The 72089-nt window shown below is 39.2% G+C and overlaps 2 pseudogenes; one reads left to right on the plus strand and one right to left on the minus strand.

The window, feature by feature from the left end:
* Nucleotides 1-15758: 15758 nt before the first annotated feature.
* LOC130684180 (iron-responsive element-binding protein 2-like) lies at nucleotides 15759-49749 on the plus strand (annotated as a pseudogene).
* LOC130684117 (trafficking protein particle complex subunit 8-like) lies at nucleotides 43806-49238 on the minus strand (annotated as a pseudogene).
* Nucleotides 49750-72089: the final 22340 nt, after the last annotated feature.

The raw sequence follows: 72089 nt of genomic DNA on the forward strand, positions 1-72089 counted from the left end.
CTTGAATGGTTGATCAAGGTCCTGGAAGGAGAAAGAGTAGAAGGGTGGTGGGATCAAGGAGTTTTGGAGAAAAGGAATTTATATAGACACAGGAGAATGGTCACAGAGCATGAAGAAATTTGTATCACATGTTGATACTCACCAGAGAGCACCTATCATGTACTAAATGACCAAGTAGATAGAATAACAAGCCAGTGGATATCAGCCAGCCTGTCATTGTTTATCCACGGGCTGGTGCAGTGGATGTATCAACAGAATAGTCATGGTGTTGGAAACGGGAACTGAGCATGTGTCCAGCAGCATGAAATCCCACTTACCAAGGCTGTTACAGTAACTAGAACTGCCAAATGTTAAATCTGCAAACAACAGAGATCTACTAAGCCCTCAATATGCCACCATTTCTTGAAGAGATCAACCAGCTACTTGTCAGCAATTGATTACAATGGATCCCTTCTACCCTAAAAGGGCAACAATTCATTTAACTAGCATAAACGATGTTCCAGATTTGGATAAGCTTTTTGGTCCACAGGGCCTATATCAGTTTTCTAAGCTGCATTACAAATTACCACAAATTTAGTGGCTTAAAATAACACATATTTGTTATCTCATAGTTTCTCTAGGTCAGAAGTCTGGGTGTGGATTAACTGGGCATTGTGTTCCAGTGTCTCACCAGGCTGTGCTGCCAAGTGTCAACCAGGGCTCTGGTCTCATCAGGGGCTTTGTGTGTACAATCAGTGCCACTACCTGAAGACCTTCAGAGACTCAGTATTCTGACATGAGATTCCACATCACACTTAACAGATCATGGACACATAGCCACAAGACTCCCTGGTTCTATCACTATCATACCATCCAGAAGCTGCTGGCCCATAAAGCAATTAAATAGCTTTTTGAAGATGTATCTAAGTCACACGCTTGGAGATGATACCCTGAGAGGTCAGCATCTCAAGGATGCAGTGGAATGCAAATGCCCTAATCCAATGACCATTTTATGATGCTATGTACCCAAAAGGTAGAATATATCAGCTTGAAACCAAGGATAGAAGTATGCATGGATATTTTTTGCCTTCATTTGTAGTAACTCACTTGGGAATTTGTGCTGCTTGTCTCCACAACTCTGCAAGTCTTGAAGTGTTTGTTCAGAAAGGGGGAATACTCCTACCGGAGTACACAGCAGGAGTCCCATTCAGCTTTAAGCTATGATTGCCAACTGGTCGCTTCACAGTTCTTGTGCCAGGGAAATAGCAGACAAGGAAAGGAGTCACTCTCCTGGCAGGTGTAATTGACTCTGGTCATTAGGACGAGATAGGGCTGCTATTTCATAACTACAGGAAATAGCTGAAATTCCATTACAGGAAAAATACATTTAGCCCTCCTTTTGGCACTCTCCTGTCCAGTGGTGGTTAAGGGGACAAGAGCATAAACGACATCCTGAAAAGGATACAGTGATCGGGGCTCAAGGAAATGAAAACAATATCCCAAAAAGACAATGTGCCCCCCAATGTTCATAGCAGCACTATTTACAACAGCCAAGGCATGGTAATGACCTAAGCTTGCATAGATGGATAATGGACAAAGACGTTGTATACACACACGAACACACACACACACACACACTACTATTATGCCATAAAAATGAGGAAATCCTGCTATGCTACAACATGCATGGACCTAATGGACTTATGCTAAGTGAGATGAGGTGCACAGAGAAAGACAAATACTATAAAATCTCACTTATGTTTGGAATCTTAAAAAAAACACAGAAAAAAGACAAACTCATAGAAAAAGAGATCAAATTGGTGTTACCAAAGACAGGGGGAGAGGAGAGGAAATTGGAATAACGTGATATTCAACTATAAGAAATAAGTACTGATCAGAAGATACAAAACTTTTAATTACAAGAAGTACAGTATGAGGATACCAGACTGCTGGGTGTGATAGGTATGGAAGTTGTTCAGAGTAAATTCTAAGAGTTCTAAGATCCTAACAAATTGTTTTTCTTTTCTTGCTTTCTTTGCATTCTATGTATATGAGACGACAGATGCTGAAATCAGGAAAACAATTCTATTCACAAATGCATCAACAAGAATAAAATACCTAGGAATAAACCTAACCAAGGAAGTGAAAGACCTACTATACGCTGAGAAACTACAAGACACTCTTTAGAGAAATTAAAGAGGACACTAACAAATGGAAACTCATCCCATGCTCTTGGCTAGGAAGAATTAATATTGTCAAAATGGCCATCCTGCCTACAGCAATCTACAGATTCAATGCAATCCCCATCAAAATACCAACAGCATTCTTCAATGAACGAGACACATTTTTATGAGATAAAAAGTACAGCATTTTGTCAGGAATGAGAGCAAAGCGTACATCTCCTACCTTGCGGTGGTGAGCATTAAGTTCCGTGATGTTGATGATGTTAGAAGAGATTAGGGACGCCCCCTGCCTCACTCAGAGGCCTAGGCGGCCTGAAGAATCAGGCTAGAAGTCAAAGAGAGACAGAAAGAGAGACACTCCTCATGGACACCCAGTCGGGCTGTCAGGGTCTGATTCCAGACACACGGGTCTTTGAGAAGCCGCTAAAGTGTAGCCGCAGCCTAGACTCTCACAGTTGCCCACAGCCTTCCTCAGTCCCTCACATCAAGGGACATGCCTCTGAAGGGGAATCCTGGCCTCCACTCAGGTGACTTTCCCGGCACCCAAGGGAGATGGGGGATCCCCTGAGGGAGATGCCGGGAACCTGTCACTAGAGACTTTGAGATTGGCAGCCGGGCTAGTCCCATTTAAGTGGTTGATGAGCGCCCGATGTTGTGTGCCACAGACGGCTTCCTTCTATAAGGACAGTGAAAGAAAAAGCAGGCTTGGATGCTGATACTCACCTCCAAACTTATCCCGGACGAGCCCCCAAAAATGATGCAGCTTATCACACCACAAGGGTATGAAACTAGAAATAAATTATGCAGATAAAATGAAAAATCCTACCATCACATGGAGGCTTAACAACATGTTCCTAAATAACCAACAGATCAATGACCAAATAAAAACATAGATCAAGCAATATATCGAGACAAATGACAACAATAATTCAACAATGCAAAAATCTGTGGGACACTGAAAAGGAGGTGCTAAGAGAGAAGTACACTGCAATAAAGGCCTACCTCAGGAAAGAACAACAATCCCATATGAACAGTCTAAGCTCACAATTATCACAGCTAGAAAAAGAACAAATGAGGCCCACAATCAGCAGAAGGAGGAACATAATAAAGATTAGAGCAGAAATCAATAAAATCAAGAAGAATGAAACAGTACAAAGAATCAATGAAAGCAGGAGAAAGTTCTTTGTTTATTTCAAAATAAACAAGGTAGATAAACCCCTAGCCAGACCAAACAAGAGAAAAGGAGAGCTTGCACACATAAACAGAATCAGAAAAGAGAAAGGAAAAATCACTACGGAAACCACAGAAATACAAAAAATTATTAGATAATACTATGGAAAATTATATGGTAACAAACTGGATAACCCAGAAGTAATGGACAACTTTCTAGAAAAATGCAACCTTCCAAAGCTAACCCAGAAAGAATAGAAAATCTGAACAGACCAATTACTAGCAACCAAATTGAACTAGTAATCCAAAAATTACCTAAGAACAAAAGACCTGAACCACATGGCTTCACCGCTGACTTTAGTCAAACATTTAGTGAAAATCTAATACCCGTCCTCCTGAAACTTTTCCACAAAGTAGAAGAGGAAAGGATACTTCCAAACTCATTCTATGAGGCCAGCATCACCCTAATACCAAAAAACAGGCGAAGACACCACAAAAAAAGAAAAGACCAACATCCCTGATGAACACAGATGCAGAAATACAAAACAAAAGATTAGCAAACCGAATTGAAAAACACATCAAAAAGATCATCCGTCGTGAACAAGTAGGATTTATTCCAGGGATGCAGGGATGGTACAGTATTAGAAAATCCATCAACATCATTCACCACATCAACAAAAAGGAGGACAAAAACCGCATGATCATGTCCATAGATGCTTAAAAAACATTCGACAAAATTCAACATTCATTCATGATAAAAACTCTCAACAAAATGGGTAAAGAGGGCTAGTACCTCAACATAATGAAGGCCATTTAGGACAATCCCACAGCCAACAACATACTTCACAGTGAGAAGCTGAAAGCATTTCCTCTAAGATTGGGAACAAGACAAGGAAGCCCACTCTCCCCACTTTTATTCCGCATAGTTCTGGAGGTCCTAGCCATGGCAATCAGACAACACAAAGAAATAAAAGGCATCCAGATTGGCAAGGAAGAAGTTAAACTCTCCCTGTTTACAGATGACATGATATTGTACATAAAAAACCCTAAAGTATCCACTCCAAAACTACTAGAACTAATATGTGAATTCAACAAAGTTGCAGGAGACAAAATTAATACACAGAAATCTGTTGCTTTCCTATGCACTAACGATGAACTAGCAGAAAGAGAAATCAGGAAAACAATTCTGTTCACAATTGCATGAAAAATAATAAAATACCTACGAATAAATCTAACCAAGGAAGTGAATGACCGGTGCCCTGAAAACTATAAGACAGTCTTCAGAGAAATTAAAGAGGACACTAATAAATAGAAACTCATCCCATACTCTTGGGTAGGAAGAATTAATATTGTTAAAATGACCATCCTGCCTAAAACAATCTACAGATTCAATGCAATTGCATTCAAAATACCAACAGCATTCCTCAATGAACTGGAACAAATAGTTCAACAATTCATATGGAACCACAAAGACCCAAACTAGCCAAAGCAATACTGAGAAGAAAGAAAAAAGCAGGGGGGACTTCCCTTCCCAACTTCAAGCTCTCCTACAAAGCCACAGTAATCAAGACAATATAGTACTGCCACAAGAACAGACCCACAGACCAGGGGTACAGAATTGAGATTCCAGATATTAACCCAAGCATATATGGTCAATTAATATACGATAAAGGAGCCATGAATACACAATGGGGAAATGACCGCCTCTTCAACAGCTGGTGTTGGCAAAACTGGACAACTACATGTAAGAGAATGAAACTGGATTATTGTATAACCCCATATACAATAATAAACTCAAAATGGATTTTAAAAAGACCTGAATGTAAGTCATGAATCCATAAAACTCTTGGGAAAAAGCACAGGCTAAAATCTCTTAGACATAAACATGAGCAATTTCTTCATGAACATATCTCCCCAGGCAAGGGAAACAAAAGCAAAAATGAACAAGTGGGACTATATCAAACTAAGAAGCTTCTGTACAGGAAAGGATACCATCAGAAGAAAAAAAAGACATCCTACACTATGGGAGAATATACTCATAAATGACATATCCGATAAGGGGTTGACATCCAAAACATATGAAGAGCTCATGCATCTCAACAAACAAAAAGCAAATAATACAATTAAAATTTGGGCTAAGTATCCGAAAGACACTTCTCCAAAGAAGAAATTCAGATGGTCAACAGGCACATGAAAAGATGCTCCACCTCACTAATTATCAGGGAAAATCAAATTAAAACCACAATGATATATCATCTCATACCAATTAGGATGATCAACATCAGAAAGACTAGGAACAACAAATGCTGGAGAGGATGTGGAGAAAAGGGAAACCTCTTACACTGCTGGGGGGAATGTAAAGTAGTTCAACTACTGTGGAAAGCAGTATGGAGGTTCCCCAAAAACTCAAAATAGAAATACCATTTGACCTGGGAATTCCACTCCCAGGGATCCGCCCAAAGAAACAACCTCTCACATTCAAAAAGACATGCACCCCTATGTGTACTGCAGCACTATTTACAGGAGCCGAGATATGGAAGCAACCTAAGTGTCCATCAGTAGATGAATGGATAAAGGAGAGGTAGTACATTTATGCAATGGAATACTACTTAGCCATAAGAAATAAACAAATCCTATCAATTGCAACAACATGGATGGAGATAGAGGGTATTATGCTCAGTGAAATAAGCCAGGCAGTGACAGACAAGTACCTAATGATTTCTCTCATTTGTGAAGTATAACAGCAAAGAAAAACTGAAGGAACAAAACAGCAGCAGTCACAGAACCTGCTGCCTGGGGCCCACATCCCACTAAACACACAGCCCACCTGCCTGCACCTCAGGGGTCCCCGCGCCCACGCCCCGCCTACCTTAAACCAGCGCCTGGAGAAGGTGTAGCTGGAGCGTCATGAGCGGCCACCACCTGCGCCGACAGGCTGCTCAACTTTGGAGTCGGCCGCCTGCAGCAACACCCCAAGTCCTGTCAGGGCTCTCGGGCACTGCGCGGACTCAGCAGCGCAGCCGCCACAGCCGCTCGGGGTGGGAAAGGGAGCCCCGTGGGCCATATTGAGGGGCTGCAACCTACCCATGGCTTAGGGCCCTCACGTGCTCGCAGAATGGCCCATTAATGGTGAGGGGGGTGCAGGCTTTGAAGGGTATGGCAGCGGCGGCGGCAGCGGCCAAATTGTCAGCATGGCAATTCCCATCGGAATGCCTTCAGCGGCCCTGCAGCAAGAGCACCCGGTCCATGCCACACCTCGCGAGGAGTCCGACTGCAGCTGAGGAGACGCTGCTTTTGTTTTCCTCCCCTCCCGGTGCAGGGGAGAAAGTGCACCCCCACAGGTGCCCGCTGCAGCTGCTGATTGGCCAAAGGGAGGTGGCTCGTGGGCCCCGCGTGCCCCACCCTCTCCGCCACCCTCATGTGTTTTCTACCTTATCGAACTGCCTGCTTGGAATTTTGCACAGACCAGCAAGCCCAGGCGGCTGGCCGCATGGCTCGCCCCCTAAGGACATGTGGCAGGCCCTCCTGCCCTTAAACCTTTGGTAACCACATATCCAAAGCCTGCAATGGCAGTAAGTATATATCTATTAATAATTACCCTAAATCTAAATGGACTGAATGCAACAACCAAAAGACAGAATTGCACAGTGGCTAAAAAAGCAAGACCCATCTATATGCTGCCTACAAGAGACTCACTTCAAACCCAAAGACATACAAAGACCCAAAGTGAAGGGATGGAAAAAGATATTTCATGCAAACAATAGGGAGAAAAACACAGGTGTTGCAGTACCTGTATCAGACAAAATAGACTTCAAAACAAAGAAAGTAACAAGAGACAAGGAAGGACAGGACATAATGATAAAGGGGTCAGTCCAAAGAGTGGATATAACCATTATAAATATCCATGCATCCAACACAGGACGGAGCACCAACATATGTGAAACAAGAACTAACAGAATTAAAGGGGGAAATAGAATGCAATGCGTTCATTTTAGGAGACTTCAACACACCACTCAAAGGACAGATCAACCAGACAGAAAATAAGGAAGGACACAGAAGCCCTGAACGACACCCTAGAACAGATGGACCTAACAGACATCTACAGAACTCTACACCCAAAATGGCAGGATACACATTCTTCTCAAGTGCACATGGAACATTTTCAAGAATAGATCATATACTAGGCCACAAAAAAAGCCTCAGTAAATTCAAAAAGATGGAAATTGTACCAACCAGCTCCTCAGACCACAAAGGTATGAAACAAGAAGTATATTATGCAAAGAAAATGAAAAAGCCCACAAACACATGGAGGCTTAACAACATGCTCCTAAAAAACCAATGGATCAATGACCAAGTAAAAACCGAGAACACGCAATTTATGGAAACAAATGACAACAATAATTCAACACTGCAATATCTGTGGGATGCAGCAAAGGCCATGCTAAGAGGGAAGAATATTGCAATATAGGCCTACCTCAGGAGACAACAACAATCCCATATGAACAGTCTAAACTCACAATTAATGAAACTAGAAAAGAAGAAAACCTGAGGCCCAAAGTCAGAAGGAGGAGGGACATAATAAAGATTTGAGCAGAAAAAAATAAAACTGAGAAAAATAAAACAACAGAAATCAATGAAAGCAGGAGCTGGTTCATTGAGAAAATAAAATAAATAAACCCCTAGCCAGACTTATCAAGAAAAAGAGTATCTACATGCATAAACAAAATCAGAAATGAGAAATGAAAAATCACTACAGATGCCACAGGAAAAAAAATTATTAGAGAATACTATGAAAAATGATATGCTGACAAACTGCATACCCTAGAAGAAATGGACAACTTTCTATAAAAATACAATCTAGCAAGGCTGACCCAGGGAGAAACAGAAAATCTGAACAGACCAATTACCAGCAACAAAATTTAATTTGTAATCAACAAACTACCTAAGAACAAAATCCCTGGACCACATGGCTTCAATGCTGAATTTTATCAAACATTTAGTGAAGACCTAATACCCATCCCCCTTAAAGTTTTCCAAAACGTAGAAGAGGAGGGACTTACACTCATTCTATGAGGCCAGCATCACTTTAATGCCAAAACCAGGCAAAGACACCACAAAGAAGGAAAATCACAGTCCAACATCCCTGATGAGTATAGATGCAAACTACTCAACAAAATACTCCAAACCAAATACAAAAATACATCAGAAAGATCATCCATAATGATAAAGCAGGATTTATTCCAGGAATGCAAGGATGGTACAACATTTTAAAACCTATCATCATCCACCACATCAACAAAAAGGGTAAAAACCACATGATCATCTCCATAGATGCTGAAAAACTATTCAACAAAATTCAACATCCATTTGTGATAAAAATTACCAACAAAATGGGTATAGAGGGCAAGTACCTCAACATAATCAAGTCCATATATGACAAACCAACAGCCAACATCATACTTAACAGAGAGAAGCTGAAAGCATTTCCTTTAAGATTGGGAATAAGAGAAGGATGCCCAATCTCCCTCCTTTTAGTCCACATAGTTCTGGAGGTCCTAGCCACGGCAATCAGACAACACAAAGAAATAAAAGGCATCCAGATTGGTAACGAAGAATTTAAACTCTGACTGTTTGCAGATGATGCGATATGGTACATAAGAAAACAAGAAGAATCCACAACAAATCTATGAGATCTAATATCTGAATTCAGCAATGTTGAAGGAGACAAAATTAACACATAGAAATCTTGCATTCATATACAATAATGATGAATTAGGAGAAAGAAATCAAGAAATCAATTCCATTCACAATTGCATCAAAAAGAATAAAATACCTAGGAATAAATCTAACCAAGGAATTGAAAGACATATACCATGAAATTACAAGACACTCATTAGAGAAATTAAAGATACCAATAAATGGCTAGGAAGAATTAATATCATCAAAATGGCCATCCTGCCCAAAGCAGTATACAGATCCAATGCAATCCCTATCAAATTACCAACAGCATTCTTCAATGAACTGGAACAAATAGTTAAAAAATTCATATGGAACCGTCAAAGACCCCGAATAGCCAAAGCAATCCTGAGAATGAAGAATAAAGTGTGGGGGATCTCGCTCCCCAACTCCAAGCTCTACTACAAAGTCACAGTAATCAATACAATTTGGTACTAGCACAAGAACAGAGCCACAGACCAGTGGAAGAGCATAGAGACTCCAGACATTAACCCAAACGTATATGGTCAATTAATATATGATAACGGAGCCATGGACATACAATGGGGAAATGACAGTCTCTTCAACAGATGGAGCTGGCAAAACTGGACAGCTACATGTAAGAGAATGAAACTGGATCACTGTCTAACCCCATACACAAAAGTAAACTCCAAATGGATCAAAGACCTGAATGTAAGTCATGAAACCATGTAGAAAAAAACATAGGCAAAAATCTCATGGACATAAACATGAGTGACTTCTTCATGAACATCTCTCCCCGGGCAAGGGAAACAAAGGCAAAAATGAACAAGTGGGACTATATCAAGCTAAAAAGCTTCTGTACAGCAAAGGACACCATCAATAGAACAAAAAGGTATCCTACAGTATGGGACAACATATTCATAAATGAAAGATCCGATAAAGGATTGACGTCCAAAATATATAAAGAGCTCACATGCCTCAACAAACAAAAAGCAAATAATCCAATTAAAAAATGGGCAGAGGAGCTGAATAGACAGTTCTCTAAAGAAGAAATCCAGAAGGCTAACAGGCACATGAAAAGATGCTCCACATCGCTAATCATCAGAGAAATGCAAATTAAAACCACAATGAGATATCACCTCACACCAGTAAGGATCGCCATCATTGAAAAGACAAACAACAACAAATGTTGGCGAGGTTGTGGAGAAAGGGGAACCCTCCTACACTGCTGGTGGGAATGTAAACTAGTTCAACCATTGTGGAAAGCAGTATGGAGGTTCCTCAGAATGCTCAAAATAGGAATACCATTTGACCCAGGAATTCTCCTTCTAGGAATTTACCCTAAGAATGCAGCAGCCCAGTTTGAAAAAGACAGATGCACCCCTATGTTTATTGCGGCATGTTTACAATAGCCTAGATATGGAAGCAACCTAAATGTCCATCAGTAGATGAATGGATAAAGAAAAGGTGGTACATATACACAATGGAATATTATACAGCCATAAGAAAAAAACAGATCCTACCATTCGCAACAACATGGATGGAGATAGAGGGTATTATGCTCAGTGAAATTAGCCAGGCAGAGAAGGAAAAGTACCAAGTGATATCACTCATATGTGGAGAATAAGAACAAAGGAAAACTGAAGGAACAATACAGCAGCACTAACACAGAACCCAAGAATGGACTAATAATTACCAAAGGGAAAGGGACTGGGGACGATGGGTGGGAAGGGAGGGATAAGGGCGGGGAAAAAGAAAGAGGGCATTACGATTAGCATGTATAGTGCGTTTGGGGCACGGGGAGGGCTGTGCAATGCAGAGAAGACAAGTAGTGATTTTACAGCTTCTTACTACGCAGATGGACAGTGACTGTGATGGGGAATGTGGGGGGTACTTGGTGAAGGGGGGAACCTAGTAAACATAATGTTCTTTCTGAAATTGTAGATTAATGATACCAAAATAAAATAAAGCAGTAAAAATAAATAAATAAATAAATATAGGAAAGCATGCTGGCAAAATGTAGGAGGGAAGCTCAAATAGTTTGCAGAACATCTACTTCTGTGTTATCATCTTCCATTGATGATAAAGTGCTTAGCAGTTGTTTATTTTCAGTGGCATACACAACACTAAGCCAGAAAATATGTAAATTATGTGACATACATACATACAAGTTTTCTTTGGTATCTATAGTCTTATTTGTATAAAGCTGAATTTGGAAAAGCTTCTTGAGTTCTTGCATTTTATGCCCTATGAATGGCTGATGCACACGGATCAGAAATAACACTGAAAAACAGGCAGGCCATGTGACTGCAAAGAAATGGGCCAGAACTGTCACATTCTCTCTAGACGTGAGCTGTCTAGCATGGTATCTACCAACTACAGATGGCTACTAGTACTTGAGATGCATGTAAGTCTGAAGGGAGGTGTGCCACAGGGCATAATACACGCTAGATGTGGAAGACATTGTGCAATAAAACAGTGCAAAGGATCTCAAGAATAATTTTATATGAATTTCATGTTGACATATTTTGGCATGCTGGGAGAAATAAAATACATCATTCAATTTAAAAGAAAAGATACCAATAAATGGAAAAAAGCACAGTGCTTATGAATAGGAAGAATTAATATTGTCAAAATGTCCATACTGCCTAAAGCAAAGTACAGATTCAATGCTATCTATCAAAACATCAACACCATTCTTCAACAAACTGGAACTAACAGTTCTAAGATTCATATGGAACCACCAAAGACCCCGAATAGCCAAAGCAATACTGAGAAGAAAGAATAAAACAGCAGGGATCTTGCTTCCCAACTTCAAGCTCTACTACAAAGCCACAGTAATCAAGACAATTTGGTACTGGCACAAGAACAGACTCAAAGACCAGTGGAATGGAATTGAGAGGCCAGGTATTAACCCAAACATATATTCTCAATTAATATACAATAAAGGAGTCATGAATACACAATGGGGAAATGACAGCCTCTTCAATAGCTGGTGTTGGCAAAACTGGACAGCTACATGTAAGGGAATAAAACTAGATCATTGTCTAACCCCATACACAAAAGTAAATTCGAAATGGATCAAAGACTGGAATGTGAGTTATGAAACCATAAAACCCTTAGAATAAAACATAGGCAAAAATCTCTTGGACATAAACACAAGCAACATCTTCATGAACAATATCTCCCCGGGCAAGGGAAACAAAAGCAGAAATGAACAAGTGGGACTATATCAAACCATAAAGCTTCTGTACAGCAAAGGACACCTTCAGAAGAACAAAGACATTCTACACTATGAGAGAATATACTTATAAATGACATATCTGATAAGGGGTTGACATCCAAATTATATAAAGAGCTCATGACCCTCAACAAACAGAAAGCAAATAAGCCAATTAAAAGATGGGCAGAGGAGCTGAACAGACACTTCTCCAAAGAAGAAACTCAGATGGCCAACAGGCACATGAAAACATACTCCACGCAGCTAATCACCAGAGATATGCAAATTATAACCACAATGAGATATCACCTCACACCAGTTAAGATGGCCAACATCCATAAGACAAACAACGAGGATGTGGAGAAAGGGGAACCCTCTTACACTGCTTGTGGAAATGTAAACTGGCTGAACAATTGTGGAAAGTAGTATGGAGGTTTCTCAAAAGTCCCAAAAGAGAAATACCATTTAACCCAGAATTTCTACTCCTAGAAATTTACCCTGAGAATGCAGGAGCCCAGTTTGAAAAAGACCTATCCCCCATGTTTACTCCAGCACTATTTACAATAGCCAAGAAATGGAAGCTACATAAGTGTCCATCAGCAGATGAATGGATAAAGAAGATGTGGCACATCTACACAATGGAATATTATTCACCATAAGAAGAAAGCAAATCCTACCATTTGCAACAACATGGATGGAGCTAGAGGGTATTATGCTCAGTGAAATAAGCCAGGTGGAGAAAAACAAGTACCAAATGATTTCACTCATCTGTGGAGTATAAGAATAAAAAAAAAAACTGAAGGAGCAAAACAACAGCAGACTCACAGAACCCATGAATGGACTAACAGTTACCAAAGGAAAAGGGACTGGGGAGAATGGGTGGAAAGGGAGGGATAAGAGGGGGAAGAAAAGGAAGGGGGCATTATGATCAGCAGACATAATGTAGGGGGTCACGGGGAGAGCTGTATAACACAGAGAAGACAAGTAGTGATTCTACAGCATCTTACTACGCTGATGGACAGTGACTGTAATGGGGGTATGTGGGGGGGAGATGGGTGATGGGAGAAGTCTAGTAAACATAATGTTCCTCATGTAATTGTAGATTAATGATACCAAAGAAAAAAAACACAGTGAGATATCACCTCACACCAGTTAGGATGGACAGTATCGAAAAGACTAAGCAACAAATGCTTGCAAGGACATGGAAAAGTGGAACCCTCCTACACTGCTGGTGGGAATGTAAGCTAATTCAACCATTGTGGAAAGAAATATGGAGGTTTCTCAGAAAACTAAAACTAGAAATACCATTTGACCTGGGAATTCCACTCCTAGGAATTTACCCAAAGACTATAATTTCTCAGATTCAAAAACACATATGCACCCCTATGGTTATTGCAGCACTTCTTAAGATAGCTAAGATATGGAAGCAACCTAAGTGTCCATCAGTAGATGAATGGATAAAGAAGATGTGGTACATATACACAATGGAATACTACTCAGCCATAAGAAGAAAACAAATCCTACCATTTGCAACCACATGGATGGAGCTTCAGGATATGCTTGGTGAAATAAGGCAGGCTGAGAAAGACAAGTACCAAATGATTTCCCTCATTTGTGGAAGGTAACAAGGAAGCAAAACTGAAGGAACAAAACAGCAACAGACTCACAGACTCCAAGAAGGAACTAGCAGTTACCAAAGAGGAGGGGTAGGGGAGGAAGGGAGAAGGGGATTCAGGGGTATTATGATTGGCACACATGGTGTGTGGTGGGATCAAATGGAAGACAGTGCAGCACAGAGAAGGCAAACAGTTGACTCTGTGGCATCTTACTCCACTGATGGGCAGTGACCACAATGGGGCATGGGCAGAACACGATAAAGGGGTGAATGTAGTAACCACATGGTTTTTTCATGTGAAACCTTTATGAGAATATATATCAATAATACCTTAATAAAATAAATAAATAAATGAAAGAAAATATCTTACTTCTTGGCAAAAAGTGAATCTGTGGCAAATTACTACACTGATGGACAGTGACTGCAATAGGGTATGGGGGGGCAACTTGATAATATGGGTGAATGTAGTAACCACATTGGTTTTTCATGTGAAACCCTCAAATGGGGGTATATCAGTAATACCTTAATAATAATAATAAAAATAATCTTACTTCTCAACTTCCTGAGTGCTAAAATGCAATCTCATCTTTAAGATGGGATCCTTCGTGCCTTTTACTATGTAGTCTGTGGCTGGGCTTACTTGCCGTATTAATTGCCCAGGTTATATATTACGTCATTAGGGGCTCGAGGAGGAAAAGCAGCATCCAGGCAAAGCTAAAGTTAAACTGGGCCTTTTAGCAGGCTAAAGTAAAGTTTACAATAGCCTCATTTAATTGACACAATGAAGACATGGGCCATGCTGAGCTATTTTCTTATCTGGGGGATGTTCACACATTCCAGGCCAAGTTTCTCCTGGCTTTTTAGTTTTAACTCAGCTTCACTGAACAATGCTTATACTCCTACTAGTCTGACATTTTACTTTAGAGAATTAATGTGACTCTGACTGCGCTCAACTGTTTAATACGGAGTTTTGGTAGGGGTCTTTTTCAGAGGCCCCCACGCTACTCTGACTATACCCATGGTCCCTGTCTCAGAATCTCTGCCGGTAATTGCAAACTACTCAGCTGCAGACCACAAACCTCAATGACTGAAAGACAGTAATTTTTAAATACAAGAAAATGCACTGTCAATTCCAAAACCAAAGTAAAGAAACTTCATTCCCAAATAGAAAATACGAGAGGTACCTCATGAAAAAATTTTCAATTCTAAAGGCGTTGCCTTCCGGGCAGCCTCTACCCCGCCGCCCCGCTGCGGGTCCCACTTGAACTTCAGCTCCCCCGGCCCTCGCCCTCGAGGCCCCCGCCTAGAAAATCCACACAAGGCAAACCGCCCACGGGCCTCCACATCTGCGTGGCCTCACCTGTGCCCTCCACCTGTGGCCCCGGCCCAGTCGGCGGTAGCAGGTCGGCGGCTCGGCACCAGGCCAGACAGAGAGCAGCCGCCTTCACCGCCCGGTCCCAGACAGAGGAGCAGCGGTCCAGCCAGCCCCTCTCCCCTGCCTGGCCGACTTCGGCGGCGGCGCGGACAGCCTTCTCAGCGCACTTGCTCCACCTCCCTCCCTCCCCGGACAGCCCCTCTGGTGGAGTGCGCCATCTCCCGACCCCCGGCCGGGCCCGGCAGGCCCACCACCCGTGTCGGTCGCTTCCCGGTCACACGGGCGATGCAGTATCCGCCAAGCAACTTGCATGGGCGCCCCTCACCGGCTCCACCGCGACCTCAGGTGGAGACAGGGGTCCCCGCGCCCCGTCCGGGTCCGGCCGCCCACCGAGGTCACGTACCTTCCAGCCCGCAGAGCCGTCGCTTCGCCTTCATCCTTCAACTAGGGCCTGCTCTTGACCACCCACCATAGATCTGTGGCAACGTGAGCTGCTTCTCGGCCAAGCTCTCAATCTCGATGGACTCAGCGATGCGGTCGGCATGGGACAGGTTGCACCACGCGCTGCGGCCGGAAGAGATGCCCTTGCGCGATTGCCCCTCAGTGGCCACCGAGGCAGAAGGCAGGCCCACGGCGGCATCGGGGTTCCTGGTCGCGCCGCCCCACGGCGCTAGGCTGGAGGTGGCAGAGCTGTAATGGCTCACGTCCGACCGGGGCAGCGGCTTCAAGTCCAGGTCGATCGCCGCCTTTCGCCCGCCACTGGAGAGAAGAGAAGGGGCGAGGGCGGCGCCAGGGGCCCAGCAAGCGCGAAGAGGTGATCCGAGGCTGGGGAGCGAGGTCAGTGCTGCCAGCACATTCGTGCCGGGAGGAAGGCACAGCCAAGGACAGCGCGGGTCCAACATCTGGTCTCCGCCGGGCACGCGGTGCGAAGGAGTCGGCTGTCTGAGGGCGCCAGGTCGCCCCTGCGGACAGGGCCGGAGGACAGAAGACCGGAGGGAGCCGTTAGAAACCCCTCTCCTGGCGGCGCTCGCGAAGCTAATGAGTACTGAACACGGAGGCGGGAAAGCCTGCAGCTACTGCGCAGCCGCCTGAAACACGTGTTCTGTGGGCGCCCCCACTCATTGGCCGCGAGGGACGCCTGTCTCGGGCGGGCCTGCGAGTGACTCTGCGCAATAAATGGCAGTCAGCGCCATCAATCGAAGGGAGGCAGCCAATGGGCGTGCACACAGAACACAGATTGAATAAGCAAAATAGCACCAGATTCACATAACCCAAGAATGGACTAACAGTTACCAAAGGGAAAGGGACTGGGGTGGATAGCTGGTAATGGAGAGATAAGAGGAGAGGGAAAGAAAGCGTGCATTACTATTAGCACGTATAATGTGGGAGTGGGGATCACAGGGAGGGCTATACAACACAGAGAAGACAAGTAGGGATTCTACAGTATCTTACTATGCTCATGGACAGTGACTGCAATGGGGTACCTGGAGGCATCTTCATGATGGGGGGAGTCTAGCAAACATAATGTTACTCATCTAATTATATATTAATGACAGAAAGATAGATAGACAGATAGGTAGATAGATAGATAATGAATGAGTGAATGAATGAATGAATGAATAAATAAATAAATAAATAAATAAAAGAATGCAGCAGACCAGTATAAAAAAGATATGTGCACCCCTATGTTTATCACAGCACTATTCACAATAACCAATCTACAATTATATGAGCAACATTATGGTTACTAGACTCCCCAGGTCATCAAGTAGCCCCACCACATACCCCATTACAGTCACTGACCATCAGCCTAGTAAGCTGATATAGAATCACTACTTGACTTCTCTGTACTAAACTGACTTCCCCTTGGGACCCCTCCCACATTATGTGAGCTAATTGTAATACCCCTTTGTTTTTCCCCGCCCTTCCCACCCATTCTCCCCAGTCTCTTTCCTTTTGGTAACTGTTAGTCCATTCTTGGGTTCTGTGATTCTGCTGCTGTTTTGTTCCTTCAGTTTTCCTTTGTTCTCATACTCTACATATGAGTGAAATAATTTGGTACTTGTCTCTTTCCACCTGCCTTATTTCACTGAGCATAATACCCTCTAGCTCCATCCATGTTGTTGCAAATGGTAGGATTTGTTTTCTTCTTATGGCTGAATAATATTCCATTGTGTATATGTACATCTTCTTTATCCATTCATCTACTGATGGACACTTGGGTTGCTTCCATTTCTTGGCTATTGTAAATAGTGCTGCAATAAACATAGGGGTGCAACTGTCTTTTTGAAACTGGGCTGCTGAATTTCTCTGAATTTTTAATACTGGCTTCCTGCATCCAGTACATGTGCTCCAGATTTTAATAGTAAACATGAATTTGTAACACTCCACCCTAAATTTCAGCTTTACACTAACTTTATTCTAATGATTTGAGTCCCATTTTGTTAAGTGCCTGAACCTGGCAAATGTTCCACATGTAATTCCAGTTTGGTTCCTAGAGTCTCGGTATTTTTGGTTTAATCATTGGTCTGAAAGCTTTCAGGATACTCTGCAGGAGAAGAAAACGGTATTGGCTCCCTTTTGGCATTTAGTATTGATCCTTCTTCCATAATTAAAAAAGATATTTTTTTGAGAGGGCATCTCTCATATTTATTGATCAAATGGTTGTTAACAACAATAAAATTCTGTATAGGGGACTCAATGCACAATCATTAATCAACCCCAAGCCTAATTCTCAACAGTCTCCATTCTTCTGAAGCATAACAAACAAGTTCTTACATGGTGAACAATTTCTTACACAGTAAATAAGTTCTTACATGGTGAACAGTGCAAGGGCAGTCATATCACAGAAACTTTCAGTTTTGATCATGCACCATGAACTATAAACAATCAAGTCAGATATGATTATTCGTTTGGTTTTTATACTTGATTTATATGTGAATCCCACATTTCTCCCTTATTATTATTATTGTTTTTTAATAAAATGCTGAAGTGGTAGGTAGATGCAAGATAAAGGTAGAAAACATAATTTAGTGCTGTAAGAGGGCAAATGTAGATGATCAGATCTGTGCCTATAGACTAAGTATTAATCCAAGCTAGACAAGGACAACAAAACATCCACGGATGCAGAAGATTTCTATCAAAATGGGGGGGTTTGAGGTTCTAAGCCTCATCTCTGTTGATCCCCAATTTCTATCCTGATGGCCCCCCTGCAACTGTGCATGTCTTAGGTTGTTCCTCCCTTGAGGAATCTTACCTGTCTCTGGCTAACCAGTCATCTTCCAGGGCCATACAGGGAAATGTAAAGTTCGTAAGTGAGGGAGAAGCAATATTCTTTGAAAAGGATAGCTTTCTACTTCTTTGCAGATTTATGCCATGTGGCTTCTATGCCCAGCATTTGTCTTGAGGTATCTTTACCACTTGGAAGAATTATGATACTCAGTAATTTTCGATATGAGGCACGAATTCTACTAAAGAGTTGTAATTAGGAAGAAGAAAAGCTACAGAAGTAGCAGACAGAAGAAAATATGGGAAAATTGATTATTTCTTTGACATATCTTCTTGTAGAGTAACATAAGCATGTATAGGTTTTAACAAACTACTAATTAAATTGCATACACACATTAACAGAATAGGAATACAGATACATCACAAAAGCAGACCTACAATTACCAGCCATATCCAGTGAAACCAAGAAAACCAGTTAGGTACCCTAAGCATTTGTGAAAACTTATCAATGATATGATGGATAATGTCTAACTGAATTTGAATAGTTTGAGAAAAATCAGACAAATTAAAACAACACATTCCTGGGAACTGTTCACATCCCATATGTTCTTTTAACAGTAGATAGTCTATAGACGCACGATTTTGGAGCACTGCAACTTGCCCTTCTCCTAATTCTTGGTTGAGTTCTGACAGTATAGATCCAGTCAAATTTGTTGTTTTACTGTATACACAGGCCAGCTTAGATATCTCCTTCTTCATTCCAATGGCAAGTCCAGGAACCGGTGGGATGAATGCAGCTACAACTGCAACAGTGCCAGGGTCTTTGTTGAAGTTTTTTGATGATCATCTTCTGAAATGACTCTTCCAGAGGATGTTGATGTTGGAAGATCTTCTTCATACAGTACCTTAATTCATTTTCTGGGTAGCCAAATTAGGCCTTCATCCTCTGTATAAACACAAACAAACCCTTTGCCCACACTTTGATATGACCTTTATACCATTGTGAAGAACCTATTGGAGATCACCACACAGGAACTGCTGTTTTTTTTAAGAGAAAGATATATTATCAGAAAAGTGTACTTCCATAGCTGATCATCTCACACCCTTTAAAAGATCAATATTAAGGATATGTAAAGGATGCATTAATCATTGATTTACAGTTAGTTTTATCCTATCGGGAAGTATTCCCCCATTTCTTTCTTTTTTTGTTATCATTAATCTACAATTACATGAAGAATATTATGTTTACTAGGCTCTCCCCTACACCAAGTCCCCCCCACAAACCCCATTACAGTCACTGTCCATCAGCATAGCAAAATGTTGTAGAATCACTACTTGTCTTCTCTGTGTTGCACAGCCCTTACCTTTCTCCCACCCCCCACATTATGCATGGTAATCATACTACCCCTTTCTTCTTCCCCCCCTTATCCCTCCCCATCCACCCATCCTCCCCAGTCCCTTTCCTTTGGTAACTGTTAGTCCATTCGTGGGTTCTGTGATTCTGCTGTTGTTTTGTTCCTTCAGTCTTTCCTTTTTTCTTATACTCCACAGATGAGTGAAATAATTTGGTACTTGTCTCTTTCCACCTGGCTTATTTCACTGAGCATAATACCCTCTAGCTCCATCCATGTTGTTGCAAATGGTAGGATTTGTTTTCTTCTTACGGCTGAATAATATTCCATTGTGTGTATGTACCACATCTTCTTTATCCATTCATCTACTGATGGATGCTTAGGTTGCTTCCAATTCTTGGTTATTGTAAATAGTGTTGCGATTAACATAGTGGTGCATCTGTCTTTCAAACTGGAGTGCTGCATTCTTATGGTAAATTCCTAGGAGTGGAATTCCTGGGTCAAATGGTAAGTCTATTTTGAGCATTTTGAGGAAACTCCATACTGCTTTCCACAATGGTTGAACTAATTTACATTCCCACCAGCAGAGTAGGAGGGTCCCCCTTTCTCCACAACCTCACCAACATTTGTTGTTGTTTGTCTTTTGGATGGTAGCCATCCTTACTGGTGTGAGGTGATATCTCATTGTGCTTTTAATTTGCATTTCTCTGATGACTACTGATGTGGAGCATCTTTTCGTGTGTCTGTTGGTCATCTGAATTTCTTCTTTGGAGAACTGTCTGTTCAGCTCCTCTGCCCATTTTTTAATTGGATTATTCACATTTTTTTGTTGAGGTACATGAGCTCTTTAGATATTTTGGATGTCAAGCCTTTATGGGATCTGTCATTTACAAATATATTCTCCCATACTGTAGGGTACCTTTTTGTTGTATTGATGGTGTCTTTTGCTGTACAGAAGCTTTTCAGCTTGATATAGTTCACTTGTTCATTTCTGCTTTTGTTTTCCTTGCCTGGGGAGATATGTTCAAGAAGAGGTCACTCATGTTTATGTCTAAGAGATTTTTGCCTCTGATTTTTTCTAAGAGTTTTATGGTTTCATGAGTTACATTCAAGTCTTTGATCCATTTCGAATTTACTTTTGTGTATGGGGTTAGAAAATGGTCCAGTTTCATTCTCTTACATGTAGCTGTCCAGATTTGCCAAAACCCTCTGTTGAAGAGACTGTCATTTCCCAATTGTATATCCATGTCTCCTTTATCAAATATTAATTGACCATATATGTTTGGGTTAATGTCTGGATTCTCTAATCTGTTCCACTTGTCTGTGGCTCTGTTCTTGTGCCAGTACCAAATTGTCTTGATTACTATGGCTTTGTAGTAGAGCTTGAAGCTGGGGAGTGAGATCCCCCCAACACTTTGTTCTGCTTTGTGAGGATTGCTTTGGCTATTTGGGGTCTTTGGTGTTTCCATATGAATTTTTGAATTATTTGTTCCAGTTCATTGAAGAATGTTGCTATTAATTTGATAGGGATTGCATCAAATCTGTATACTGCTTTGGGAAGGATGGCCATTTTGACAATATTAATTATTCCTAGCCAAGAGCATGTGATGAGTTTCCATTTCTTAGTGTCCCCTTTAATTTGTCTTAAGAGTGTCTTGTAGTTTTCAGGGTATAGGTCTTTCACTTCCTTGGTTAGGATTATTCCTATTTATTTGATTCTTTTTGATGCAGTTGTGAATGGAGTTGTTTTCCTGATTTCTCTTTTAATTTGTTCATTATTAGTGTATAGGAAAGCCACAGATTTCTGTGTGTTAATTTTGTATCCTGCAACTTTGCTGTATTCCGATATCAGTTCTAGTAGTTTTGGAGTGGAGTCTTTAGGGTTTTTTATGTACAATATCATGTCATCTGCAAATAGTGACAGTTTAACTTCCTCTTTACCAATCTGGATTCCTTGTATTTCTTTGTTTTGTCTAATTGCCATGGCTAGGACCTCCAGTACTAAGTTAAATAACAGTGAGGAGGGGGGGCATCCCTGTCTTGTTCCCGATCTCAGAGGAAAACCTTTCAGCTTCTTGCTGTTCAGTATGATGTTGGCTGTGGGTTTACCATATATGGCCTTCATTATGTTGAGGTACTTGCCCTCTACACCCATTTTGCTGAGAGGCTTTTTTCATGAATGGATGTTGAATTTTGTCAAATGCTTTTTCAGCATCTATGGAGATGATCATGTGGTTTTGGTCTTTCTTTTTCTTTATGTGGTGGATGATGTTGATGGATTTTTGAATGTTGTACCATCCTTGCATCCCTGGGATGAATCCCACTTGGACATGGTGTATGATCCTTTTGATATATTTTTGAATTCAGTTTGCTAATATTTTATTGAGTATTTTTGCATCTACATTCATCAGGGATATTGGTCTGTAATTTTATTTTTTGGTGGGGTCTTTGACAGGTTTTGGTATTAGGGTGATGTTGGCTTCATAGAATGAGTTGCGGAGTATTCCCTCTTCTATTTTTTGGAAAACTTTAAGGAGAATGGGTATTATGTCTTCTCTGTATGTTTGATAAAATTCCGAGGTAAATCCATCGGGCCGGGGGTTTTGTGTTTGGGTAGTTTTTTGAGTAAAATTTCAATTTTTTTGCTCGTAATTGGTTTGTTTAACTTTTGTGTTTCTTCCATGGTCAGTCTTGGAAGGTTGTATTTTTCTAGGAAGTTGTCCATTTCTTCTAGATTTTGCAGCTTGTTAGCATATAGCTTTTCATAGTAGTCTTTAATAATTCTTTGTACTTCTGTGGACTCTGTCGTGATTTTTCTATTCTCATTTCTGATTCTGTTGATGTGTGTTGATTCTCTTTTTCTCTTAATAAGTTTGGCTAGAGGTTTATCTATTTTGTTTATTTTCTCAAAGAACCAGCTCTTGGTTTCATTGACTTTTTCTATTGTTTTATTCTTCTCAATTTTGTTTATTTCTTCTCTGATCTTTATTATGTCCCTCCTTCTGCTGACTGTAGGCCTCATTTGTTCTTCTTTTTCCAGTTTCGATAATTCTGATGTTAGACTATTTATTTCGGATTGTTCTTCCTTCTTTAAATGTGCCTGGATTGCTGTATACTTTCCTCTTAAGACTGCTTTCACTGTGTCCCACAGAAGCTGGGGCTTTGTGTTGTTGTTGTCATTTGTTTCCATATATTCCTTGATGTCTATTTTAATTTGTCCGTTGAACCATTGATTATTTAGTTACATGTTGTTAGGCCTCCATGTGTTTGTGAGCCTTTTTGGTTTCTTTGTAGAATTTATTTCTAGTTTTATACCTATGTGGTCTGAAAAGTTGGTTGGTAGAATTTCAATCATTTGGAATTTGCTGAGGCTCTTTTTGTGACCTACTATGTGGTCTCTTCTGAAGAATGTTCCATGTGCAGTTGAGAAGAATGTGTATCCTGTTGCTTTTGGATGTAGAGTTCTATAGATGTCTATTAGGTCCATCTGTTCTAGTGTGTTGTTCAGTGCCTCCGTGCCCTTACTTATTTTCTGTCCAGTGGATCTATCCTATGGGGTGAATGGCGTGTTGAAGTCTCCTAAAATGAATGCATTGCATTCTATTTCCTTCTTTAGTTCGGTTAGTATTTGTTTCACATATGCTGGTGCTCCTGTGTTGGGTGTATATATATTTAGAATGGTTATATCCTCTTGTTGGACTGAGCCCTTTATCATTACATAATGTACTTCTTTATCTCTTGTTACTTTCTTTGTTTTGAAGTCTATTTTGTCTGATACTAGTACTGCTATCCCTGCTTTCTTCTCCCTATTATTTGCATGAAATATCTTTTTCCATCCCTTGACTTTTAGTCTGTGCATGTCTTTGGGTTTGAGGTGAGTTTCTTGTAAGCAGCATATAGATGGGTCTTGCTTTTTTATCCATTCTATTACTCTGTGTCTTTTGATTGGTGCATTCAGTCCATTTACATTTAGGGTGACTATTGAAAGATCTGTACTTATTGCCATTGCAAGCTTTAGATTCGTGTATACCAAAGGTTCAAGGTTAGCTTCTTTAATATCTTACTGCCTAACTTAGCTCGCTTATTGAGCTGTTATATACACTGTCTGGAGATTCCTTTCTTCTCTCCCTTCTTATTCCTCCTCCTCAATTCTTTATATGTTGGTTGTTTTATTCTGTGCTCTTTCGTGTTTCCTTTAACTGCTTTTAGTGGGTTGTTGATTTTATTTTTTGCCTTTAGTTAGTATTTGGTTGGTCTGCTTTCTTTGCTGTGATTTTATTTTCTCTGGTGACATCTGTTTAGTCTTAGGAGTGCTCCCGTCTAGACTAGTCCCTCTAGAATACCCTGTAGAATTGGTTTGTGGGTGGCAAATTCCCTCAACTTTTGCCTGTCTGGGAATTGTTTAATCCCTCCTTCATATTTAAATGATAATCGTGCTGGATACAGTATCCTTGGTTCAAGGCCCTTCTGTTTCATTGCATTAAATATATCATGCCATTCTCTTCTGGCCTGTACGGTTTCTGTTGAGAAGTCTGATGATAGCCTCATGAGTTTTCCTTTATAGGTGATCTTTTTCTTCTCTCTAGCTGCCTTCAAAACTCTGTCCTTGTCCTTGTTCTTTGCCATTTTAATTATTATGTGTCTTGGTGTTGTCCTCCTTGTGTCCTTTCTGTTGGGAGTTCTGTGTATTTCCATGGTCTGTTCGATTATTTCCTCCCCCAGTTTGGGGAAGTTTTCAGCAATTATTTCTTCAAAGACACTTTCTATCCCTATTTCTCTCTCTTATTCTTCTGGTACCCCTATAATGCGGATATTGTTCCTTTTGGTTATTCACACAGTTCTCTTAATATTGTTTCATTCCTGGAGATTCTTTATCTCTCTGTGTCAGCTTCTATGGGTTCCTGTTCTCTGCTTTCTATTCCATCAATGGCCTCTTGCATCTTACCCATTCTGCTTATAAATCCTTCCAGAGTTTGTTTCACTTCTGTAATCTCCTTCCGGACATCTGTAATCTCCCTCCGGACTTCATCCCTTAGCTCTTATATATTTCTCTGCATCTCTGTCAGAATGTTTATGATTTTTATTTTGAATTCTTTCTCAGGAAGACTGGTTAGGTCTGTCTCCTTCTCATGTGTTGACTCTGTAATCTTTGTCTGCCTCAAATTTTACCTTTTCATTTTGATAGAGACAGTTTGCAGAGCTGGCACGAGTGACGGCTGGAAGAATTTCCCTTCTTGTTGGTTTGTGGCCTTCCTCTCCTGGGAGAACAGTGACCTCTAGTGGCTTGTTCTGGGCAGCTGCATGCAGACGCAGCTTCTGATTCTTGCCCGGCCGCTATGGAGTTTATCTCTGCTGGTGCTGTGGACATGGCCTGCCTCGGGCCACTGCTCCGATATGGCGGAGCCGCGTTGGAGGGGAAACGGCCGGGAGGCTGTTTATCTCTGTGAGGGACCTCTGTCTGACCTGACCTGCTATCCAGGGGTTTAGGGTGCCCGGAGTTCCCTGCTGCTGGACTGTGTCCCAGGACGCTTCCGTCTGGCTGTGTGGTCCCTGTCCCTTTAACACTTCCAAAAAGCACTCGCTTTTCTTTTTCTCTGGGGCACCGGCTACCGGGACCTACTCACAGATCTTACTGTCCTTTTTCCCTAGTATCCAGCACCCCACGCATGCACTGTCTGCGGTCCAGTGCGGATGGCAAGGGCTGGCTGATTAGCAGTCCTGGGATCCTTCTCCCTCCCTCTCTGACTCCTCTCCTCCCACTGGGGAGCTGGTGTGAGGGGCGCTCAGGTCCCACTTGGCTGTGGCTTGTATCTTACCCCCTTCGTGAGGTGCTGGGTTCTCGCAGGTGTGGATGTAGTCTGGTTGTTTTCCTGTGTCTTCTGGTCTCTCTTTCAGGAAGAGTTGTCTTTGTTGTATTTTCAAAATATATGTGGTTTTGGGAGGAGATTTCTGCTCCTCTACTCACGCCGCCATCTTGGCTCCACCTCTAAGAAAGATTTTGACATCTTAGTAAAAATGATTGATTCCATGTATGGTACCAAAAGATCACAAAGTTAAATTGAGAATTGTAGGGTTATCCCAAAGGAAAAGGAATATGCCATTATATTTTTAGAGGAATCAATTCTTTCTTTTAGACATACTGATAATTAATCTTGCCTTTAGAGCCCTCTGGCTGTATTTTTTCTTAGCAATATTATGATCTATTTTTGATGTTTTAGTTCATAGAAAATTTCAATCTGTTACATATGTTTACATTTATTGAATTCTTTTTCTTCTTTGAAGTTCTATTCATGGTCTTCATAGGACTGATTTTATCTTGGTTTTCACAGTGTATATTGTGGTACCTCATTAATTTGGTGAAAGTAGAAGTTGGTTTGGTATATCTAATCTGTATTGCTCTCATCTTCATGAATTTAAACAAACATCTTTCTCCTAGGCTTGAGTTTCTATATCTTAAGCAGTTTGGATTAAGTGACCCCTACCACCTCTGAGATGTTTGGACTTAGTATTGTCCCCAGGTTGAAGGCTGTTTCATTCTTAGTCCCCTCCCTAGTTGCTTCACTGTACCAATCCAAGACCATTTCATAATTTAGAACAGGTGAGTAGCTGTTTGGTTCTTGGTAAAAACTAAGAAAAATGTTTTTAGAAGGAATTTTGAAGCCACATCTTAAATGTTATCAAAATGGAATTTACCTATAATTAATGATGCTGTAAATATTTGTGGTGTAAAATTTAATGTGCTGTAGAAATTAGTGATGCTATAGTTGGAATTTGAAGAATTTTTATAGCCAACATGTAATTTTTTATTTAAATACAGTTCATCTGTATATTACTATTTCATCCAATTTACGATGCCATTAATGGATAGACACAACCTTATTTAAAATACTGCTAAGAAAGACTGCCAGCTAACAGACTCACCATTGAGTCTAAGGTATACCCCTATTTCAGAGACATTAAAATGTAAATCTTAGCCATTTTGAGTTTTCAGGCCCTTTTCTGTCCTAACAGTGACATGGGAAAACTCTTCTATTGACAGTTTATCTTAAAACACCTGCAAAACCGGAAGGAGTTCCTGTTTCATAAGAACAAGTGGACCTCTTTCCTTCACCGTCACTAGTAAGAGTAAAAAATTAGATTTTGTAGTTTTCAAAGAAACCATGCTTATCTTATTGCTGATTTTGTGTATTTATGTGTGTCCCTTTATTAGCACCTCAGGCAAGTAGAAGTGGCTGGAAAGTTTTTTGAGATTTTTGGAAGTGGAGTTTCACAATTATCTGTAGTGGATCAAACTACAATAGCAAATATGTGTCCAGAATATGGTGCTATCCTCAGCTTTTTCCCTGTTGACAATGTGACTTTAAAACATTTAGAACATACAGGTAAGAAGCAAGATCATTTAGGATAAACTTGTTACATTTCCAGTGTGTGTCTCTGAAATATTCTATAGTAAGTCACTATTCTTGTACATGTTATTTAGTTATTCATGAAATTGTCTTATTTTAAAAGAATGCATAAAATGCATATTAAACTTCCCAGATTCTGGTCTGTTCCTGGTTCCCTGGGGCCCATTTACGGCAACGTAAAGGGATTATCTATACTGCCTACCTTCAGCTTTGTTTTTCCCCATAATGATGGAGACCTCCATTCTGCTTAGGGATCAGAGGTTGCAGTTTAATGGGAGTCAAGCTTGAGAATATTCTCATCTGTTCTTTTAGCAGGAATAGGTGGTCACCAGACAAAGAGTTTGGGACCCAGTGCTCTGACAGTAAGAAGCACGTGATTTGGTGAAAAGCAGCACAGGGTTACAAGTTCCGAATCTTCTGTAGCCTGGTAAGCTAGGAGTTTTTACCACTCTTATGTTGAGTAGTTTATGTATTATAAGAAGTACCTGAAAACCCACAATGTGTTGATACTACATAAGGCCCCTTGTTTTTAAAAAGCAGGATCTCTTTTCTTATTTTGATCCACTTCCTCTTTTTTTTAAGTAAAAACAATTTTGTTTTTTTATTGAAGCATAGTTGCTATACAATCTTATATTGGTTTCAGGTATACAACACAGTGATTCAACACTTACATACATCATTAAATGCTCACCCCAGAACTGTTGACTATATGCTGTACTTTCATGTCTGTGACTAATTTATATTATGATTGAGATTTTGTGACTCTCTGTTTCACCCACCAACCCCAATTCCTCCCCCATGGTAACCACCAGTGACTTCTCAGTGTCTATCAGCCTATTGCCTGCTTTTTCATTTTGTTTTGTTTTGTTTTTAAATTGCCCCTCTTCCTCTTTTAAAGAGATCATTGCTGAACTCCTAATCTCTAATCATACATATATTTGGGGAATATATTCTAGTATTTTTCATTTTGGGAGAAGATTATTATAAGTCACATGGCAAAATGAATAACAATTCATTTGGATTCTTGGAGAGGGAATAGTCCTCATAAAATGCTGAGATTTCTTCAAGCTGGATTTTGATGGGTGGCTTCTACATGGGTCTGGGCTTTCTCATGTGGTGGCTTTAAGAATCCAGTGGTCTGAGGACACAGAGACAGCCAGCCTTCTGGAAATCACACTGCTTTGGTGCAGGGGGAACACAGACCCCACCCCTTGCTGGAGGAATGTTACTGTTACATTGTGAGAAGAACTTATAACTTGGAGGATGTGTTCTGTGACAATCCTGCAGAAAGACCATCTGCATAAGTCACTTTACTTCTCATCAGGCTTACAGACAACCACCTCAATGTTCAATTGGAAACTTTTAATATCAACATCTAAATTCTTTAATTTCTGCTTTTTCTCTGTAAAACTGTTCTTAACTTTCACTTTATTCTTTCATTTTAACTATTAATATTGTTTATTGTTTATGGAAAGTGATGGATTTCTTCCTTCATGGTGGATAGTAATTTATTATGTTTGGTTTTATTACTGGTTTTTCTTTTGCAAATAATACTTTTTGCAAGTCTTATAGAAGTTGCTCAGTATTTATCATCAGTGATTAACTTTTAAGTAAGGGCTGGTAGGTGTTTTTAGCAAGTAGCGTTTTCATGAAGGGTAAACTTTACTCTTGAGAATAATATCAAATATTAATTTGGAAAGAAATCTATTCTGAGTATTATGTAATCTGGAATATTTGTTTCTTGCTCATCATTGGAACGCAGAACCCTACCCCCAAAGATTTCACAATTCCTTACTTGATTTTTGTTATTAATCTTCTTTTTAGGTTTTGACAAAGACAAACTCAAGTCAATGGAAGCATACCTTAAAGCTGTGAAATTGTTTAGCAATAACCAGAATAATTCAGGAACGCCTGAGTACTCCCAAGTATATACAGAATAACCCAAGTAGTAGTGAAGAGTGTAAATTCTGGAGCCTAACCACCTGGGTTTGAATCCCAGCCCTAAAATTTCTTAGTTTTGTAACCTTGGGCACTTTATTTAGCCTTTCTGCCTCAGTTTCCCCATCTCTAAGATAGGAAGATCCTATCTAACTCAGGATTCTTTAAAGATCAAACAAATTCATTAGAATAGCCTCAGGCACATAGTAAGTGCTCAATAAATTTTAGCCATTATTACTATTTAACAAGCTAATGGGTATGTGAGTCTCATTTTATTAATTAATTTTACATAGATTTCTATTACAGTTAATTTTTCAACTTTTTATGGGGTCTAAATTTTTAGTATTTAAAGTACAAAATTGACTCTTAATTTAGCACTCTAATCTTTTTCTACTTCATGATCACTATAATATCCTCCCAAAATACCAGTTTTGATGATGTCTGAATCTGGTTAATGTCTATATTTTGTGAAAATCCACAATTATGAAAGGGATATCCAGTTATGCAGTCTTAAATGTTAAATATATTTTACAATCTAAGCAAACGTTTGTAATCTGTTGAGGATTTGTGTTTATATTGAAGTAGGTAGTATTCACTTTCAGGAGTCTTAATTTTAATAACATTCATTTTCTAGTAGTGTGTCAAGGATCTAAATAAACTAGAGGATGTTATCATAGGTGTGGTTAACTGTTAGCTATATTTTTTGTGGGGGGTGGGAATCCATTTTCTCACCCAGCTGTATTGTTCTTGATAGCATGTATCCCTCCTTGAAATCTTAATTTGTGTACTGGTTTGTCTGTCTTTCCAAATGGAAGGTACACATAGGCTCCATTAGGACAGGAACTTGTGTCAGCACTATTTATTTTTATTTATTTTTATTTTTCGCATTGCATCTTCAGCTCCTAAAACACTGACTGGCACACAGTAGATATTCAGGAAACATGTTAGGCAAATAGGTGAATACATTACTGGCATATTGAAGGCTAGTATAGGACCCGTCGGGATTGAATTGGTGTAAATTTGCTTTGGTCGGGTCTTCTAACTTCTGTGAGGATTTTCTGGTCCACTTCACTACTGTTTATTGACTCTAGTGCTTTGTCCACATTAAAAAACAAAGAAGGGAAGAAAGAATTGTAGGAAAGAGTAAGAAAAAGTAAGTAGAAACGTGGTAGTGGTAAAATAAAATGGAATACATTTGCTTATTAAAAACCTGACCATATTAAGAAATAAAGCTATAACCCATCAAGAAATTGATTTCAAGAGAAACTCATGAATCCCACTTTTAAACACAAAGACTACGATCACCTGGAGCCAAGAAATGAAGGCATAAGAAAAGCAGGTTTGTGGTCAAGGTCATTCAGAACAAGCGGGGTTGTAGAGGAATCATGAAGGTCTCAATGAAGGGAAACTTAATTTGCACATACGCTGGATAAGTGGATGACAGGAAGTGATAGAAATACGAGAGAAATTAATAGAAACTTAGGTGGAAGGTGGGGCTTTTAAAAAAATAATTTTTTGAACCAAGGAATAAAAGTGTGACCTGCAGGAGCCTGCCTGGCCAGCTAGACACTGGGGAACCAGCAAATGAAAAACCCTTTCTCTGTTGGGTCCCTCCAGCACCATCTACCGACTGGCCGTGAAAGGGTAAATGCTCACGAGCCCAAGTCCACTGTCACAGAACAGGCAAAGAAGGGAGAATTTAGAGCTCAGAGGCCAAAGTTGATAGTCACCACAGGCATCCACTGTACAAGAGACATCTGTGAAGACAGTGTTTATCATCTTCCTGGGAAAAAAAAACATTTGGGGAACAGAAAATTTTTTACAGACTATTCAATTGATGTTGGACAGTGTGTGCATTGTTCTGCTAGTCTTCTAGCAGTTTTTGTCATGTTTCATAAATGGGGTTGTTAAAAAAATCTGTATTTCTGGGGTTGAATGTCAGAATGAATACGTAACTCAGTGTGCTTCAGAAATTAGTCCTTAAGTTAGAATCTTTACTTAAAGTTCTAAATCCTTTCCCTTTTCTCCATGATCTAGGTGATCCAGATTAATCTGAATTCAATAGTTCCATCTGTCAGTGGTCCAAAAAGACCTCAGGATAGAGTTGCTGTGACAGAAATGAAAAGTGATTTCCAAGCTTGCTTAAATGAAAAGGTAGATCACTCTATTGATATCCTTGTCAGTGCACTTTGTGTTGAATAAGTAATATAGAACTAGCCAGGTGACCCATAAAGTCAATCTGCTGTGTTTTTTTGTTATAGCACACACCATCAGCCCCATTTTTCCTTCTGACCAAAGTATAGATCAGTCGTTTACCCAGGTCCACTGTGAGGAGCAGAGGTTGTCTCTCTTTAAGTTAAAATTTAAATTAATTAAAATTTGGGTTTCTTAGTCACAGTGGCCTCATTTCAGGTGCTGGATAGTTACTTGTGGTTAACACTTTTGTGTTGGACAGCATAGATACTAAATATTCACATCATCACAGAAAAATTCTGTTGAATAGCACTGTTCTAGACTTTTGTGACTTCCCAGAATAGGAGAAAAACACTACTGTGTATCTAATTATTCTCAAAATCTGGTAACAAGTGACCTCTTTGACTTGGGGGTTTATACAGAATTTCTGAGAATCATGGCTTCAATCTTGCCACTTTCTCTATTCTGAGAACTAGTAGCTGGCTTTCAGAGCCTTCCTTTCTTAAAATTTCTTTGTGTGTGTGTGTGTGTGTGTGTGTGTCTGTGTGAGAGAGAGAGAGAGAGAGAGAGAGAGAGAGAGAGAGAGAGAGAGAGAGAGAGAGAGAATGTCAGACTTAGACAGGAACAAAATGGTGTGTTGAATTCCCATGTACTTCACTTCAACAATTAACAACTCATTGGCAGTCTTGCTTCATCTATTTTATACACATAGGTTCACAGGCTCATTTTGAAGCAGATCTTCAGGGCCATTGTTAACAAAGAAAATTTGTACATCTCTTGAGTATTACCTGAACAGCAGTGAGCAGAGAACAATAAAGCCAAGGTATACCTGCATTCTGGGTAGTTGGCTGTACCTAGTAATTCTTATTGTGACTACTCAAATTCATATTTTAGCTGAATCTTAACTACTAAAGGTCATGAATCTTTAGCAACACTCACAAATAATCAGAACTTCCAGTGTCAAATCATCATATGTCAAGGATCTGCTGTATTTTCTGCCAGTCTTTTTTCCTATTTGTATCCAGAATGCATAGTTTATATTTATGTGCAAATTTACATAGGTTGGATTTAAAGGCTTCCAAATTGCTGCCGAAAAGCAGAATGATGCCTTCACTATTTGCTATGAATAGGTGTCTATCAGCTGTCCCATGAGTCTGTCGTCGTCGCTGCAGTTACCAGTTGCATCAATAACTGCAATCCATCTGTCATGCTCTCTGCAGGTAGGTTGTGTTTTATGGCCATACATAGTCTTTTCCTAAATTAGTTTTTACTTTTCTGTTATGTGGTTTTTCTATATCACACGTGAGTATCAGTGTCTGTGTCTGAGAAACTTCATGAGATTTTTAGGTCTTCAACATTAGGTCTCAAGGAGACTAGGTTTGATTTATGTTACTAATTTTGTTTTTATTACATGGGAGGTAAATTTTAAAAAATCATAACTTGCATGTCTATTAGTTTTAGGTTGTATCTGCTGCTTCTGGTAATTTAGAAGTATAATGATCGAATCCCTTGATAATCTATGTGAAGTTTCCATAGTAGTGTGCCATAGTCCATTGAGAGTAAAAGATGATTGGTAAGGATTGTAAATGAAATCAGTTGTATGCACATAGAACCACTCATTGTTAAAAGTCATGTGTAATACATGCTGAATTATTATTTATTATGACTGGAATTTTAAAAGGCTCACTATGCGTTGGTTACTGTGTGCATTATATTACTACATATCGTCCTTTGGTCCATTTATGCGCATGCCACATCAGGCTGCACGTGAACGATTTACAATGTAAAGCTAGTGTATCTGCTGCAACTTGTGGTTTGTTTCAAATGAAAAAAATCAAGAGCATAGAGTGGACAAAATAATGACAGTAAATTCATGAGTGTGGACTTTTACCCTGACAAGAGATGGAGATTGGCTTGTTAAATAAATACTTTCTCGCTTCCCCCTTTAATGTGAGGAAGGAGGGAGAGACATCACCGTAATGAATCATTGTTCACTGTGCAGGTCTTTTGGCTAAAAAAGCTGTTCAAGCTGGTCTGCATGTTAAACCTTACATCAGAATGAGTTTATCTCCAGGCAGTGGGATGGTTACACATTACCTCAGTTCCAGTGGAGTATTGCATTCCTTAGTAAACTCGGGTAAGTAAGTGATAGTTACACCTCTTTACACTGACATTGGTACTCAGCAGTGATGGAAGCTGCTTCCTAGAACCCTTCATAGTCAAGAAGTTAGAAAAATTGTGCTCTAGCTTACTTGTTACCTCGCCATTGTCACACATCTTTGAGGCCCTGTCACTCACAGGTAAGATTGGTTATAGTCAGTGAACACAGCAGCAGTGTGCTGGCTGCAGAAGTAGGAAATGTGGATTCGAGTTTAAGGATGGAAAGACAAAATGGACAAGTAAAACCAAGTAGCAGTGGCCGGCCATATATGCCATGGTACCATGTAGAGTGTAATTTCCATGAGTTGGGAAGACAGGAAGAGTGAACTCTTACAGGTTGTTTTATTAACTGAGTAAATTGTCTTGATTGGGGCTTGTGATGTGCTGGGGTCTATTAAATAAGCACAGGTGAAGTTGTCCCTGAACTGTGGGGAAAATACGTTTACATTTCTTACATAATCAGAAAAATAAATTGTGGCTAGCTATATTCAGTGTCTATTTTGGAACATACCCTACATAAGTAGTCAATTCCTTTGCAAGAGAGATACATTTTAGATTTTCTTTTTGCTTTTAGAAGGGAAGCTGGAGGTAATTTTGAGGATTTTACCTACAGTTTTTTAGTTATATCATCTTGGGATTTTTTTCAGGGACTTTTTTTGGTTAAGAATGGGAAGATTTGTTCCTGTCAGAGGACCCAACTCCAGCGCCTCTTTGGTGAGCTTTGGTCAGCTTGTTAAAGCCAGGCTGTCTTGAGGCTTTGTAGTTTAAACCCTCAGGCAGAAGTACAGCATCAGTTTTTTGAGTGCTCATGTTATGTTCCTAGCAAGTAGTAGCTGAGGAGTTTTCTTGTGTAGTGTGATTGGCTCTCTGCAGAGTTAGTTACCAATCCTGACTAGGGCTTGTCCTAAGCATCAGGACTTCAATGGTTGGCATCCAGTGCAGGCTGCATGCCCGAGAGGGAGAGTCAGGCTTGGTTGCTCAGAAACCGGAGTAGACATGCCGATGAAGGTTGATCCATCTGTCATGAATATTCTCTTCAGTGATCTTATTACAAAGGTGGAAATAAGAGATAAGGCTTGTCGTGTCTTCACAAATGTTGTGACGTTCTGTCCAGTCATATTTCTGTTTTGAAATGCATATTTGAAATAGTTGGCTATGGATGTTCAGCATGTGTGGGAAACACAGCATCCTTATCAGAAGCCATTTTAAATGCAGTCAAACAGGTAAAATGTGTCACTCAATAAGATAACGAACTCTGTTTTATTAATAAATTACAGAAAATGTATATTGACCTTTGTATTTCTGTAGACCTATATATATTCTGTGGGAATAGTAACCTGTCAATCTTAAAATGATTCTCAAAGAATAACACCAGGAATTAGTTTATTTACAGTTTTGATAGTTCTGTAATAATTGGTAGAATATGTTTTGTTATCTTGTCCTCAGAAGTACAATATTTGAGATTGTTTATGTATATATAATTATCCAAATTTGTACCATCTCTAGAATATATATTGTTTGTGTGTGTTTTTCTTCAGGGTGATTTGGTTACCTGTGGAGTTTTATCTGGAAACAAAAATTTTGAAGGTCGTCTTTGTGATTGTGTCCATGCCAATTATCTTGCCTCTCCACCCTTGGGTGGCTTATGCCATAGCAGGTACAGTGAATATAGATTTCCAGACCGAGCCTTTAGGTATCTCTTCCTTTATCTGCATACATATGTCCCTGCGCACACTTTTTTCCCAGAGGCTGTTGTATTTTTGAAATGTTTCTTAGATCAGCCATTATTTGATCATTTCAGGACCTCTTGGTGTAATGCATCGTCATTCATTTCTGTGTTTATATGAAGAAAGTAAAATGGGCATAGTTGCTTCCTTCAGCTGCTTATGCCTAAAGCAGTCTGCTGTTGAGTAATTTACTTAGTTTGTATGATAATTCCTTTGGCGATGTGAATGTCTTGAATCTCATACTAAAATATTTTAAACAGGTACTGACACTACTGGCAAGAACATTTATCTACATAATATTTGGCCTCCTCGAGAAGAAGTTCATCAGATAGAGGAAGAGCATGTTATATTGTCCATGTTTAAAACATGAAAAGAGGAAATAGAGGTAAGAGTCTCATTTCTTCAGCAGTTCAGTGAAGTGTCGATGTTTTCTTTATTTCACACATCCTGCTTTCTGAATAGAATAAAATTTTAGATTACATTATTTTGAACACATACGTTTTAATGAGTGATAGTCATTTTGTATCTGGAAATCTCTAGTATCTGAGAGAATAGCTTAGAGTAACAGAATTGATTTATTTTTTTTACCTATTAGAAATATGTAGCAAGCATTTACATTTGGCATCTTGAATATGGGCACACTTCATATAAACTGCTCTGTTAGCCCACTCAGATGGTTCAGATTTCAAAAGAAAGATGGTGCAATGAGTCTGTCTCACCCATGCCTGGCCTCCTGCTTCACCTCCTCAGAGGCAACCAGTGCTTGTCAGTTTTTTAAGCATCGTCCCATGGATGTCTTTTACACCTACAAGTAAATACATATAGTCACACTTTTTTTTTTAATAATGGAAAATATAAATATGAGGGCACAAAAAGTGTTTATTCACTTAACAAATATTTACTGAATCTCTGCTGTGTGCCAGGCACTCTTCTAGGTATGCGGATTTCATCAGTTAACAAAACCCAACATTCTCATGGGGAGAGGAAGGCAGTGAACCATTAGCAGAATAACTAGGTAGATTACATATTATGCTAAAAAGTGGTAAGTGGTAATGAAAAAATATATATGATCAGGGTAAAAAGAACCAATTGTGCAAAATTTGGGGAGTAGATTGTAATTTTATATAGAGTGGTTGAAAATATGACATTTGAGCAAAACTTTGAAAGATGTGAATAAGTTAGCCATATATCTGGACAAAGAAGAGGGCTGCCCAGTGGAGAAATCAGGGTAAAGGCCTCAAGGAGGGCAGTGTGGCTAGAGCATGGGAAATAAGGATAGTGGTAGGAAACGATGTCAGAAATGGAGGTCCCAGTACATAGGGAACTTTAGACCAATGTTAAAATGTAGTCTTGTACTCTGAGTGAAGTGACACGGGGAGTGGGAGCCATGGGAAGGTTTCGAACAGAGGAGTGTCATACTCAAAAGGGTTGCTCTTTGTATTGAGACTTTCTTGGGGGTGAAGGTTGGGTAGAAGCAGGAAGACCAGTGACAGCAGAATCCAGAGGGAAAGGCGATGATGGCTGGACTGCTGGGGTGGTGGTGCAGGTGGCAAGGGTTATAAGTGTAGTTTGAAAATATCACACTGTGATGTGGGACGTGCATTGAAAGAAGTAGCGGTTTTTGTCCATGACGATATTCTGAAGATCAACAGCAATACCCACACACAATCTCTCTTTAGCAACTTGTGTAGATATTTTTAAGTTTTTTAGATTTTTGGAGTCTACAAATTTTGACATTCAGTTTCTATTGAAACTTAACTCACAGGGTAGTGCTCCTAAAAATCTGGTGTGTTGGAATTTGATGAGCAAATCTTTATTGATTCCATCCAAAATGTCATGATTTTATAGAATGTGCTGTCAGCTTTATTTCTAAATCAGTAAGACCTATTTTTTTCATTTTAACATAAATATTTTATTCCCTTGATCATTTATATAAGCCTCTTTTTATGACTCCCATTTTATCTTTCTTTTAATTCACCAACCAAAACCATATTCACAGATGGGAAATAAGCAGTGGGATTCCCTAGAAGCACCATATTCACTCTTGTTTCCATGGGACTTGAAGTTTACTTCTATCAGATGTCCTTCATTTTTTGATAAGCTTGTTAAGTACTGTTTTATCACTGTTTCATCTTTTTAATGTTGTTATAACTAAAAAAACTCATGAAGAGTTAAATGCCTTTAACTTTTTACCTTTTAGACCAAAGAGCCAGTTTCACTGCAGTCTATTGAAAATGCCCACGTCCTACTGCATCTGGGAGACTGTGTCACCACAGACCATATATCGCCCGCTGGAAGCATTGCGAGGAGTAGTGCTGCTGTTAAATACTTGGCCAGTAGAGGGTATGTGTGCCTGGTGTTCAGATGCTTTTATTTTGTCTCCTTTCTTACTGATTGAGAGGCTTCTGGTCACGTTCGTTCCTCCAGGAAGTACCTGCTGTCACAGGTGTCTGCTTGCCATGGTGACTTACGCAGTAACTGGAGTACCTGTTGGACCTGATTTTGCTTATGTTTTTAGAAACTAAATTTGGCTGTTTTAAATTGCACCCCTAATAGAGGGGTAGCCAAAATAAACAACTGATTGGAAGCAAGACTTCTCTTTTCAATTTTTCTTTGTTGAAAAGTCATCATGGTTTGACCTGTCAAATTACCCTAACCACCCTCCCCTAGTTAGAAATTTAAATGTGTCTTTTGTGGACTATAAGATGCATGTGCATGAAGCTAGGCTTGATCTGTGTCAAATGGAAAGACAGTGAATTCCTGCTTTTTGAGTCTAAAATTTTACATAAATCAATGAATGTAAAGATCGTTTATAGAGGAGTTAACAATCTGAAACTAGAAACACATTATTTCATTTCTCTGTGCATGGTAATGCTCTCTGGTGTCACAGAGCCATCCTGACACCACAGACAGGTTTGCTGAAGGTGGGACATGCTGCCCGATCAACCTTGGTGCTTGTGCTGCTTGAATGACAAGACTTTGCAGTGAAATCTCATACACAGACCATGTCGTGTGGCTTCGTTTGTCATGTAGTAAACCTGAAAACTCTTACTGTAGTTTCAGCAGTGCTGTCGTGAATTTTGTGTTTGAACTTACTTTCCAGTTAACTGTAGTTTGGTGTGAATTAAAGTACTTTGGTAGAAATTACTAATAGCAGCTGCCTTTGGTAAAACTTCACAAAGATGAATCAGTTTGTTACCCACTTAGCTTTTATATACAGTGTTGAGAAATAAGGTAAATTTTCTTTTTCCCAGATATTTGTTGGTTGTGATTTCCATCTTGGTCATAATTGTGACATTGCTGCCAACCCTCAAAAAAAAGGAGCCACCACTTTCCAAGATACAGTTTTTATATTTATTGTAATTTCAGATCTTAGAATATTTAATCCAGTACTTCTCATAAATCAGAAGTTTTTTAAATAGACATATGAACCATCCCCCACCCCCACCTCCATTATAAAAACCTTTAAGTGTACAAATTTAGAATATTTATTGCCTTTACCTAAAAGGCCGAACAGACACTTAGCTGTTGTTGAGATGCTTAGCTGTTTCTTGTCCTGGTGACCAGTCCAGCCCATTAACACCCAGATTATGGTGTCTGAATGCCATAGCACTGTACAGGTATCTCAGCTTTCCAGAAGCTCAAGTCACACCACTTTGTTTTCACAAAAGACCTACATTGGTGTGGTAACATCTTTTTTCGTGGAAGTGAAAATCCTCTTCGGATTTCTTTCCGTTAGCAAAAAGGCAAGTGCTAGCGTAGGTCTATGGCAAAAGTGGAGGGATGTGACCCTCCAGAAATCAGGAGATACCCTGCACTGGATGCTCTTTTGGTTTATGAATGGTTATGTTGGAACATTCTCTTCCAGATAGGAGGGGAAACCCGTACAAACAACCAGTGCTTCTTGGAGAGATGATTGATTCCAAATTAGGGTCCGGAAAATGTCTATATTTTTCCCAGTGAGAAATTGCTGCCAGAAACTACAGGGCTTCTGTGAAAAGGTCTCAGGAACCAATTTGAACCTGCCACTGCTTAAAGATGGGACATGCTGAGCATCAGTAAAAAATACTAACTGGAATGGATTAAATCATGCATTTTAGTCTCTGAGTTTATAATAATACTGAAAGAAAAAAACAGACCAACTTACCTCTGGAAGTTGGTAGGGAACCATCTGATTACTTAACAGTCATAGATTTGTAAACAGTCTTTACCATGTGGAATGAATTTCAGTATAACCTAATCATTGATGAAGGACATTTGTCTTTATAGAAGTTTTCCAGCTAAAAGTTGGAGGAGGAGTGATGAGTATCACTGTTGTGTAATCCCTAATGAAAGATTTAATCTGGACAGTGATGATAGTCCCTGGTAACATTCCAGAAAGAGACAACTGGGTATCATGTGCCTCCAATGGATGTTTGACCTATGAGGCCTGTTACACAAATTAACGTTAAAAACCCAAATATTATCAAGCCATTGGATCTGACATCTTGTTTACAGGAAATAAAGTGACAGAGGATTGGGAATGACACCGTGGGAATGCAGTTGGCACAGTATGAATGCAGGAAACTACAACCAGTGACCTGTTTCCTTCAGAAAAAGTACAAGAGGGGCAAGAAGGGAAAGCAGATGTGAAGATTAAGAGATTGACTGAATGAATATATGAAGCATATTTGGACCCTGCCTGATTTGAACAAACCAACAACAAATGAATCATGGGGAAATTCAGGGACATTTGAATATTGACTGGCTCTCTGATATTAAGAAACTGTGGGGGCTTTTTTTGGTATCAGGATAGTATTTTACGAGTCCGAATCTTTTAGAGGAACATACTGAAATAGATACAACTAAAATGTGTTTTCCTCAAAATAATGTAATAGGGGATAATTATGGAAGAAACAGAGTCCATGATTTGATTATTACAATGTGATGAGAGGCACCTGCTTGTTGATTCACTGTTCTGTTTGCCCTACTTTTGTACATACTTGAAATTATCCATAATAAAAAATGTTTTGAGTAAGTTTTACAATTCAGTAGTACGTGATTATTTTCCACCTGAAATTAAATTACTTACATAATTTTCCTGTAGCCTTACCCCTCATGAATTCAACTCTTACGGAGCCCGAAGAGGTAATGATGCTGTAATGACAAGAGGAACTTTTGCAAATATCAAGCTTTTTAATAAGTTTATTGGAAAACCAGCTCCCAAAACAATTCATTTTCCACCAGGACAGATAGTCAGTATATATACAAAGTATTTAAGCAGTTGCCAACTATATCAAAATTTGTGTTAATGATTTTTGTGTTTGTTTGACTCTATAGCTAGATGTGTTTGAGGCTGCTGAGCTGTACCAGAAAGAAGGTATCCCACTGATTGTTTTAGCAGGAAAGAAATATGGGTCAGGAAATTCAAGGGACTGGGCCACCAAAGGACTGTTTTTGCTGATATCAATTCTTAAATTTTATCTTACTAAACCTCAAAGAGTTTTAAATGTTTCCTTTTGGCGGTAACATCCTGTGAAAGTTTATTTTCCTCATTTGGATTTTTTGTACTTATTTGAATATCATATTTTTGTTTTTTTTGTGATCTTATATAATATTTTGTACTAATCTAGCTTCACTTTAATACTCTGTATTTGATTAAATCTAGGTCACTCTTTTCTTATTTGAGGAAATCAGTATGTTAGAAGGCAAGAAGATTCTGTCCTGCTTGATAATAAAAATTACTTGTGCACAGTGGTAGTTTACTTAACCCCTTTTGTCTGATTTGCTCCATCAGGGGTTAACAGACTCAGAGATAGTAGGCTACGTTTTCCTTTTTATTCCTAGAACAGGTGAAGATGGTGACAGGTCATCTGCCCCAAGACATTTCTCCTGAGACTCTTTATTGGAGAGCAAATAGGGGTCCACTGGAGAGAGAAGTCATAGGACTTGTAGTTTCTGACATTTCATACTCACAATTTGTAGTTGTAAAAAGGCTGGGCAAAACCAACCCTCACCACTCTCATATCTTAGGAACTTTGTTCTTTTTGAGTTTTTAGTCTTCACCCTTAAGATGGACATGCTGATTCTCTCATCTTTCTGAGATAGTACAAATATTGTGAATATTAATTACAGGTATAGGTTCCCTTTTCCCTGAGACGTTTTTTAAATTAAGGTATCATTGATATACACTGTTATGAAGGTTTCACAAGAAAAACAATGTGGTTATTACATTCACCCTTATTATCAAGTACCCCGCCATACCCCATTGCAGTCACTGTCCATCAGTGTAGTAAGATGCCACAGAGTCCCTATTTGTCTTTGAGCTACACTCTTCCCCGTGACCCCCCCCACACACACCATGTGTGCCAATCATAATGCCCTTCAATCCCATTCCTCATCACTCCCCACCAAATCTCCCCAACCCCTCCCCTTTAGTACCACTAGTCCCTTCTTGGAGTCTGTGAGTCTGCTGCTGTTTTGTTCATTCAGTTTTTGCTTTGTTATACTCCACAAATGAGGGAAATAATTTGGTATTTGTCTTTCTCTTCCTGACTTATTTCACTTGAGCATAATACTCTCTAGCTCCAGCCATGATGTTGCAAATGGTAGGATTTACATCTTTCTAATGGCTGAATAGTATTCTATTGTGTATATGTACCACATCTTCTTTATCCATTCAACTACTGATGGACACATAGGTTGCTTCCATATCTTAGCTATCATAAATAGTGCTGCAGTAAACATAGGGGTGCTTATGTCTTTCTGAATCTGAGAAGTTGTCTTCTAAGGGTAATTTCCCTGAGGTGGAATTACTGGGTCCAATGGTATTCCTATTTTCATTTTTTTGAGGAACTTCCATATTGCTTTCCACAGTGGTTGAACATTCCCACCAGCAGTGTAGGAGGTTCCCCCTTTCTTTGCATCCTCGCCAGCATTTGTTGTTCCTAGTCGTTTCTGTGCTGGCCATCCTAACTGGTGTGAGGCGATATCTCATTGTGGTTTTAATTTTCATTTCCCTGATAATTAGTGATGTGGTGCATCTTTTCATGTACCTGTTGGCCATCTGAATTTCTTCTTTGGAGAAGTATCTGTTAATATCCTCCACCCATTTTTTAATAAGGTTATTTGGTTTTTGAGTGTTGAGGCGTGTGAGGTCTTTATGTATTTTGGATGTTAAGCCCTTGTGGGATATTTCATTTACAAATATTTTTTCCCATACTGTAGGATGCCTTTTTGTTCTGCTGATAGTGTCCTTTGCTGTACAGAAGCTTTTTAGCATGGTGTAGTCCCATCTGTTCAGTTTTTATTTTGTTTCCCTTGCCCGAGGAGATGTGTTCAGGAAAAAGTTGCCCATGTTCATATTCAAGAGATTTTTACCTATGTTTTCTTCTAAGAGCTTTATGGTTTCATGAATTAACATTCAGCTCTTTGATCTATTTTGAGTTCAATTTTGTGTATGGGGTTTGACAATAATCCAGTTTCATTCTCTTACATGTAGCTGTCCAGTTTTGCCAACACCAGTTGTTGAAGAGACCGTTATTTCCCCATTGTATGTCCATGGCTCCTTTATTGTATATTAATTGACCATATATGCTTAGGTTTATATCTGGGCTCTCTAGTCTGTTCCATCGGTCTATGGGTCTGTTCTTGTGCCAGTACCAAATTGTCTTGATTTCTGTGGCTTTGTAGTAGAGCTTGAAGTCAGGGAGTGTTATCAACCCCCACTTTATTCTTCCTTCTCAGGATTGCTTTGGCTACTCATGGTCTTTTGTGGTTCCATATGAATTTTAGAATTATTTGCTCTTGTTTGTTGAAGAATGCTGTTGGTATTTTGATAGGGATTGCATTGAATCTGTAGGTTGCTTTAGGCAGCATGGCCATTTTTTCAATATTAATTCTTCTTACCCATGAGCATGGGATGTGTTTCCATTTATTGGTATCTTCTTTAATTACTCTCATGAGTGTCTTGTAGTTTTCAGAGTACAGGTCTTTCACTTCCTTGCTTAGGTTTATTCCTACGGATTTTATTCTTTTTGAGGCAATTGTGAATGGCAATGTTGTCCTGATTTCTCTTTCTGCTAAGTTCATTGTTAGTGTATGGGAATGCAACAGATTTCTGTGTATTAATTTTGTATCCTGCAACTTTGCTGAATTCAGATATTAGATCTAATAGTTTTGGAGTGGATTCTTTAGGGTTTTCTACGTACAATATTATGTCATCTGCAAATAGTGACAGTTTAACTTCCTCCTTGCCAGTCTGGATGCCTTTTATTGCTTTGTGTTGTCTGATTGCCATGTCTAGGACCTCCAGAACTTTGTTGAATAAAAATGGGGAGAGTGGGAATCCTTGTCTTGTTCCCGATCTCAGAGGAAAAGCTTTCAGTTTCTAAATGTTAAGTATGATGTTTGCTGTGAGTTTTTCATATGTGGCCTTTATTGTGTTGAGGTACTTGCCCTCTACACCCATTTTGTTGAGAGTTTTTATCATGAATGGATGTTGAATTTTATCAAATGCTTTTTCAGCATCTATGGAGATTATCATGTGTTTTTTTTAATAAAAAATGGCATTTAATAAATCTATACAGTGAATAGCATGTCTTTATTCTATTTACAGTACAATTGTTATAAATATAATACATTTTTGAAAAGCTTATTCTTAATTCACTTGAGTAGATTTATATTTTAAACAGATCAACTCAATTGTTAAAGTTCCATAATAAAGAATATAATTTAAATGACAAAAATCTCATATTGTGGAATAGTGCACTCTGCAGAGATGAATGAGGAAAAAAAGTCAAACTCCTTTTGAAACCACATTCAAAGAATCAGAAAAAAATGTTGTTTTACAAAGTTATGTATAAGCCATAGGAACCACAAGATACTGAAGTATGAAGACTCTATAACCAAAGTTCAAACCTGGTATTAGAGAATTGTATGAAGCAAAACAGGAAAATTTGTATTTAACACTCTAGAGAAACTTCACAGTAAAGCTGGAATTTATTAACAGGAGCATTGCCAACAAGGCCTTTCCTTCCTCAAAATCATCTCCTGATATTCATATATCATCGATAAGTTGTAACAGCAGACTCAGACATTGGTTTTTAAGATGGGGCTTCATAAGGTGCAAGGATATGTTGAAATTCTGTATTATGAGCACACAAATTATTACCAGGGTTTAAAGAAATACAAAAAAAGAATGTAAGTATTCTCAGTCCAACATGCTCTGTCCTCAACAAACTGACAAGTCCAAGGACTGTGCATTGATCTGACACCAGTATCTGCAACAAGGCAGGCCTTTCAAACACTGCTGCAAGGCCCACTCCGTGAACAAGCTGGCTCCTGGGCACTCCAACAAGTCTACAAGATGTCACACGTCATTGATGATGATCAGGGCAGGCATGGAGTTCTGCTGACTTGTTTCAAACACTGAAAATTGGTCCGATAACTTGGCAAACACCCTTGGTGTTCCAAGGTTATAAACACCTGTGTGGACAAAGCACGCTTTCAGCTGCAAACTGTGAATCTCCTGGCTTTTAAGCTGAAGTTTATACTGGGTTTGTCCAAGCCACGTAAACGATCCATGGATTTCCAATGCTTCTGGACTTGTTGTTTTATGCCGAAGATCCACGATCACATCAACACTGGCCTTGGAGCAGTTGGAAAGTAAAAGGGTCACTGGTACTAAACAAAGGCTTTTCTGATGAAATGGATGGTTAAATGATTCTGGATAGTGAAAATTCGTTTTAATGAGATTAGAAAGCTGCTCTACTGATGGCCTTGAAGAAACTGTAGTGTTTTCTGACTTGAAAAATTTTAACAGTTCCATTTCTGGCGGCCCCTGTTTCTGAGGACATGAAAAGGCTTCTTTTCCTATGGTGCGAAGGGTAACGTGATGCTGGCCTTCCAAAATAAGCTGCTTACTGTCCTCCACGATGTAAGCCTTCCACAGGATGACAATACTCAAATCCACCTCATTGCACTTCTGAATCCATCTCACAGCTTCCCCTACTGACTGCTTTTCTGTATGCACACACGGCTGGGCTGGTGGCTTCTTACATTCAGAAGACAAACTTCGATAAAAGAAGTCTGCACAAGGGCTTGCTGAACTTACTATCTGCTCGTTTCCCAAGGTGACATCTGCAAAGGTGTGTTTTTCTGAGGACTGCGCAGCAACTTCTTTTTCCTTACATCGTGTTGCCTTGAAGCAAAACTTTCCTTTCTCCCTACTGGCAAGTTTGGCATCTTTGTTTTCAGAGAGATTTACAGATTTCTGTAACTTCCAGTGTTTGCTACTACTTGATACTTGGACTATATGGAATTCCTTAACACCTGCTTCACTAGTATTGGTATTCTCCACATCCACAAAGACAAGCATACTGCCTCCTCTGCCCTCCTCATCTTCAAAAGAATTACTTCTGCAGACACTGGCTCGTACATTCAAAGATCGGCTGGTACAAACAACTGCAGTGTGTCTTAATATTCTGTGACGTATCTTAGGCTGCTTTTTAAGACTTTCATAGTAAAACAAAAAGTTAATTTCATGGACCCCTTCTTCGTCTGGGCCGTGTAACCACATTGGTAGCTGAACTGAAGCTCCAGGCATAAGAATGGCGTCAGGAAGGGGGACAGGAGCCACCTCGGGCGGACTCCCTGTGCCAATGCCAAAGTCAACAGAGGAAGCTGAGGAGAGGAGGGCTGCACACACACAGGTGGAATCTGTCACCACAGTCTTATAGGCACTGCAGTTTTCAGAGGCTGAGGGACTGAGCGGTGTTAGAACAGCTGTGTTACCACCAAAAGTAAAGAATTCTGGACGTTTAGAAACAACCTTCAATTCAGTAAGAGGGCATTTGCTGACATTGACAAATTCCACATATGCTTTTCGGATTTCTCCACAGAGGAGCCCTCCAAGAGTGGCATTTCCTCAGTGATTATGGGATCTAAACGTCGATCAGGACCATATTTAATAGATGTTTTCTCTTCTTTTGTGTTGTTAAGTCGAGGACCTTGAATTTCTAAGTCCTGTCTCCCTCGGACTGACATACTCAAGGAATGTTTTCCTGTGTGACATCCAGGAAGAGCACCAATGCCATCTACTGCCATGGAGCCCTGAATAGTGCCAAGATTATAAACCACTCCCAGAATATGCAGCTCCCCTATGTGATGGGGAAAGAGCTTTAGTCTTGCCACTTTAGATTCTTCACTATTAATTAAGAACTCTGAAATAATTTCAGTTCCAATCATTTCAGGTTCACCTGTTACTGGTTCTTTAACTTCTTCATTCTCCTTTCCACTGAAATCTTGAGGTTGAAATTTCCATAGCAATGACAAGTCAGTCAACAAAAGCGGAACCTTCAACGGGTTTCTAAAGGCCACCTCCACTGTCACTGGTTCTTCTACAACTGCAAGTGGAAATCTTGAGTTATCTGAGTAACTGTTCAAGCAATACTGGGTGGGGTGGAAATTGGGTGGAATTACTCCTCTGTTAACCACAGCAACAACTTGTTCCTCGAGCTCTCGCCACTGCTGAGAGGATTCAGAGTCATATTCCTGATCGAGACTTACATGAGTAGCTGCTTGTTTTTCACCATCTGCTGGCCGTCTGTCATGGCCAAAGAACACCCGCGTTGCTGAGCTGTCAATGTGCGGTAAAGGGAGCTGTGGCAAAGGCCCCTCTGGTGACAGCTGACTTACATTCTTGTAAACATAAAGATATTCTCTGAGGAAGGCCCCTTGCTGGGCAGCAGACTGTTTACTTTCATTGATTAAAATATGCCTAAAAGCAGAGACAGCATTGTCCATCTGCCGAAGAGTGTAAGACTGGCGCCCAATGGTGAAGTTAATGTGATCCTCTGCAAGAGACCAGCCTTTTCCTTTATAGACTTGCATGGCTTGACAATAGCAGCGTAAAGCATGCTTTTTCTGTCCTGCTTTACTAAACCGATGGCCTGCCAGTATCATATGAAATGCGTATTTTCTAACCATGGGGCTCTTCATGTTTATAAAGCAATGTGCTGCCTGTTCCAGAAGAAGTGCACTTCGAAGGTCAGAATCCTCGCTGGTCAACTGAATCAGGAGCGCTGCAGCCTCCGAGTACTTGCTTTGGCTTTTTAAGATTTCAGCACTCAGCAACACACACCTTTCAGCCAGGATCATATTCTTGCAGATATCCCGGTAAGTCTGGACTGCTGTATCCATGTAATGTGCAGGGTATGGCCTAGGTGCTCCCGGCTGAAGAAAAGCTGACACTGCTGCCATTTCCAAGGCACCAGCTGCATAAAGCATTGCTTGGTCATTCAGAAAATCCTTCTTTGCAGTGTGATAGCAACTGTAGGCCAAATCATAATGCTGCACCAGGAAACATAAGTCAGCCATCTTCAGAGTCTGAAGTTCCGGCGCCTCTGGGGGGTACAGCAATCCAGATGTATTTTTCAGCTCATTAATGCTCTTTTCTGGTACTTTACTGCCACTAAACCATTTTTTAGTTGCAGAAAATAGAGATCGACTCAAACCTTTCCTTGATATTAGCTGGTCATTTAATCGCTGAATTGTTTTCTCTATATGTGGCAAAAGGCCCCGAAATGTGAACTCTTGTATAAACTGTCGAATTCTATCATGATCAGTAAGGGTTAAACATGCACCATGAATAATTCCAGTATTTGCTTTCTTTGTCTCATATAATGATGAAGCAGATTTTACATGATCTGGGCCATCGGTGCTGTTAGAAAGGTCACTGGATGGGTCCAACTGAAGTGGGTGAGCTCTAAAGTTATTTGGTAAGCCATCTTTGACTTCGTTATCTAATCCATCCAAAGAAAGCAAGCTATTATCAGAATTCTTATTTGAAGTTACTGTACAAGGGCCATCTTCATATGATTCCTGGTTTTGAATACTATTTTTCTGGAGATACTGACTGCAAGGATCTGGTATCTGTTCATCTGATGCTCGATTAGATGCTCGAGAATTAATTTTAAGTAAATAGCAACCCTGAGTTCCATATTTCTGTTTCATTTCTTCATAAATTGATTCAGCTCTCTGTTCATCTCCTGCACTTAAATCATGTAAAAGTACATAATACTTTAGAGTATTTGGTATAAACCACTTGGGGTAGGAATAGTCACTATTGTGCTGAATTCGATGCTGTTCTTGTGACAACTTTGAAAATTGTTCCACAGGTTCAGCTTCACAAGACGATGCTACCAACATACATGCTAAGTAGTGGTTCAGAAATTCATGGTCTGATGCTGGCATCGACTGAAGAAAGGTCTCTCTATAGGACTCAAACCATGGAGTAGTAGCTGTATATAATGAGGATTCTTTCAATTCCATCAGTGTGTCTTTCCAATTACTGTACCAAGGAACACTAGCTTTAATGGACCGATCACTGATGTTGAGGTCATAATCTCCTGCGGTAATCACATTAGCTACTAATCCTTCTGCAGGCTGACTGCCAGAAACGACATCATTCAAAAGCTTCCGAATGGCTCCAGGCTGAGGTGCTTGGGTGACAATATTGCTTAATTATGTGAAGCTGATTATTGGGATCTCTCATATGAACCTCGGAGGTGAGGCGGCAGAAGGGCCTCAGCAGCTCCGCGAAGCTCAGGTGGTTGAGGCGCGTGAGCCGCTCCGCCTCGTCGCTGCACAGCGCGGCCACGCAGGGCACGAAGGCGTCCGGGATGAGTTCCTGCACGGACTGCACGCACTGAGCCATGGCCGCGGCAGAGGCAGGGCGGCGCCCACCCCGCGGCCGCAGAGGCCGCAGCCGCCGCCCGCCGGCCTGGCCCGGCCGGGCGGGGTCCGCACTAAAGCCCTGGGACCAACGGAAGGCACGGCCGCCGCCGCCTCGGCTCCTGGGGCCCCCGCCGCCGGCCCCGCCGCGTCACGGCCTCCTCAGCGCTCGCCCCGGCGATCTCGCATTCCACCCAGAGGAGGACCCGCCGACAACCGCCAGGGAGGCCTCCCGACGGCCAAACCGCGGTCACCACCCGGCCGGGACCGCCATGTTGGGGCCGAACCTATCATGTGTTTTTTGTCCTTCTTTTTGTTGATATGGTGGATGATGTTGATGGATTTTTGAATGTTGTACCATACTTGAATCCCTGGAATAAATCCTACTTGTTCATGATGGATGATCTTTTTGATGTATTTTTGAATTTAGTTTGGTAATATTTTGTGGAGTACTTTTGCATCTATGTTCATCAGGGATAGTGGTCTGTAATTTTCTTTTCTTGTGGTGTCTTTGCTTGTTTTTGGTATTAGAGTGATACTGGCCTTGTAGAATGAGTTTGAGAGTATTCTCTCTTCTGCTTTTTGGAAAACCTTAAGGAGGATGGGTATTAGGTCTTCACTAAATGTTTGATAAAATTCAGCAGTGAAACCATCTGGTCCAGGACTTTTGTACTTAAGTAGTTTTTTGATAACCAATTCAATTTTATTGCTGGTAATTGGTCTATTCAGATTTTCTGTTCTTTCCTCGGTCAGCCTTGGAGGGTTGTATTTTTCTAGGAAGTTGTCCATTTTTTCTAGGTTATCCAGTTTGTTAGCATATCATTTTTCATAGTATTCTCTCATAATTCTTTGTATTTCTGTGGTATCCACAGTGATTTTTCCTTCCTCATTTCTGATTCTGTTTGTGTGTGTAGGCTCTCTTTTTTCCTTGATAAATATGGCTAGGGGTTTATCTGTTCTGTTTTATTTTCTTGAAGAACCAGCTCCTGCTTTCATTGATTATTTCTATTGTTTTATTCTTCTCGATTTTATTTATTTTTGCTCTAATCTTTATTATGTCCCTCCTTCTACAGACTTTGGGTCTCATTTGTTCTTCTTTTTCTAGTTTTGTTAATTGTGAGTTTAGACTCTTCATGTGGGATTATTCTTCTTTTCTGAGGTGTGTCTGTATTGCAGTATACTTCCCTCTTAGCACAGCCTTTGCTGCGTCCCACAGATTTTTGCGATGTTGAATTATTGTTGCCATTTGTCTCTCCATATTGCTTGACCTGTTTTTATTTGGCCATTGATCCATTGATTATTTAGGAGCATGATATGAAGCGTCTATGTGTTTGTGGGCTTATTCATTTTCTTTGTGTAATTTATTTCTAGTTTCATACCTTTGTGGTCTGAGAAGCTGGTTGGTATAATGTCTGTCTGTTTGAATTTACTGAGGCTCTTTTTGTGGCCTAGTATATGATCTATTCTTGAAAATGTCCCATGGGCACTTGAGAAGAATGTGTACCCTGCTGCTTTTGGATGGAGTGTTCTGTAGATGTCCATTAGATCCATCCATTCTAACATGTTGTTCGGTGTCTCTGTCTCCTTACTTATTTTCTGTCTGGTTGATCTGTCCTTTGGAGTCAGTGGTATGTTGAAGTCTCCTAAAATGAATGCATTTCATTCTTTTTCCCCCTTTAATTCTGTTAGTGTTTGTTTCACATATGTAGGTGTTCCTGTGTTAAGTGCATAGATAATTTTAATAGTTATATCCTCTTGTTGGACTGACTCCTTCATCATTATGTAATGTCTCTCTTTGTCTCTTGTTACTTTCTTTGTTTGGAAATCTATTTTGTCTGATACAAGTACTGCAACTCCTGCTTTTATTGTCCCTATTAATTGCATGAAATATCTTTTTCCATTCCTTTACTTTCAGTTTGTGTATGTCTTTGTTGATGTCTCCAGATGGTTTAAATGGCTGATGTTGTGTTACAGATGTGGTGTGGTTAAACAGGAAAGAGATTGGCATGAGTTTCTAGTCATTATTCTTTGGAATACAAAATACACTGTTACCACAAACTGCTGACACACAGGAACTTAAAGCACTCTAAGATAGAGTTGGGTACCTTTTGCACTAATCCCTAAATTTTGATAAGGCCAGTGTCTAAAGTAACAGTAGTCAGATCTACAGGGTTTAGTAAGTATCTGCATCCTTACTCAAAGCTTCATATTCACCAAAGGTAGAACAGAGCTCTATGACTTAAAAGACATTAAAATTTTAAGTCTTGTATCCTCTTAAAGGTGTTGTTTTCTGTAGATTTCAGAGCAAGAATTTTCTATTTTGTTGCATAATTAGTTTCTCAACAGTCTCTGCTTGCCCTTCTAATCAATCTTTTCTGTTCTCTTTATCCTTCCTCTTTGAGAAGAAGGAGAAAAAATTAAATCATAAACCCACTTTACTTTCTAGGAATTTATTAAGTCCTGCTATAAATCTAATCACTGTTTAACTGGCCAAATATAACAAGAATGTTAACAATAAAAAATTGATTTCTGTATAATTTTGATTGTGCACTAAAAAAATCATCACTCTAAGGTTTACTCAACATCATAGGCACAATCAAAGAATGTTCTATCTTTGATCACACTTGTGTAACACACTTGTAGGGCTGTGTAACTCCAAGAGGAGCTAAAGCAAAAGCCTTGGGGAAATTCCGAGCTTGCCCTGTTTTTAATTTAAATTACCATGTACTAGTATTACCCACAGTTTAAGTAGAACTAGTCAAAAATGTGTGGACTACTAAGCTTATCTACAAATAAGGATGTCCATTAACCAAGCAAATTGGAAAGAACAGATCTGTCAGTGCTTTTGTACTGACAGCAATCAATGCTAACATGGTTTTTTCTTTTGTAGATAATTATTTTTTATTGAAGGGTAGTTGACACACAGTATTACATTAGTTGCAGGTGTACAACACAGTGATTCAAGATTTATATACATGATAATTCTAGGTACCAGCTATCACCATACCAAGTTGTTACAATATTTTGACTATATTCCTTATGCTATACATTACATCCTGGTTACTTATTAATTTTACAATTGGAAGTGTGTACTTTTTTTTTTGGTGAGGGCATCTCTCATATTTATTGATCAAACGGTTGTTAACAACAATAAAATTCTGTATAGGGGAGTCAATGCTCAATGCACAATCATTAATCCACCCCAAGCCTAATTTTCATCAGTCTCCCATCTTCTGAAGCATAACGAACAAGTTCTCACATGGAGAACAAATTCTTACACAGTGAACAAGTTACATGGTGAACAGTACAAGGGCAGTCATCACAGAAACTTTTGGTTTTGCGCATGCATTATGAACTATAAAGAGTCAGTTCAAATATGAATATTCATTTGATTTTTATACTTGATTTATATGTGGATACCACATTTCACTCTTTGTTATTATTGTTTTTAATAAAATGCTGAAGTGGTAGGTAGATACAAGATAAAGGTAGAAAACATAGTTTAGTGTTGTAATAGAGCAGACGCAGATGATCAGGTGTGTGCCTGTAGACTAAGTGTTAATCCAAGCTAGACAAGGGCAATAAAACATCCACCTATGCAGAAGATTTCTCTCAGAACAGGGGGGGTGAGGTTCTAAGCCTCACCTCTGTTGATCCCCAATTTCTCACCTGATGGCCCCCCTGCGACTGTGCCTGTCTTAGGTTGTTCCTCCCTTGAGAAATCTTACCCGTCTCTGGCTAACCAGTCATCTTCCGGGGCCATACAGGGAAATGTAAAGTTGGTAAGTGAGAGAGAAGCCTTATTGTTTGAAAAGGTTAGCTTTTTCCTTCTTTGCATATTTATGTCCTGTGGCTTCTATGCCCAGCATTTGTCTTGAGGTATCTTTACCACTTGGAAGAATTATGATACTTGGTAAATTCGATATGAGGCACAAATTCTATTTAGGGCTTGTAATTAGGTAGGAAGAAGAAAAGCTATAGAAGTAGCAGGCGAAAGAAAACATGGGAAGATTGATTATTTCTTTGACATATCTTCTTGTAGAGTAACTTCATCATGTATAGGTTTTAAGCTACTACTTAAATTGCGCACACACATTTACATAATAGGAGTATAGTTACATAACCAAAGCATACCTGTAATTACCAGCCATCTCCAGTGAAACCAAGAAAACCAGTTAGGCACCTTAGGCATTTGTGAAAACTTATCTATGATATGGTGGATATTGTCCAACTGAACTTGACAGTCTGAGAGAAATCAGAAAAATTAAAACAACCCACTCCTGGGGAATGTTCACATCCCTTATGTTCTTTTAACAGTAAATAGTCTGTAGTTGTACGACTTTGGAGCACTACAATTTGCACTTCTCCTAATTCTTGGTTGAGTTCCAACAGTATAGATCCAGTCAAATTTGTTGTTTTACTGTATGCACAGGCCAGCTTAGATATCTCCTTCCTCATTCCCATGGCAAGTCCAGGAACTGGTGGGATGAGTGCATCTACAGCTGTAGCAGTGCGTGGATCTTTGTTGGGGTTTTTTGATGATCATCTTCTGGCATGAGTCTTCCAGAGAGTGCTGATGTTGGAAGTTCTTTTTCATATCGTATCTTAGTTAATTTTTGGGGTAGCCAAATTAGGCTTTGATCCTCTGTATAAACACAAACAGACCCTTTGCCTACACTTTTATATGCAATTTATACCATTGTGTAGAACACATTGGAGGTCAACACACAGGAACTGCTTTTTTTTGTTGTTATCATTAATCTACACTTACATGATGAATATTATGTTTACTAGGCTCTCCCCTATACAAGGGCCCCCCTATAAGCCCCTTTACGGTCACTGGCCATAAGCATAGCAAAATGTTGTAGAACCACTACTTGTTTTCTCTGTGTTGCACTGCCCTCCCCTTTCTCCCACCCCACATGAATGCTAATCTTAATACCCCCTTCTTATTCCCCCCCTTATCCCTCTCTACCCACCCAACCTCCCCAGTCCCTTTCCCTTTGGTACCTGTTAGTCCATTCTTGAGTTCTGCGGTTCTGCTGCTGTTTTATTCCTTCAGTTTTTCCTTTGTTCTTATAATCCACAGATGAGTGAAATCATTTGGTATTTCTCTTTCTCCACTTGGCTTGTTTCACTGAGCATAATACCCGCCAGCTCCATCCATGTTACTGCAAATGGTAGGATTTGCCCTTTTCTTATGGCCAAGTAGTATTCCATTGTGTATATGTACCACCTCTTCTTTATCCATTCATCTATCGATGGACATTTAGGTTGCTTCCAATTCTTGGCTATTGTAAATAGTGCTGCGATAAACATAGGGGTGCACTGATCTTTCTCATACTTGATTGCTGCATTCTTAGGGTAAATTCCTAGGAGTGCAATTCCTGGGTCAAATGGTAGGTCTGTTTTGAGCATTTTGATGTACCTCCATACTGCTCTCCACAATGGTTGAACTAACTTACATTCCCACCAGCAGTGTAGGAGGGTTCCCCTTTCTCCACAGCCTCGCCAACACTTGTTGTTCTCTGTCTTTTGGATGGCAGCCATCCTTACTGGTGTGAGGTGATACCTCATTGTAGTTTTAATTTGCATTTCTCTGATAATTAGCGATGTGGAGCATCTTCTCATGTGTCTGTCGGCCACCTGTATTTCTTTTTTGGAGAACTGTCTTTTCATTTCCTCTGCACATTTTTTGATTGGGTTATTTGTTTTTTGTTTTTTGAGGCATGTGAGCTCTTTATATATTCTGGACATCAAGCCTTTATCGGATCTGTCATTTTCAAATACATTCTCCCATACTGTAGGGTTCCTTTTTGTTCTATTGATGGCGTCTTCTGCTGTTCAGAAGCTTTTCAGCTTAATATAGTCCCTCTTGATCATTTTTGCTGTGGTTTTCCTTGCCCAGGGAGATATGTTCAAGAAGAGGTCACTCATGTTTATGTCTAAGAGGTTTCTGAATATGTTTTCTTCCAAGAGTTTAATGGTTTCATGACTTACATTCAGGTCTTTATCCGTTTTGAATTTACTTTTGTATATGGGGTTATACAATGGTCCAGTTTCATTCTCCTACATGTAGCTGTCCAGTTTGGCCAGCACAATCTGTTGAAGAGACTGTCATTTCCCCATTGTATGTCCATGGCTCCTTTATCAAATATTAATTGATGATATATGTCTGGGTTAATGTCTGGATTCTCTAGTCTGTTCCATTGGTCTGTGGCTCTGTTCTTGTGCCAGTACCAAATTGTCTTGATTACTATGGCTTTATAGTAGAGCTTGAAGTTGGGGAGTCAGATCCCCCCTACTTTATTCTTCTTTATCAAGATTGCTTTGGTTATTCGGGGTCTTTGGTATTTCCATATGAATTTTTGAATTATTTGTTCCAGTTCATTGAAGAATGTTGCTGGTAGTTTCATAGGGATTGCATCAAATCTGTATATTGCTTTGGGCAGGATGGCCATTTTGATGATATTAATTCTTCCTAGCCAAGAGCATGGGATGAGTTTCCATTTGTTAGTGTCCCCTTTAATTTCTCTTAAGAGTGACTTGTAGTTTTCAGAGTATAAGTCTTTCACTGCTTTGGTTAGGTTTATTCCTAGGTTTTTTGTGTTTTTTTTTGATGCAATTGTGAATGGAGTTGTTTTCCTGATTTCTCTTTCTGTTGGTTCATTGTTAGTGTATAGGAAAGCCACAGATTTCTGTGTGTTGATTTTGTATCCTGCTACTTTGCTGTATTCCGATACCAGTTCTAGTAGTTTTGGGGTGGAGTCTTTAGAGATATTTATGTACAGTATCATGTCATCTGCAAATAGTGACAGTTTAACTTCTTCTTTACCAATCTGGATTCCTTGTATTTTTTTGTTTTGTCTGATTGCCGTGCCTCGGACCTCCAGTACTATGTTAAATAATAGTGGGGAGAGTGGGCATCAGTGTCTAGTTCCCGATCTCAGAGGAAAAGCTTTCATCTTCTTGCTGTTCAATATAATATGGGCTGTGGGTTTATCATAGATGGCCTTTATTATGTTGAGATACTTGCCCTCTATTCCCATTTTGCTGAGAGTTTTTATCATGAATGGATGTTGAACTTTGTCAAATGATTTTTCAGCATCTATGGAGATGATCACGTGAATTTCGTCTTTCTTTTTGTTGATGTGGTAGATGATGTTGATGGACTTTCGAATGTTGTACCTTCCTTGCATCCCTGGGATGAATCTCACTTGGTCATTTTGTATGATCCTTTTGATGTATTTTTGAATTCGGTTTGCTAATATTTTGTTGTGTATTTTTGCATCTACGTTCATCAAGGATATTGGTCTGTAGTTTTCTTTTTTGTTGGGGTCTTTGCCTGGTTTTGGTATTAGGGTGATGTTAGCTTCATAGAATGAGTTTGGGAGTATCCCCTCCTCTTCTATTTTTTAGAAAACTTTAAGGAGAATGGGTATTATGTCTTCCCTTTATGTCTGATAAAATTCTGGGGTATATCCATCTGGCCCGGAGATTTTGTTCTTTGGTAGTTTTTTCATTACCGCTTCAATTTCGTTGCTGGTAAACAGTCTGTTTAGATTTTTCTGTTTCTTCCTGGGTCAGTCTTTCAAGGTTGTATATTCCTAGGATGTTGTCCATTTCTCCTAGGTTTCCCAGCTTGTTAGCATATTGGTTTTCATAGTATTCTCTAATAATTCTTTGTATTTCTGTGGGGTCCGTTGTTATTTTTCCTTTCTTCTTTCTTATACTGTTGATTTGTGTTGACTCTCTTTTCCTCTTAATAAGTCTGGCTAGAGGTTTATCTATTTTGTTTATTTTCTCAAAGAACCAGCTCTTGGTTTCATTGATTTTTGCTATTGTTTTATTCTTCTCAATTCTATTTATTTCTTCTCTGATCTTTATTATGTCCCTCCTTCTGCTGACCTTAGGCCTCATTTGTTCTTCTTCTTCCAATTTCGATAATTTTGACATTAGACCATTCATTTTGGATTGTTCTTCCTTTTTTAAATATGCTTGGATTGCTACATACTTTCCTCTTAAGACTGCTTTTGCTGTGTCCCACAGAAGTTGGGGCTTAGTGTTGTTGTTGTCATTCGTTTCCATATATTGATGGATCTCCATTTTGATTTGGTCATTGATCCATTGATTATTTAGGAGTGTGTTGTTAAGCCTCCATGTGTTTGTGAGCCTTTTTGGTTTCTTTGTACAGTTTATTTCTAGTTTTATGCCTTTGTGGTCTGAAAAGTTGGTTGGTAGGATTTCAATCTTTTGGAATTTACTGAGGCTCTTTTTGTGGCCTAGTATGTGGTCTATTCTGGAGAATGTTCCAGTTGCACTTGAGAAGAATGTGTGTCCTGTTGCTTTTGGATGTAGAGTTCTGTAGATGTCTATTAGGTCCATTTGTTCTAGCGTGTTGTTCAGTGCCTCTGTGTCCTTACTTATTTTCTGTTTGGTGGATCTGTCCTTTGGAGTGAGTGGTGTGTTGAAGTCTCCCCAAATGAATGCATTGCATTCTATTTCCTCCTTTAGTTCAGTTAGTATTTGTTTCAGGTATGTTGGTGCTCCTGTATTGGGTACATATATATTTATAATGGTTATATCCTCTTCTTGGACTGAGCCCTTTATCATTATGTAATGTCTTTCTTTGTCTTTTGTTACTTTCTTAATTTTGAAGTCTGTTTTGTCTGATACCAGAATTGCAACACCTGCTTTCTTCTCTCTGTTGTTTGCATGAAATATCTTTTTCCATCTCTTGACTTTAAGTCTGTGCATGTCTTTGGGTTTGAGGTGAGCCCCTTGTCAGCAGCATATGGATGGACCTTGCTTTTTTATCCATTCTATTACTCTGTGTCTTTTGATTGGTGCATTCAGTCCATTTACATTTAGGGTGATTACTGAAAGGTATGAACTTATTGCCATTGCAGGCTTTAAGTTTGTGGTTACCAAAGGTTCAGGGTTAGCTTCTTTACTATCTTGCTGTCTAATTTAACTCGCTTGTTGAGCTATTATAAATGCGGTCTGATGATTCTTTATTTCTCTCCCTACTTATTCCTCCTCCTCCCTTCTTCATATGTTGGGTGTTTTGTTCTGTGCTCTTTTTAGGAGTGCTCCCATCTAGAGCAGTCCCTGTAGGATTCCCTGTAGAGGTGATTTGTGGGAGGCAAATTCCCTCAACTTTTGCTTGTCTGGGAATTGTTTAATCCCTCTTTTATATTTAAATGATATTCATGCTGGATACAGTAGTCTTGGTTCGAGGCCCTTCTGTTCTTTGCATTAAGTATATCATGCCATTCTCTTCTGGCCTGTAGGGTTTCTGTTGAGAAGTCTGATAGCCTGATGGGTTTTCCTTTGAAGGTAACCTTTCTTTTCTCTCTGGCTGCCTTTAATACTTTGTCCTTGTCTTTGATCTTTGCCATTTTAGTTATTATGTGTCTTGGTGTTGCCCTCCTTGGATCCCTTGTCATGAGAGTTCTGTGTACCTCTGTGGTCTGTGAGGCCATTTCTTCCCCTAGTTTGGGGAAGTTTTCGGCAATTATTTCTTCAAAGACACTTTCTATCCCTTTTTCTCTCTCTTCTTCGTCTGGTACCCCTATAATGCGGATATTGTTCCATTTAGATTGCTCACTCAGCTCTCTTAAATTCTTTCATTCCTGGAGATCCTTTTATCTCTCTCTGCATCAGCTTCTCTGTGTTCCTGTTCTCTGTTTTCTAGTTCATTAATGGTCTCTTGCATCTCGTCCATTCTGTTTTGAAGTCCTTCCAGAGCTTGTTTTATTTCTGTTTTCTCCTTCCTTAGTCCTTGCATATTTCTCTGCAAGTCCATCAGCATGGTTATGACTTTTGTTTTGAATTCTTTTTCAGGAAGACTGGTTAAATCTATCTCCCCAGGTTCCTTCTCAGGGGAAGATGTAGTAGATGCCCAAGCTGTCTGGGTTAGTCTTGTCTGGATCATATTTTTTTGTCTTTTCATGTTTACAGGTGCTATTGACTGTCAGCTGGGAGGGCCAAACTTTTCACTTGCTACTGGCCTTTCTTTACTGGGACAACTGCGACCCCTATTGGCTTGTGTTGGGTAATTGCATGTAGGCTGTGTCTTTGTGTCTTGCCAGGCTGGAGTGGAGGGATCTCCCTTTCTGTGGGCGTGGTTTGCCTTAGGCTTTTTCTCTGCTTTTGCAGTGCCTGGAGGGGTAATGGACGGGAGGGGGCTGCTTGGCTGTTTACCTCCATGAGGGGTCTCAGAGCTGTTGCCCAGGGGGTTAGTGCGCCCGGTTTTCCCTGTAATTTCCAGCCACTGGGCTGTGACCTGTGTTGTTTCCGTCTAGCTGTTAAGTCCCTGCCCCTTTAAGACTTTCAAAAAGCACTCGCTTTTCTTTGTCATAGGGGCATCAGCTTCGGAACCCGCTCAGAGGTCTTGCTGCACTATTTCCCTAGTTTCCAGCCCTCCACGCATGCACTGTGTCTGCGCTCTGGTGCGGGTGGCTGGGGCTGGGTGTTTATCAGTCCTGGGCTCCCTCTCCCTCCCGCCAGGAGCTGGGGGGAGGTGTTCTCAGGTCCCGCCGGGCCGGGGGTTGTATCTTACCCCTTTCACCAGGTGCTGGGCTCTAGCACGTGTGGATGTAGTCTGGCTGTTGTCCTGTGTCTTCTGGTCTTTCTTTTAGGATTAGTTGTATTTTCAAAAATATATATGTTTTTGGGAGGAGATTCCCACTGTCCTTCTCATGCCGCCATGTTGGCTCCACCCTCTCCTAACATAATTTTATCACTCACATGCACAGAGTTTCTGGGTTTATGTGTTCTGAAGAAAATTCCATCATGAAGATGAATGACAAAGACTTAATTCAAAGCACTTAAAATTTTATAATTAGGTTGTGGCTTGTGCCATGAATGAAAGGAGCTTTATCAAATGTGGGCATCTTTACAACACACAGATAAAAAGCAGAGAAACACTTAGGAACTGACCTTGTGGAACAAGATTTGGAACTATAGTTTATGGTTAGTGAAAAAGGGACAGCCAAGATCATAGGTGATGCTACGGGGCCAAAGAATGATGCATTCAAAGGCAAACCAAAATTAAAGTATAAGGACCATAAAGTCATTACAGCTAGGAAAATCACCATAGCCTGAACACCACCAAGTGATTAACATCTGCACTGCTAGTTTACTAAGAAGTTTTCCAACTCAGTTTGTCATAAATTTTTTTGTGTATGTGTGGGAAAAGATTTCTAATATTATATGAAGGTCAAAATGAAAACACATTTTATTTATAATCATTTTGATAAAACATAGCAATTCCATAAAGCTAGAATATCTGTTCAGATTATGAATAGCAACTATTTTTCTGTGGACTGTCATGTCTTCTATATGAGCACACCTTTCCAGACTCTTGCCAGTTGAGTTCTATTCCAGTCAAAATGAGACCCATGTGGAAGTGGAGAGAAAAGGACCATGTATGTGAGTGATAATAAAGGAGTTAACTGCAGTTCTTACTCTCTTCCAAACTTCATTTTATACATTTCCCTCCTTATTTACCCAGCTCACAACCATAACCTGGGTCTATCTCATCATTAAAAAAAATTCTTCTCTATTAAAATTACTAACAAGAGCCTTCAGTGAGTATTTTAAAAGATGCCTCCTGAAGGCACAAATATCTAGTACAATATTATATATTCTGAATAGCTGTAATTTCTATCCACAACTAAATCTAACTTTTTAATTTTTTAATTTATATTTTAATTTTGTTGTCATTAATCTACAATTACATGAAGAACATTGTTTACTAGGCTCTCCCCTACCCCAAGTCCCCCCCACAAACCCCATTACAGTCACTATCCATCAGCATAGTATGACGTTGTAGAATCACGACTTGTCTTCTCTGTGTTGCACAGCTCTCCCCTTTCCCCCACCCCCCACATTATACATACTAATCATAATACCCCCTTTCTTCTTCCCCACCCTTATCCCTCCCTACCCTCCCATCCTCCCCAGTCTCTTTACCTTTGGTAACTGTTAGTCCATTCTTGGGTTCTGTGATTCTGCTGCTGTTTTGTTCCTTCAGCTTTTCCTTTGTTCTTATACTCCACAGATGAGTGAAATTATTTGGTATTTGTCTTTCTCCACTTGGCTTATTTTACTGAGCATAATACCCTCTAGCTCCATCCATGTTGTTGCAAATTGTAGGATTTGTTTTCTTCTTTTTGCTGAATAATATTCCATTGTGTATATGTACCACATCTTCTTTATCCATTCATCTACTGATGGACACTTAGAAAAGGAAGGACACACTTCCATTTCTTGGCTATTGTAAATAGTGCAGTGATAAACATAGGGGTGAATCTGTCTTTTTCAAACTGGAGTGCTGCATTCTTAGGGTAAATTCCTAGACGTGGAATTCCTGGGTCAAATGGTAAGTCTATTTTGAGCATTTTGAGGAACCTCCATACTGCTTTCCACAATGGTTGAAGTAGGTTACATCTCCACCAGCAGTGTAGGAGGGTTCCCCTTTCTCCACATCTTCGCCAGCATTTTTGTTCCTAGTTTTTTCTATGTTGGCCATCCTAACTGGTGTGAGGTGATATCCCATTGTGGTTTTAATTTGCATTTCCCTGATAATTAGTGATGCTAAGAAGCATCTTTTCATGTGCCTGTTGGCCATCTGAATTACTTCTTTGGATAAATGTCTGTTCACATCCTCTGCCCATTTTTTATTGGGTTGTTTGCTTGTTGGGGGTTGAGACGCTTGAGTTCTTTATATATTTTGGATGTTAACCCGTCGGATATGTTATTTACAAATATATTCTCCCATAAAGTAGGATGCCTTTTTGTTCTGCTGATGGTGTCCTTTCCTGTACAGAAGCTTTTTAGCTTGATGCAGTCCCATTTGTTCATTTTTTTTACTTTGTTTCCCTTACCCGAAGAGATGTGTTCAGGAAAAAGTTGTTGCTCATGTTTACATTCAGGAGATTTTTGCCTATGTTTTCTTTTAAGAGTTTTATGGTTTCATGACTTACATTCAGGTCTTGGATCCATTTTGAGTTTACTTTTTGGCATGGGGCTAGACAATAGTCCACCTTCATTTTCTTGCATGTAGCTGTCCAGTTTTTCCAACACTAGTTGTTGATGCACTGTCATTTCCTCATTGTATATATATATGGCTCCTTTGCCATATATTAATTGACCATATATGCTTGGGTTTATATCAGGCTCTCTAGTCTGTTCCATTGGTCTATGGGTCTGTCCTTGTGCCACTACCAAGTTGTCTTGATTACTGTGGCTTTGTAGTAGAGCTTGAGGTCAGGGAGCATAATCCCTCCCACTTTATTCTTCCTTATCAGGATTGCTTTGGCTCTTCAGGGTCTTTTGTGGTTCCAAATGAATTATAGAACGATTTGCTTTAGTTTGTTGAGGAATTCCATTGGTATTTTGATAGGGATTTCCTTGAATCTGCAGATTGCTTTAGGCAGGATGGCCATTTTGACAATATTAGTTTTTCCCATCCATGAGCAAGGGATGTGTTTCTATTTATTGGTATCTTCTTTAATTTCTCTTATGAGTGTCTTGTACTTTTCAGAGTATAGGTCTTTCACTTCCTTGGTTAGCTTTATTCCTAGGTATTCTATTCTTTTTGATGAAATTGTGAATAGAATTGTTTTCCTGACTTCAATTTCTGCCAGTTCCTCGTTAGTGTGTAGGAATGCAACAGATTTCTGTATATTAATTTTGTATCCTGCAACTTTGCTGAATTCAGATACTGGTTCTAGTAGTTTTGGGGTGGATTCTTTAGGGTTTTTTTATGTACAATATCATGTCATCTGCAAACAGGGACAGTTTAATGTTTTCCTTGCCAATCTAGATGCCTTTTATTTCTTCATGTTGTCTCATTGCTGTGGCTACTACCTCCAGAACTATGTTGAATAAAAGTAAGGAGAGTGGACATCCTTGTTTGTTCCCGATCTTAAAGGAAAATCTTTCAGCTTCTCACTCTTAAGTATGATGGTGGCTATGGGTCTGTCATATATGGTCTTTATTATTTTGAGGTACTTGCCCTCTATACCCATTTTCTTGAGAGTTTTTATCATGAATGGATGTTGAATTTTGTTGAATGCTTTTTCAGCATCCATGGAGATAATCATGTTGTTTTTGTCTTTTTTGTTGATGTGGTGAATGATGTTGACAGATTTTCGAATGTTGTACCATCTTTGCATCCCCGGAATAAATCCCACTTGATCATGATGGATGATCTTTTTGATGTATTTTTGAATTCTGTTTGCTAATATTTTGTTGAGTATTTTTGCATCTGTGTTCATCAAGGATACTGGTCTGTAATTTTCTTTTTTGTGGTATCTTTGCCTGGTTTTGGTATTAGGGTGATGCTGGCCTCGTAGAATGAATTTGGGAGTATTCCCTCCTCTTCTACTTTTTGGAAAACTTAAAAGAGAATGGGTATTAGATCTTCACTAAATGTTTGATAAAATTCAGCAGTGAAGCCATCTGGTTCAGGAATTTTGTTCTTAGGTAGTTTTTTGATTACCAGTTCAACCCCATTACTAGTGATTGGTCTGTTCAGATTTTTTGTTTCTTATTGGGTCAGCCTTGGAAGGTTGTATTTTTCTAGGAAGTTGTCCATTTCTTCTAGGTTATCCAGTTTGTTACCATATAATTTTTCATAGTATTCTCTCATAATTATTTGTATTTCTGTAGTGATATTTCCTTTCTCATTTTTGATTCTGTTTACGTGTGTAGACTCTATTTTTTTCTTGATAAGTCTGGCTAGCAGTTTATCTATTTTGTTTATTTTCTTGAAGAACCAGCTCCTGCTTTCATTGATTCTTTCTTTTGTTTTATTTTTCTCGATATTATTTATTTCTCCTCTAATCTTTATTACATCCTTCCTTCTACTGACTTTGGGCCTCATTTGTTCTTCTTTGTCTAGTTTTGTTAATTGTGAGTTTAGACTGTTCATATGGGATTGTTCTTCTTTCCTGAGGTAGGCCTGTATTGTAATATACTTCCCTCTTAGCATGGCCTTTGCTGCATACCACAGATTTTATTGTGTTGAATTATTGTTGTCACTTGTCTCCATATATTGCTTGATCTCTGTTTTTATTTGGTCATTGATCCATTGACTATTTAGGAGCATGTTTTGAAGCCTCCATGTTTGTGGGCTTTTTCATTTTCTTTGCGTAATTTACTTCTAGTTTCATACCTTTGAGGTCTGAGAAGCTGGTTGGTACAATGTCAGTCTTTTTGAATTTACTGAGGCTCTTCTTGTGGCCTAGTATATGATCTATTCTTGAAAATGTTCCATGGGCACTTGAGAAGAATGTGTATCCTGCTGCTTTTGGATGGAGTGTTCTGTAGATGTCTGTCTGTTAGGTCCATCTGTTCTAATATGTTGTTCAGTGACTGGCACTATAATCTTGTATGGTATGCTCATTGTGAACAAAGTACTTTCTCTAAATTATATTTCAAAGTTTGTGGAAGTTTTAAGACTGAATACTCAATGTTTTTTCTGATAATAGTAAGAAGCACTATTTCATTGCAAGTGTGTTTGTTACTGAAAATCTCTGTGGAAGACCTGTGTCTATAAGGATTCAGAGAGTGGACCCAAAGCAGTATATGCCAGATATATTTCAGGGTACCTGTCTGCCATGCCCTTTAGGGAGACTAGACCCTCATAATAGAAAGTAGCATTATTTTGTATTATGTATATATTTTATAACAAACCTCCCTCTCCAGGCCATAGCTAACCTGGAAAAGGGTACGTACCTGTCCCAGAGGTAATTGCAGTAAACTCTGATCTTGATAGAACTCTGACTTCTTCAGGTAATTTTCCAGGACTAATTTTCATTTTAAAAGAAGAACCAATGTGTACATTCATATACCTTTGAACAGAAGGACTTTTCTGGGTTCCTATTAATATACTGCCATTCATTTCTACTCTCCAGATATAAGGCTTAATTTACCAGAACAAAATGACCAGAGTGAAATCCCAACTCCAGATGTGGGTCTGATAATCTCATTCAGCTTAGCAGTGATGGGTTTAGCAATGGTATATTCTGATGGCTTCTCTTTCTTACCAATAGAGTTTATTAACCAAAAGAAATCTCTACCTGCAAATCTGCCCAATAAAACATGAAGGGGCATCTGCTCATCTCCATATTTTAGGAATTTTTCTTTCACTTCTAAGAATAAGCCACAGGAAGAAATGGCCACTTTTTCTCTGAATGTTGTTTTTTTCTGGATGTGATGCCTGGAATGGCTGTAGCCACTTTACAAAGGATAAAGCCAATCCCAAGTATGGTAGAGTGAAGGGATGCACAGAACTTGAAATTTCTGATGACAATGTTGAACCTCTAATCAATCAACATTAAAGGCTGCCCTTCATCCAGACTTCCTGTTATAGGAGATAATATATTTCTTCATTTTTATACCAATTTGAGTCAGGCTTTTATTACTTGTAGCCAAAAGATTGCTGGATCATAAAGGATACTATGACTTGGACTGAGGGAGTTGGATAAATTAAATTTCCTCTCTTGGGAAATACTGAGGGAAAGGACTGAGAAACAAAGAGGGATGCTGCCAGTTACTTGTGAGGAACTGAACTGAAAGAGCATGTGAAAACAGGGAATTTTAGGAGGCATTATAAAAGGAATAAGCAGTCAGAAGCCAGCTAGAAGAGATAAAAGAGGGTTAGATGTGTATCAAGAAACAGAGAAGTCATTAGAAAGAACAAAACTGCTTCTTTAAGAAAAAGATATTCTTTTAGCTTTCTAGTTCCTATGATGCCTAGCTAAGCTTTTCTTATCCATGAATTTCTGAGACATCTCTGAGCCTTACACAGTCCTCCCTTGACAAGAGTTAGTTTGAGTGTGTTCTCTGCTACTTAATGAGCCCTGTCCTAGGACACGTTAGGGTGTAGATGGGAAAAGGGGAAAGTCAATTAGACTAAAACTGCAAATAAAAAGGGGTCAAAAATAATGGATGTAGGATGAAAGAAAGGTTCCAAAGACAGTAAAACTTAACAAGTAAGATTACAAAAGTAAATAAAAACTGAAAATGATCACATAATCAGTGTCAGCAAACTGGCCACTAAACAAAAAAATCATGTTGCGTGTCAAAGAATGCCAGGGCTTGACATTTTTGTTCTGTAACCTCTCTTACATCTGGAGCTTGTTTCCTCCACACCTTCCTTTCCCCCCCAGCCAAACTGAGTTCTGCCACATTAGCCCATATTATCCTGATTACATTTCCCCTGGTTTACTGTAATATTTGTCAAGGTAATCACCATGGCTCCAGGATTTCCCAATTCCAATACAAATTAACTTTCCTAAAGCAAAACTCTGAAAATGCCATTTCTCTATTTAAAAATTCCCCTTAGCTTTTACATATTTATGGCATTAATTAAACCCATAATACTCTTTAGCCTATTTAGTGTACAGAACCTCTCTAAATACAGTTTTAACCCATCTTTCATGCCCTAACTAATACTTCCTATTACCATTCACCTTTCCCCCCTTATTTGCTCCAGTCAACCTGGACCACTTTGGTCCCCATAGAGTCCTCATACTTTTTGAATTCGGTACTTTAGCTCACACTGTTACTGTCACCTGAAACTTACCTCCCCCCACTCTAAATTTGCTTCCACCATTGTAGGAAAGCACAAACTAGTAACAGATTTTTAGAAAAAACAGAATATTCTAATTAATACGATCAGCATATGGATGGATCACAGTAGATAGATGTAAAACCACTTTAAGGACTTCAAAGTCAGTAATACTTTAGCAAAATAGAAAGATAGGAAGCAGCCAAAATGGGAGTTAATCAGCAAGGGCAGCAGCAATCCAAATGTACCCACCCAAAGGTATCAGTCAGAGGGACCAGATCCTTTCAACAGTTCTTCAAATTCCAACTCAAATACCGTCTCCTTCAAAAATCCTGCCTTGCTCTTGCACTTTTATACAAATAGGTCTTATTTATTCCAATTGACTTGAAAGCATGTCTTATGCAATCTGATGCGAAGCATCACAAGAACAGTGCACTAAGAACAGTGACTTATAAATAACAGATGTTCAATGAGATTTGCATAAATTTATTCTCAGGCTATTGGAGAACAAAAGGGACACTGAGGTTTGCTTTTATATCATTAATGTAAAGTAAAAGGACAGGCCTTTTAAAGATTTCTACTTGTCTCTCAAGGGGAATTTAAGTTAGCTAAACATGCAGTTTAGAGGGCAAAACGTAATTGAAATGTAAGATGATATTACTTTGAGGGAGGAAATAGAAGTTAATGAAAAAAGTTACATAAGAAAATTGAATGGGAATTGAATTGGGAAACTAGCTTACATAGGATTGTTATTTTATTTTATTAAGAATGCTAAAATCACTAACAGTAAATATCATATGCATAAGGCATAATGGAAAACAAAATTTCAGCTCAGACATTTCAAACATGCATTTATAAATAACTGGATGGGTTATTTTGCATTATGAATAACTTGTACCCATCTGTTTCCATTAATGAGTTTCTCTAAAAAAGAGAAAAAATGGCAACAACTACCATGTCATTTATCTTCATAGAGTAATAAAATAGACACACGTGAGTTGTATGTATGGAGAATGGGTAACAAAGTGGCTTGAAGCCATGTAATAATCAGGTCAAAGTACCTTTATGTTAAGGCCTATCAGCATTTGACTATACTGAACAAAATTATCTGCATATGAATACATTTCAAACATTAAGCCTCCTTGGTAAACTGAAATACAATATTTTCTGGAAAATGAACAAATAGAACTATTAATAACAGAGAAATTGTTAAAAGCAATATAAATATGTTTTTGGCTGACTAACTCGGTCCATAGAAGCACAACTTTAGTTTAAAATAGTAATAACCAATGAGAGAGAGTCAATTCTCTCAATTTCCTCATAAACATTTACATAGTATCTACAATATGCTGTAGGCTAAGCATCCTGCCAGGTACTGGAAATAAAAACATTAATAAATATTTTCTGCCCCCAAGGAGTTCATTCTATTCAGGGAGATAGATCTAGAAGCACAGAATTATAAAATGGCAAGTAGAGCATTCAAAAGTACGCAGAGTTCAGAAGATTGGAGACTGACGAAAATTAGGCTTGGGGTGGATTAATGATTGTGCATTGAGCATTGACCCCCCCTATACAGAATTTTATTGTTGTTAACAACCATTTGATCAATAAATATGAGAGATGCCCTCACAAACACAAATATATATATATATATATATGTATATATATATATATATATATATATATATATATATATATATACACACTTCCAATTGTAAAATAAATAAGTAACTGGGATGTAATGTATAGCATAAGGAATATAGTCAAAATATTGAAACAACTTGGTATGGTGATAGCTGGTACCTAGAATTATCATGTATATAAATGTTGAATCACTGTGTTGTACACCTGAAAGTAATGTAATACTGTGTGTCAACTACCCTTCAATAAAAAATAATTATCTAAAAAAAAAAAAAAGTACGCAGAGGCCATTATGGGACCACAGAGAAGGGACCTCTGCCTACTCTACCTCGAAGAGGGAGGAGGCTTTTCAGTCTACTGTTCTCTCAGTAATGTCTATCACCACTGTCACTATCATCATCAGAAGCCTCTGTAAATACAACAAAAAGCAAGCAGCATAGTCCCCAGGCAGATTGTAAGCAATTGTTAATATAAAACACAGAAATGAAAAATTGCTGATATCTCTTGGCCTAAAGAAATACGTTTAAGATCAGATTGTACTGGTAGGTCAGGTGATGAAAGGAAGAAGAAAAAAATTTTTCATTTAACTTAAGCAAAACCTGTCCCTCAAATATCATATATATGTACCTGTCCCTCAAATATCATATATATGTATACTCAAATTCAAGGAGCCACTGAGAAGTCTAATAAATTGTTGGCTACATTGCAGAATGCTTTAAATATTCTCATTAAATCTTTTCTCAAAGGAATGTGTATTCCGAAATCATATTTCATACTCATAGTCATCTTCTAAAGGGTCTACATCTATAGTAAAAAATAAAACCAGTGCTTACCCGGAGAGGAAAACTTCATCTCAGAAAACATGAAGTCATATTCACCGTGAAGCTTTTGTACTGTACTCCTGTAAAAGTGTGAAGCTGATGGGTGTACAAATTCTTAATAAGACACAACAGACTGACATGGTTAGTGAAACATGGTTAAGACCAAGGAGAAGAGGCAGTTGATGACAAGCAGAAAAATGTACAATTCTCACTTACATTTAGGTGTGGATAACTGATTTAAAAGCTACTTGAGATGCCTGTCTCAGAGCTTTAAAACTATGTGTTAAAAAGTTCTTTTATGCTGATTATACATAGCACATATGAAAGAATTCACCTTTCATTTTAAATAACTCATAACTGGGTTTTTATATAGCTCAAACTATAAACAGGATACCAAATGACAAAGTCATATAACTAATTTTAGAAACAAGACAAGAAAAAGGGACAGCTAACCAGTACCTATTTTGCCTAAAACAGCTGACAAGAGCCAGATACTGTTTGAATAATAAAGATTCAAATCTTGGAGCATTTTATATTGCAAAGAGTAAAAACCTGTAGCATAGGAGATCATAGAACAATGAGAGGTTTTAGCAAGTAAATGAAATGTGTAGCAGAGAGAAGGATATCAGCTACTCTAATCCTGACCTATAGGGCTTTTTTCCTTTTTTGTTTCTCCACAAGGATTTGCCCCATGACTAGAGTTTCTCAGAGTTTTTTCTCCCCTTTAAACATGTTTATTCTGTACTAAAAAAACACTGGAATAAGAGCAGAAATCCCTTGAAGAGGAAACAGTAAAGTCATTATCATGGAGCAATAAACATTTACTAAAATACACTTTATCACAATCATGTTTTTTCCAAACAATTTATTTTTGATTTCTCCACAGTTTCTTTTGTTTTAAATTCTTAACAGTGGATTTCATCTTATAATTGGCTTCAGAATTCTAAAACACATATGCATGTGCCAAAAAATGGCTAATTAATAAAGTGGAATTAAGCAAAGTGAAATCAGAAAGTTGCATAATTTATATAAATGACATATAAATTGCAGATACATGGAGGAAGACAAATTTAAGAAAGAAAAAAACAATTCAAATCACAGAAACCTCCCGGCTTGCCCCACGATAATCCTAAAATTACTGGTAGAACATATTGGTACTAGCAATGAAACTGGATAGAATCTACTTTCTGATACAATTCTTTGGCATAAATCAGCGTCCTGTTGCTGCAACTGACTAACTGTCACTGAGGAGGACAAGCCTTCATTAAACCACAGTTGGAACTTTTCCCTGAAAATGCCAATTTTGTTTCCTACCGCTCTCCTTTAGGGTTTTCTATTTTGTGTCCTGCCTTGGGGAAGTTCTTCTAGTGCAGAGCAGGGTGGCACCAGGCCTGAGGGTCAAGTTACTGAGTGCTGCTGACCTGAGTAGGAGTAGGAATGAGAGGCTACTTTTTTCACTTGATGGTTCCCAGAACTATTCCAGAAATGACAACATTTAAAGTCAAGTCTGAAGTCATTTTTATGACGTATACTGTGACTGAAGGCTCTCCAAGTTAACTCTCTTTTCAGAAATGAAGTAACAACGTCTTTTTCTATTACCTCTACTGTTGAATGGTCTCCTGTCTGTTCTGCTTTTGGGGTGGCCCTTCTGGTGGAGCTGAAGGGTAGGTCGTCCCAGGGTTGAGAGTCAAGTTACTGAGCCCTCTATCAGTATTACTGAGTAGGAGGGAAGAGAAGCTGCTGTGTTTTCCTGGAAACTTTCTTCTTGGGGCACATGGAAAGACTGAGGATTCAAGGCTGGGTTAGACTTCAGTGGTCGGTTCATGGAAGCTAAGTGACAACTTGAAGCTCCTCCTTGGATCTGTGGGTTTAGACAGGAAGGTGAGGCTCAAGGCTCTCAAACTGCTAAAAGTTGGCTAAGACAGGATTCCAGGTTGTAGCTTCCAAGAGTTTTAAAAGAAAAAAGTGAGACAATTTGACATTTATTAAGGATCTCTATGTGTTAGGGACTAAACTAAGAGATGGAGACACAAACAATGAATAAACAAGAATCCAGTCTCAAGGATACAGCTTAATGAAGGAAAAGAGACAGTTGAAATACAATGTTTCGGTGTTATGATATAGGTATGGGCAATGTCTTTAATGGAGCAGGAAAAGTTAGCACCCAGTTCTGTTCAGTCTACTGGGAACATCCTTCTCTTCTTAAGCATAAGTCTCAATCTTTAATTTAGACTTTAAGTCAGCCAAGTCTTCTATACCACAACCTGTATTTTCCAAAATTACAAATATTGCCAGTCTGTATAGCACTTAGTCATATTTCAAAAATTTCATATATTTCATTCCTAACATCAGAATATTCCTCATCTTCCTACCCATCAGCCCTTACTGGTCTTCACCTACTCAAGCTGCCAAAGTACAGCATAGTGCAGTGGTTCTCACACTGTAGTGTTCTTAAGAGTCACTCTGGGAGACTTGTTAAAAATGCCTAGAAATCTTTTAATATAGTTATCTAATATAATTTTTATGTCTGTGGTCTACAAAACATACTTTGAGAAACACTACTGTGATGGTTAAGAGCATGGATTTTTTAAATCAAGGTACATCAGGGTTTGAATCCTTCCTGTTTTTCCATTTACTAACTATGTTATTACCATGGACAAAATTACTTTGCTACTGAATCTTCCTTTCCTCATGTATAGGAGGATAATAACATCCACCTATGTGAGGTTTAAATGGGACAAAACGGACAAGACCGTTAGTAGAGTGCCCAGTGCATGGTAATTATTCAATAAATGTCAGTTATTGTTTATTAGCATTATAAGCAAGTGTAAAAATTAGCTTTTCTAATCAAGGCCATCTGAATCTGATTGGTTTTGTCTTTCCAAGAACTTATATTAGTTAAATGCCCTGTTACACAAATTATTCTTTATAAGTTACTCTACTCATATTTAAGTGACCCATGTTTTTAATAACTTGCTTAAAATTGGTGTGGTAAGCCACAGGCAGCCAACAGCCCAAAGATGGCATTAATGACATACTGTCACCAGGATTTTTGGCAAAACTACAAACTAGGAGATTTGATTT

The sequence above is a fragment of the Manis pentadactyla genome, chromosome 6 (assembly GCF_030020395.1).
Source record: "Manis pentadactyla isolate mManPen7 chromosome 6, mManPen7.hap1, whole genome shotgun sequence".
In the NCBI taxonomy this organism is placed as follows: domain Eukaryota; kingdom Metazoa; phylum Chordata; class Mammalia; order Pholidota; family Manidae; genus Manis; species Manis pentadactyla.